This window comes from Chlorocebus sabaeus, chromosome X (genome assembly GCF_047675955.1).
Source record: "Chlorocebus sabaeus isolate Y175 chromosome X, mChlSab1.0.hap1, whole genome shotgun sequence".
Classification (NCBI taxonomy): domain Eukaryota; kingdom Metazoa; phylum Chordata; class Mammalia; order Primates; family Cercopithecidae; genus Chlorocebus; species Chlorocebus sabaeus.
Window position 1 is genome coordinate 78,159,074 of NC_132933.1, and position 72,089 is coordinate 78,231,162.

A 72,089-nucleotide genomic window follows, 5' to 3' on the forward strand; every position below is an offset into this window, starting at 1 on the left:
GGAAGAAGGGAAACACTGGTACGCTGTTGCTGGGAATATAAATTAGTACAGCCACTATGAAGAACAGTATGGGTGTTCCTCAAAAAAGCTAAAAATAAAACTGCCATATGATCCAGCAATTCCACTACTGGGTATATATGGTATATATCCAAAAGAAAGGAAATCAATATATTGAAAAGATATCTGCACTCCCCTGTTTATTGCAGCACTATTCACAAGAGCTAAAATATGGAATCAAACTAAGTGCCCATAAACAGATGAATGGATAGAGAAAATGAGGTATATGTACACAATGGAATATCGTTTAGCCATAAAAAGATGAAATCCTGTCACTTGCAGCAACATAGATGGAACTGAAAGTTATTATGTTAAGTGAAATAAGCCAAGCACAGAAAGACAAATATTGCATGCTCTTATTCATATGTGGGGGGTAAAAAAGTGGATCTCGTGAAGATAAAGAGAAGACTGGTGGTTACCAGAAGTGGTTCCAGGTTCCTGGTTAACCTGGTGGTTCCTGGATCCTCTGGTAACCACAGAGGTGAAGAGAAGTTGATTAATGGGTACAAATATACAGTTAGGTAGAAGGAATAAGATCTAGTGTTCAATAGATCAGTAGAGTGATTATAGTTTGCAATAATCTATTGTACATTTCAAAATAACTAGAAGAGAATAATTCAAATGTTTCTACCACAAAGGAAAAACAAATATTTAAGGTGATGGCTCTCCCAAGTACACTGATTTTATGTTTGCAAATTATATGAATATATTAAATTATCAAGTGTGCCCTCTACTATTACACACCAATAAAAAATATTTAAAATAAAAGCTAAGTCCCTAAGAAAAAATTACGTACAAACATGGACAACAGATGGATTAGAAAACTAAAAGTGAAAGGTACCTGCTTTGTGCTGCTCTAACAGAATACCTAAGACTGGGTAATTTATAAAGCACAGAGAATTATTTCTTACAGTTCTGGAGGCTATAAAGTTCAAGCTCAATGGACCCCCATCTGGTGAGGGCCTTCTTGCTGCATCATCCTATGGCAGAAGTTGGAAGAGAAAGAGAGCACACTTATGCAAGAGAGAAGAGAGAGAACAAGTAGAAGAGGAAGACAAACTTGCTTTTTTAACAAACTCACTCTTACAGTATGAGCTCACTCTCACGATAACATGAATCCATTCACAAGGGTAGAGCCTTCATGTCCTAATCACTTCTAAACAGTCACACCTACCAACACTGCTGCACTGGGAATTAAGTTTCCAACACGTAAACTTTAGGGATACATTTAAACCATAACAGTAATACTATAACTTTAATAGGAGATGGAGAAAAAAATATTTGTGACCTGGGAGTGGGGAGTAAATTGGGGGAAGAACTTTTTAAACAAGATCGCAAAAGTGAAACCATAAGGCAAATCTTTGATTCATTTGAATATGTTAAAATTAAGGATTTCTATTCAACATAGAACATCACAGAGAACATTACTAGGAAGATGATAAAATTGAAGAAAATGGGCGCAGTGGCTCACGCCTGTAATCCCAACACTTTGGGAGGCCAAGGCGAGAGGATCACGAGGTCAGGAGTTTGAGATTAGCCTGGCCAACATGGTGAAACCCCGCCTCTACTAAAGATAAAAAAAAAAAAAAAGTAAGAAAGAAAAGAAAAAAAAAAGAAAAGAAAAATTAGCCGGGTGCGGTAGCATGTGCCTGTAATCCCAGCTACTCGGGAGGCTGAGGCAGAAGAATCGTGTAACCCAGGAGGCAGAGGTTGCAGTGAGCTGAGATCGTGCCATTGCACTCCAGCCCGGGCAACAGGGCAAAATTCTATCTCAAAAAAAAAAAAAAAAAATTGAAGAAATATTTTCAATGTCTAAAACTGACAAAGAATTGATACCTAAAATATATAAGAACTCTGGCAAATTAACAATAGCAAAAACTCAGCAACTTCAGCAGAAAAAAATGGGCAAATTATATTTATAGGCAATTTACATAAAAGCAAATCCGAAAGACTGGTAAGCATTTGTAGAGATGCTCAACTCATCCCAAATCACAGAAATGTAAATTTTTAAGAAACAATGAAAAATAACTTTATATCTATTAAGCTGACAAAATTTATTTTTTTATTTTTACAGAACCAAGGTCAGAAGAGATAAATTGACAAAATTTAGAAAGCAGGGGCCAAGTGCTGGTGGAGACTGGAAATATAGGAACTCTCATGCAGGTAAAAGTGTAGATTTGTACTATTATTCTGGAGAACTAACTGAAAGCAAACAGTCAAACTTGAGTCATGCCCCACACCCCAGCAATTGTGTTCCTGAGTCGGTATCCCAGAGAAATTATCCCATGAATTCAGGTACAGGTATGTTCACTGCAGCATGGTTTGTGGTGGTGGAAAGTTGGAGATGCTGGGAGAGTGGACGCATATGGTGGAGTACCATGCAGCAGAAGAAAGCAATGAGCTACATTGGACATATGAACATAGCAACATGGATGAAGCTTTTAAACACAGTGCTGAGGCAGAAATGAGAAATACAACACAATGCTATTTACATACACTGAAAAATATGCATCCAAGATACTTAGTTTGCAAGAATGCCTAAAAATTAAAAGATATACATTAAACACATTAGAATAGCTGTATATGGAGTGGGAAAAGGAAATGGCTATTGAACATGGGGATGGAGAGAAATAACTAAACAAGGGATGGGCATAGCTCAGACCAATAACAATGCAAAAGTAAAATACCAGAATATAAAATAATTCATCCAGCTAGGCGTGGTGGCTCATGCTTGTAATCCCAGCACTTTGGGAGGCTGAGGCGGGTGCATCACGAGGTCAGGAGTTCAGAACTGCTTGAACCCAGGAGGCAGAGGTTGCAGTAAGCCAAGATCATGCCACTGCACTCCAGCCTGGGCAACAGAGTGAGACTCTGTCTCAAAAAAAAAAAAAAAAAAAAAAAAAAAAAAAAAAAAAAAAAAAAATTCCATCCAGGAGGTAATAAAAGTAGCCAATGTATAGATTTCAAGAACTACAAAAGCCAGATTTCTAACTCTTCAAAAATGTGTAGGATAAGGAACAAAGAGTGGCTATGTGAGTGGCTTAGCCTAGAAGCTGAGCTGCTAAAGAAAATATCTAGAACTAATATCCTAGAAAGAGCTAACACTGCCAAATTTTGGAGTGAAGATTCCTTTCTTTTTCATGACTTGTCTATCTTTGCCACTTCTGTGTTTAGATATAGAAACTATTTTGAATCTGAGTCATATATTTGTGAATCTGGGACTACAGTCCCTGTCTCTTGAGCCCATGAGTTTTGGAACTTAGATGTAAGAAAGAAGTTTACACTGGGTCATATAATTGAGGGAGTTTGCATCTCTGAAATCTTAAAAAGAAGAAAACACTGTAAGTTTTCCAGGTCAATTTAAAAGCTCTGGTCCCTATGACATTTCCATGCCTCTAGCAATCCTGACCATCATTTACCTGACTTATCCCTTCAGTGATCATTTTGTGTCTACTCCACTAAGTGTAATATGCAGAATGAGAAATAACGTAATTCCTTTTACTTTGAAGTTTTATGTAGATCAGAAAATAAAAGTAAGGAAGTATTCTTCCTTCATGGGTAATTTATCATTTTTATTTACAAGTAAGGAAAAATAAGAAACATGGCAAGGTGCTTGGGTAGATGCTCACATGCTCAGTGGTCATTTCTAGACAATCCCTTAATCAGGGATCTAGTCTCTATAGGTGGCCACACGTTTTAAGATGAACTACATTTGGAAAACTCACTTAAGTCAGCTTAACACTAGCAGGCACTGAAAAAGACCATCTTTCTAGATTCAATTATTCATTCATCTAACAAATGAATATATATTTAGTGTCTAACATGCAAGGGTGAGATGGAGGATAAAGTCAATAGATTAGAGACTCTGAGTATATTCCATAAGGGTACAGTCTCCACCAATAGCATAGGAAATTCACAGGACAAGGGTATAAGTGGGGCCACCAGCTTTTGGACCAGGAAAATTATTTTTTAGTAACTGTATTGCTTAGAAATCCTAGAATTCTCACTGATTCTTGTGCTAGTCCCCACATTTCCTTCATAACTAGGGTAACCCCTGCCTCTCCCCAGAAAATGGGAAGTATAAGATTTTTAGCAGATAGCATTCCCAATGTAAGATCTGATGTGGTTGAGGGGCCTCAAAGTAGGTTAGGATTTTTAAGAGTTTTAATTATTTACAAATAACCCTTTCTGGTTAATTTGATAAAGGAATAAATTTGAGTCACAAAAGGCCTCACTAGTGCTCTATGACATTAAATCTTTGCTGATATTGGGGACCCTGCTGCCAGGATTTTGGTGTGGAACACTAATAGGGTTTGCTGATGAGCAAAGGGAATAGTAAGCCAAGGTTTGCTGCACAGCTCTTTGGATTTTAATGGTGACATTTTATACCTCAACAGCCCAATAAATATGTAAGATAGTGGCATTAGCGTGTCCCCAGATATAGCCTCCAACGGGTTAACATAATGAGGCAGTATAAATTCAGTTGGTCAATCTGCCCAGATTTCTAAACTCTCTACTTTATTGTGTGAAAATTTCCTACAGGAGATTTCAGAATCAATAATTCTCTATCGAGGATTTAAGGAAGCAAAAGAAGCCCTACCCAGTTACCTGCTGTGTCTCTGAGGGAGGCCAGAGTCATGATTAGGCCCCAACCCAGCTCCTCAGCTCAGCTGCAGCTATAATTAAGGATAAGCCATAATCTGCCTTTAAAATATCTTCCACTTTTCATGCCTTCCTTTCACAACCATAACTATTTTAAAAAATCAACTCATCAAGGGCTCAAATTGGGTCTTTATCCTGTCCTCCTATTTCAGTTATCAAATGTGTAAATCCTTGAGCTCTGCTGTCTGATTCTGAAGAACCTGTTCAAGTGCTTTTTAATAATTTAGTGGTTTGAGGGATTTTAACACTCATTCTCCCTTGGGCACCTGCTGATATTCTGAAGTAAAAACTTTGTACTCCAAAGAGTACAGAGTATAGAGTTCTGGAGTTAACAAATGAAATGTGACTAAAGGCCTGCTAACCTGTCCTGCTTGCCAGACTCCCAACGTAACAAGGTTCTTGTTACTTCAGCTGATTTGACACTGACTGTGACAAGGAGCCCAGAGTAGGCAGAGTTGCAGTGGTATGGGACTTTTTATTTAAACATTTTCAGTACAGTGCCCAGACAGGCTAATTAGTAGAACCATTAAAAAGGTGGACCCAATCTCACCCAAAGGAGATAATCCAAGAAAATAATTGCTTGGGCTGAAATGGACAAACTTGACTGGTGTGACCCCAAATATTTAATGATTACTCTGTACCCTTAGCCTTGGCAAGTACTGTTCCTTTCCCAACATATGGCAAAAGGCTCATGGCACTTTTCAAAAACCTGCCTTTCACTTTTTTTCTCATTACTGATGAGAAAGCGGTTGGTATATTTAAATATGCATGCCCACATAGGTACATAGGCTTATATGTATGCATATGCACGAATGCAGTTAGTCAACATTTATTGAATGCAGAACACTATGTGGCAGGAAGTACCCGGGGAAATTTTAAAAAAAAACACCTAATCTCTGCCCACATGATAGTTATAGTCTAATGGACAATTTGTGATGCATAGAAAGATGAACAAAAATTGATTACTCTAGAGATAAAAGCCTGTCTTTTGTAGCACTTTTTTTTTCTCGTGAGTACAAAAGTAATGCATGTTTCTTACAAAAACTTTGGAAAATAATCACCTACAATGCCAGTGCCCAGAAATATATACTGTATTAACATTTAAATATACATCCTTCAGACTTGTTTTTTTCTATGTTCATAAAATGTCTTTAAAACGAAATTGGACTCATACTATGCATACCATTTTACAAACTGACTTTTTCATTTGACAATGTGTCTAAACATTTTCCATGCCATTAAACTTATAAAGTATTTAATGATACTATAATATTTAACCATACAATGTGTGATAATTTATTAACAAATACTCTAATTCACAACAATGTGAATATACTTAATACCACCTAACTGTTCACTTAAAAATGGTTAAGGTAGTTTTTAAAAACTTTGAAAAACAGGGCTGGGCGCAATGTGGCTCATATCTCTAATCCCAGCAGTTTGGGAAGCCAAGGAGGGAGGATAGCTTGAGCCCAGGAGTTCCAGACCAGCCTGAGCAACAGAGGCAGACTCTGTCTCCACAAAAACATTTAAAAATTAGCCGAGCATGGTTGTGGGTGCCTGTTGTCCCAGCTACTTGGGAGGCTGAGGTGGGAGGATTGCTTGAGCTGGGGAGGTCAAGGCTGCAATGAGCCATGTTCGCACCACTGTACTCCAGCCTGGGCAACAGAAGAAGACTTCATCTCATACACACACACACACACACACACACACGAAACACATAATTATTGAAGAATGTTAGGGTGTTGTAGCTTTTTGCTATTATAAATAGTTCCACAATGAAAAATCCTTTAGCGTTATTTTTGTGCATGTGCATATCCCTGATCCTTTAGGAAAAATTCCTAAAATTGGAACTGCTAAGCTAAAGGTATGAACAAAGCTAGAAACGGCTTTTAAAATTTTTATTGACCTCTGTACAAACACACACAAAAAATATTTTTATTGCTTATGATTTTAAAAATAATTTATGCTTGTAATTTTTTCAGAAAACAGCCAAAAATATTTGAAAAATGAAAGTTACCTTTAACCCCATGATTCAGAGATAAGCACTATTAATATTTTGGTGAATATCTGTTCAGACTTTTTTCTCTTCATATGTATTATTATACATACTTAGAATAGGAACATACTATATTTGGTAATCTATATTTTCATATTACAACATATCATAAATATCTTTCCATATCAATTAATATAGGCAGACTTAGACATATTTCATTTCTGTATTACATTTCACTGTACAATTGTGCCATAAGTTATGTAAACAATACTGTACTTTTGAATATTTAGACTGTTTCTGGTTTTGCATTATTATTAACAACAATGTTTTGATGAGCAGTCTTATCTACACAGCTTTGTGCATTTATGTGATTATTTTTCAAGATAAGTTCCCAAACGTAGAATTGCTAAGTAAAAGGGCATACACATTTATTTTATTTTATTTGTATTGATATATAATATTTGTACATTTTGACATGCACTTTTTAAGGCTTTTGGAATATGATGCCAAATTTTACGTCAAAATGGGTGAACCACTGAACATTTTCACAAATTGGAGGAGTTTTTTTTTTTAATACTTTAAGTTTTAGGGTACATGTGCACAATGTGCAGGTTTGTTACCTAGGTATACTTGTGCCATGTTGGTTGGCTGCACCCATTAACTCGTCATTAACATTAGGTATTTTTCCTAATGCTATCCCTCTCCCAACCCTCCACCCCACGACAGACCCCAGTGTGTGATGTTCCCCGCCCTGTGTCCAAGTGTTCTCATTGTTCACTTCGCACCAATGAGTGAGAATATGCAGTGTTTGGTTTTCTGTCCTTGCGATAGTTTGCTCAAAATGATGGTTTCCAGTTTCATCCATGTCCCTGCAAAGGACATGAACTCATCCTTTTTAATGGCTGCATAGTATTCCATGGTGTATATGTGCCACATTTTCTTAATCCAGTCTATCACTGATGGACATTTGGGTTGGTTCCAAGTCTTTGCTATTGTGAAGAGTGCCGCAACAAACGTGTGTGCGTGTGTCTTTATAGTAGCATGATTTATAATCCTTTGGGTATATATCCTGTAATGGGATGGCTGGGTCAAATGGTATTTCTAGTTCTAGATCCTTGAGGAATCGCCACACTGTCTTCCACAATGGTTGAACTAGTTAACACTCTCACCAACAGTGTAAAAGCTTTCCTATTTCTCCACATCCTCTCCAGCATCTGTTGTTTCCTGACTTTTTAATGATCACCATTCTAACTGGCATGATATGGTATCTCATTGTGATTTTGATTTGCATTTCTCTGATGATCAGTGATGATGAGCATTTTTTCATGTGTCTGTTGGCTGCACAAATGTCTTCTTTTGAGAAGTGTCTGTTCATATCCTTTGCCCACTTTTTGATGGGGTTGTTTGTTTTTTCTTGTAAATTTGTGAAAGTTCTTTGTAAATTCTGGATATTAGCCCTTTGTTAGATGGGTAGATTGCAAAAATTTTCTCCCATTCTTTAGGCTGCCTGTTCACTCTGATGGCAGTTTCTTTTGCCGTGTGGATGCTCTTCAGTTTAATTAGATCCCATTTGTCTATTTTAGCTTCTGTTGCCATTGCTTTTGGTGTTTTAGTCATGAAGTCCTTGCCCATGCCTATGTCCTGAATGGTATTGCCTAGGTTTTCTTCTAGGGATTTTATGGTTTTTGGCCTAACATTTAAGTCTCTAATCCATCTTGAATTAATTTTTGTATAAGGCATAAAGAAGGGATCCAGTTTTGACTTTCTACATATGGCTAGCCAGTTTTCCCAGCACCATTCGTTAAATAGGGAATCCTTTCCCCAGTTCTTGTTTTTGTCAGATTTGTCAAAGATCAGATGGTTGTAGATGTGTGGTGTTATTTCTGAGGTCTCTGTTCTGTTCCATTGGTCTATATCTCTGTTTTGGTACCAGTACCATGCTGTTTTGGTTACTGTAGCCTTGTAGTATAGTTTGAAGTCAGGTAGCACGATGCCTCCAGATTTGCTCTTTTTGCTTAGGATTGTCTTGGCAATGTGGGCTCTTCTTTGGTTCCATATGAACTTTAAAGTAGTTATTTCCAATTCTGTGAAGAAAGTCATTGGTAGCTTGATGGAGATGGCATTGAATCTATAAATTACCTTGGGCAGTATGGCCATTTTCATGATATTAATTCTTCCTATCCATGAGCATGGAATGTTCTTCCGTTTGTTTGTGTCAGGAGGAGGTTTTTTAAAAGAGACATGGTCTAGCTCTGTCACTCAGGCTGGAGTGCAGTGGCACGATCATAGCTCACTGCAGCCTTTAACTCCTGGGCTCAAGCAATCCTCCTGCCTCAGCCTCTGAAATAGCTAAGACTACAGGCGTATGCACCATCACAGCCAACAAAGTTGTTTTTTTTTTTTTTTTTAAAGAAAATGTACAAAGAGAGGGTCTCGCCTTTTTGCCTAGGCTGGTCTGTAATTCCCAGGCTCAAGTGATCCTCCTACCTAGGCTTCCCAAAATGCTGAAATTATAGGTATTGGCCACTGCACCCAGGCCATTTTTTATATAACATGGTTTTATCCATATGGATACTATTTTTGGACTTTCGTTGTTCAACGTTAATTAACTGACTCAACATCACTATTAAAAAGTAATCTATTATTCAGTTGATTTGAAATGCCATCTTTATCAGATATGTACTTGGAATATTTGTGTATGATTTGAGTTTCTATCCCTGCCCCACTATCTATTCATTCCTGTATCTAGCACTACTTCTTTGACATTCTCTTAAAATAATAATAGTATATCACATTTGCTCCCAATTAAGTTCTTCACTAGGGACTCAATTTCGCAGAACTAACCTTGCCTACAGTGTGTAAGTGCCTAGAGTGTGATTTGATATCAAGCACTCCCACCAGAAAATGTCTTCCCCACCAAACTACTATGGCTCCCAAAAGACCTCCCTTTAGGTTATACCAAAGTTCCCAAACAGGTTGCATATTCAAATTACTATTTTTTTTTAATACAGATACTTTGACTCCACCCCAGACCTACTGAATCAGACTTGCTCTGGTACCAGTGATTTGGAACTTGGAAGGTCATTGGTTTCAAGAACAAAAGGCAGCAAGTATCTCAAGCATGCAAGAGTTAAAACCCATATGTATTACCTGGAGTCTCCTCCAATCTTCTCTCCTAAACTGGAAATTGGTTTATCCAATCTGTGCTAATGAACACTTTCGACTAGGCCACTAAGGAGGCTTAAACCCTAAGAAGAAAAACTGTAGAACTAGCTTACTTTGGAAGGGAAGGAAGAAGCATAATGTAGTAACTTCTGGACAGGAATGGAAAGTCCAAAAGGGTTTCAAAAGTCCAAAAGTCCAAATTGACTTTCCAGGCCAGGAAAGTCAATCCAAAAGGGTTTTTCTTGCTTATGTTATTCAGCACGTCTTAGGTAATATTCAGATGAACATTCTGTATTTTTTTTTTTTTTTTTTTTTGTGACGGAGTCTCACTGTGCTGCCCAGGCTGGAGTGCAGTGGTGCGATATCGGCTCTCTGCAAGCTCCACCTCCCGGGTTCACACCATTCTCCTGTCTCAGCCTCCCAAGTAGCTGGGACTACAGGCACCCGCCACCACGACCGGCTAATTTTTTGTATTTTTAGTAGAGACGGGATTTCACCGTGTTAGCCGGGATGGTCTCGAACTCCTGACCTCATGATCCACCCACCTTGGCCTCCCAAAGTGCTGGGATTACAGGCAAGAGCCACCGTGCTGCCCGGCCCAAACATTCTGTATTTTAATAATTATGTGTTGATTTTTTTGACTATCATCCATTTATGGCAAGTGATACTGGTTTTCCATTTGTAATAGTGGTATAAAATATCGCTTTAATTATTATATTTACATTTTAATAGGTAAGTCCTTTTCTAAAAATCAAGAACAGGATATAACAAAAGTTTTAAACGTAGCTAAGAGTAATTAAAGTTGGGTAAGCACTGACAATGAGATTCCTGGGATAGATGCTTGAAAGTTTAGTTGGGGGAGGGATGCTGAAAAAACAACCAAAATAGGTTTTGTCTATCTGACAAATTTGTTTAGGGTCAGAGCTAATATTAACTCTTAGGTCCCCCACCTCATTTTGTATTGGCTTATAATGCATTTGTTCAGTGGGCGGCATGTCAAGCAGTACAATTTCAATTCCACATGAATGGAAAATGACCAATCTATCTACGCTGCTGCCTAAGTCTGATGTTCTATTTATGACTCTAGGCTTCTTGCTGAATCAAGTTCTGGACCAAAGAAAAGAGTAGGAGATTTAGTTATGTGCCTTACTATGATGATATTTTTATTTCTGTGTATCTTTTTGTAGAAGATTTTGTTAAAAAAAATTGAACAGTAATCCAGGACTGTGGCATTCTGAGTCAGAGAAACTCCTCACTCTTTGCTCTTTGAAAAATAGACTTAATTCTGTCTAAAAAGAAGACTTTTTAGGTGTTCAAAATCAGGCAGCTTCAAGCAATAATCCTTCCTTCAAAAGTGCAAGTGTGCCTTCCAGTATGGGAGTAACTGAGAGACCATGATGGAGAAGATAGTGCATTGAGTTAAAAGGAACATGAAGTATTTCTTTTTCTCTGTTCAGTGCTCAGACCACCGCAGGTCAGCCACTATTCAATATGAAAGGGCTATAAGGGAGGTAGGCACTTAACATTTGAGAAACAAATGCATCTGTTGTCCCAGTGCTCTGTGGGGAATACAAAAGCATCTAAAATAAAAATACGCGATTCCACTGCCTATTCTGGGTCATGTGGGTGTGTCTCTTTAATAAGCCACTTGCAGTTCTTTTTCTGTCTAAGGTGTGCTATTTTCCTGAGAGGTTAGTTTGTGGAAGTAGATAAAGTACTTAAACAGATGGTCTGAACTCTAAAGTCAGACAGACTCAGTTTGAATTCCTGGGTCTTCCACTTACTAGCTGTATTACATTGCTAGTTACTTTAAACTTTAATTTTCCCAGCTGTAATATGGGTATAATACTACTTATGCCACAGGTTTATCATGAGCCTTAAGATACTTAGTACAGAGCCTGACACATTTTAAATGTACAATAAATACTATTTTTATTAACTACTTATTACCATTTATATAGGTAGTAAGGTGTATTTTTAAATAGCATATTTTATCCTTGAACTAAGAGTTATAGAAGATTGATAGCCATTTTCTCACAGCTGGATTATCTAGAGTGCTTGAAAATATGTAGTGCAGCACTGCCAGTGCTTTCCTGAAGTCAAACACTGCATCCTTTTTCTAAATATTTCCAAGTGCTCTTGTTCTGCCAAAAAGAAAAAAGTAATGAAACTGGCCAAATAAATAGGTGACTTTGGCTGATTTCTGCCATAAGGAGAGAAAGAGGAAGAGGGGCAAGAGGTGAAAGAGAGAAAGGAAGGAGAGAGAACTTATATTTGAAAAGACCATGCCAGCCGGGAGTGGTGGCTCATGCCTGTAATCTCAGCACTTTGGGAGGCCAAGGCGGGAGGATTGCCTGAGGTCAGGAGTTCGAGACCAGACTGGCCAACATAGTGAAACCCCATCTCTACTAAAGATAGAAAAATTAACGGGGCCTGGTGGTGGGTGCCTGTAATCCTAGCTGCTGGGGAGGCTGAGGCAGGAGAATCACTTGAACCTGGGAGGTGGAGTTTGCAGTGAGCTGAGATCGCACCTCTGCACTCTAGCCTGGGTGACAGAGTAAGACTCTGTCTCAAAAAAACAAAAAAACAAAACAAACAAAAAACCATGCCCATTCAAGATCGTTAGTAGTATAAGGTATACAGATAGAACTTCTGAGGAAAGAAATTGCCAGCAGAGCCAAGTTTTCCATCTATTGAGTAATCTTTAAGAAAACATTTTTTAGATTTATGATTCACTTGAGACCTGGTTTAGGAGCTAGGAGACCTGCCTGGGTTGTTAGATGCAGCATGCACTTAGAGTCCAAACCTGTCTCCTTTATTTACTACTGGTGTGATTGCAGATAAATTTTGTGTTTCCTGTTGTTTCTCACTGCTCTGGGCTTCATTTTCCTCACCTATAAAATGTTCATAACATCTTACAAGGTTTTTTTTGTGAGAAGTAAGTGAGATAGTGTGCCTATTTCTGGCACATAGTAGGTACACAATAAATGGTAGCCATTATTGATTTAAGTATACCCATCTTCCAAACACTTCTCTGCAGATAGCCTGCATCTGAATTTTCTGGGGAGTTTATTCAAAATGAAGATGCCTGAATTCCACCCGAAAATGTCTAAATCGGAATCCTAGAATGGGGCCTGGAATCTATATTTTAATTAAGCACCAGATGAGTTCTTGGGGGAGAGGAGGTTTTTGGGAAGCTGGCACTTTTCAGTCAAAGTACTGAGAAGGAGAAACTCTCTACTAAGGGACTAAGAAAGCTGGAGAATGTATTAGTATTGAATGCACTGTTTCAGAGGGCTTGGTGGAAATTGTTGAGAGCGTAAAGAACAGTGTAAGTGGAGATGAAAGTGGAAGCTGACCTCTATGAAAATGGAAGTTTAGGTGGATGTGGGACCAGATGGACTTGAGGTTTTTATGGTGACTGAGGAGAATCAAGATAAGAAGCAGGGATGGAGTCATTTTGTCTTTGCAAAGAGAAACTTGGTATGCAGTTGTTTGGTGTCAGAGGCAGTGCATAATCAACCTAGTCTACTGTAAACCTTTTATTCTTCACAATTTAAATAATTAAATGGAGGGGAACCTATTTATTAAAATGGATTACAAATTGGAGCTAAAGTGAGTATATATTATCTAAATCCAAGCCTTTTGTCTTCTCCCTATTATACTGCTCTTAATTTGTTCTAGAAAGCTTACTTTCTAGTTGCTTTGGCATGAGTTGGAAAACTACCCTGTGCTTTCTAAACCAGCGCATCTGAAACATTTATGTTTGGATGTGTAAGGCACTTGATATTGCTTCACTGGGCAGGTTACTTTTATATTCCCAGAAAGCGTAGAATGTGAAGAGAAACCTTTCGCTGCTGCTTTAATAGCTGGAGGAAAAAAATACATGACAGTAAATCTGCTTCGAGTTCCCCTGATACTAACATAATTAACCAAGCATGGGTACATATTTTATTTCTACTATATTTGAATATTTGCAATAACATTTCCTATTTCTAGAATATACTTTAATGGGGGATAACAACCCCAGTTAATTAAGTTCCAGGGCATTTGTGGGAGGAATAATATGCATCATAATACACCTTTTCAAAGAGATACATTGAGCTCTAGAGAAACTAGGTTTTCAATAACAATGCCAATATAAACAAGACATTGTGCTGCTAGAAACAAAGGCAATTGTAATCTTTTCTACTACCATAAAATGAATATATACGATGCTGTTTTAAGGCTTTTGGGTTAAAAATACCTTCTACAGATGTTAAGGAATAAAACGGCTTTACACTTAAGATTTGCATGCTATACTCTTTAAACTTTGATTTATTTTTAAGATCTCTGACATTCAACAGGTACAAACCTCCTAAAGGGACTTCCTAAAGAGTGATACCTGGGCCCCTGCAATGAAAGCAACACATCAACTTTAGCTTTCACATATGTTTACAAAATGACTAGATGAAATTACATCCTACTAGGATGCCACTCTTCTCCTGGTTTGTGAGCATGTTCAGGGCAGAGATTACAGCTCCAGAGCCTAGCACAGAATATTGGGACAAAATAAGTATCTGTTGAGTGGGTGACTTAACTGAATGAATAAATTAATAGATCACTGATTATCTTTCACTTGTCTTTCCATCTTGCTATTCCCCTCCTCAGGGCAAACTGAAGCAAATGCTTAGAATTCATCCACATCTTGAATTTTATTGTGAACTCCTAAAGGTGCAAACTTTGGCAAAATGGAAGCACTAAGAGACAGACATTGGTTTTCTTGTCAGGTTGATTTTGCCCAGTGATTCTTATTCAAAAGATTTAAAAACCTCCCTAGCCATTAGAGGCAATACTTAAACTAAATAAATATGTTGTGGGTGTCTCTTAAAAAGTCCAGTTGGCTGGGCGCAGTGGCTCATGCTTGTAATCCCAGAACCTTGGGAGGCCGAGGCAGGTGGATCACGAGGTCAGGAGTTTAAGACCAGCCTGGCCAACATGGCAAAATCCCGTCTCTACTCAAAATACAAAAATTAGCCGGGCATGGTGGCATGTACCTGTAATCCCAGCTACTCAGGAGGCTAAGGCAGGAGAATGGCTTGAACCCGGGGGGCGGAGGTTGTGGTGAACTGAGATCGTGCCAATGCACTCCAGCCTGGATGATAGAGCAAAACTCCCTCAAAAAAAAAACAAAAAAACACACAAAAAAACAAGACAAAACAACAACAACAAAAAACCCTCGAGTTTCTTAAAGAAGTATTGTAATCTTAAAACAGTGACCGTATCCACTATAAAGAAAAAGAAAAACACTGCTTCAAACACATAGCAGCCAAGAAGATCTTTTTTATTTTAAAAAACAATTGAATCAGATCATATGGGGTTCCTTTCAAAAAACTCTTCAACAACTTCTCATTGCTCTTAGGTTAAGATCCAAAATGTCTAATATGAACTACAAGCTAATTTGTTGATTCATTGAAGAAATATTGATTGAGTGCCTTTTAGGTATTTTAGGCTGGGAATATACCGCTGAGGGAGGGTGGGGCAAAGTCTCAGTTCTCACGGAGCTTACACTGGCCAGAAGTGGGGGCGGGCCAGCGGAAACACTGACAGACTATAAACAAATAAATAAAATCAACAAACAAAATCAACAAATAAGATAAATTCCTTTCTGACGAGTACTATAGAGAAAATAAAATAGAATATTTGCTAGAGAAAACAAGCTATTCTTTCAGTTCCCCAGGTTCCTTTCTCTCATCCCATGGAATTTGTACGAGTTATTCCCTCTCCCAGGGTTCCTCTCTCATCTTCCTTTCATCCGGAACCATCATTCTGTCTTCAGGTCTCAGCTAAAAATGGCAGCTTCTTTTGTTTAAATGTTCCTTTCATATACTTGCCATTGTCCCCTTATGTCTCCTTTGTAATGTTCATTACATTTAAAAGTATCTCTTCAATGTCTTTCTTGCCATAGGGAAGGGTCTTCTAGTGTATGTTCTACTGATGGTGGTATGTCCCCAGCAAACAGAAGGTAGCAGATTATCAATACATTTTGTTAAAATGAACAGAAGGAAGATTGGGAAGATCTTTTCTTTTTTTCCTGTTAAGGGCCACTTGACCAAGAACGGGTAAAAATCATTTGAAGGTCACACATACATAAAAAGAGCATGGGGCTGGGCGCTGTGGCTCAGGCCTGTAATCCCAACACTTTGGGAGGCCAAAGTGGGCGGATCACCTGAGGTCAGGAGTTTGAAACCAGCCTGGCCAACATGGCGAAACTCCGTGTCTACTAAAAACGTGAAAATTATCCAGGAGTGGTGGGTGCCTATAATCCCAGCTACTCAGGAGGCTGAGGCAGGAGAATCTCTTGAACCTGGGAAGCAGAATTGCAGTTAGCTTAGATCGCACCATTGCACCTCAGCCTGGGCGACAGAGCGAGACTCCGTCTCAAAACAAACAAACAAAACAACATGGGAGGGAAATGCAATTAGGCTAAAAAGAAACCAAATAAGTATTTAGTAGTCGCTTTGGTAGGTTCTAGAGTGGCACTGAATGCCACCATGGGATAAATTGTTTTCAGAAGTACTTTCCTTGATATCGTAAGTAAAGTAGCTCCACATTTATAAAAGAACACGAATGAATATGTGGAAAAGGAAAAGAAAGAAAGTACATTTGAAGCATGGAAAGAATAAGTGGTAAGGGAGATATGTATTTTTCAAATCCAGGCAGATTTTTCTTTCAAAATAAAAATGGCTCTACCGCTTTCCAATACCAAGTAATAATGCACATTGTAAAATGTTGAAGACAATACTGAAAGAGGTAGAGAACATAAAAATGGGCCGAGCAGTGGCTCATGCCTGGAATCCCCGCACTTTGGAAGGCAGAGGCGGGTGGATCACTTGAGGTCAAAAGCTGGAGACCAGCCAGGCCAACATAGTGAAACCTCGTCTCTACTCAAAATACAAAAATTAGCTGGGCGTGGTGGCACGAGCCTGTTGTCCCAGCTACTCAGGAGACTGAGGCGGGAGAATCGCTTGAAACCAGGAGGTGGAGGTTGCACTTAGCTGAGATTGCACCACTGCACTCCAGCCTGGCTGACAGAGTGAGACTCCATCTCACACACACACAAAAAAAGTAACCTGAACCTATTTACAGCTCAGGTACTCATTTTTAATGCCGACATAGTAGTCTATTATGTGGTTATACTGTAACTAATTATTGTTGAATTGTTATTTTTTCTGATTTGTCAATATTTCGATGTTATAAACCACACTGTAATTAGCATCTTTGCACATTCGTTACATACATATTTGCAAATTTGTCCACTTCTTTCCTTAAAATAAATTTCTGTACCTGGACGTGTTGCTCAAATACTATGAATATGAGCCTTTTGAAACACATTACCAAATTGCCTTAAGAAAACTGATACTGGGCCGGGCGCGGTGGCTCAAGCCTGTAATCCCAGCACTTTGGGAGGCCGAGACGGGCGGATCACGAGGTCAGAAGATCGAGACCATCCTGGCTAACATGGTGAAACCCCGTCTCTACTAAAAAATACAAAAAACTAGCCGGGCGAGGTGGCAGACGCCTGTAGTCCCAGCTACTCGGGAGGCTGAGGCAGGAGAATGGCGTAAACCCGGGAGGCGGAGCTTGCAGTGAGCTGAGATCCGGCCACTGCACTCCAACCCGGGCGACAGAGCGAGACTCTGTCTCAAAAAAAAAAAAAAAAAAAAAAAAAGAAAACTGATACTGGTTGGAAGCGGTGGCTTATGCCTATAATCCCAGCACTTTGGGAGGCTGAAGCGGACAGATCACAGTATCAAGAGATCAAGACTATCCTATCCAACACGGTGAAACCCCGTCTCTACTAAAAATACAAAAATTAGCTGGGTGTGGTGGCGCACGCCTGTAATCCCAGCTACTCGGGGGGCTGAGGCCACAGAATGGCTTGCACCTAGGAGCGGAGGTTGCAGTGAGCCAACATTGCACCACTGCATTCCAGCCTGGCAACAGAGACAGAGTGAGACTCTGTCAAAAAAAAAAAAAAAAAAAAAAAAAAAAAAAGACAACTGATATCAATTTGTCCCACTGGCGATACAAATGCGCCCATTTCATAGGATCTTCATCAACAATTAATATTATCAATTTTTTTATCCTTGACATTCTGATAGGCAAAAAAAAAGGAATTTTTAAAAAATTTGTTAGTTCATTAAATTTTTTTGTTTTGTTTTGGTTTTTCTGAGACAGATTTTCACTCTTGTTGCCCAGGCTGGAGTGCAATGGCGCAATCTTGGCTCGCTGCAACCTCCCCCTCCCGGGTTCAAGGGATTTTCCTGCCTCAGCCTCCCAAGTAGCTGGGATTATAGGTGCCTGCTACCATGCCCAGCTAATTTTTTTTCTGAAGTTTTAGTAGAGACGGGGTTTCACCATGTTGGCCAGGCTGGTCTCAAACTCCTGACCTCAGGCAATCCACCCACCTCAGCCTCCCAAAGTGCTGGGATTTCAGGCATGAGCCACCGAGTCCAGCAGTTGTTTTTTAATTATTGTGGATACATAACAGTTGTACTTACTTGTTTTTATTTTTATTTTTGATTAATTACTAGTGAGGCTGAATATATTTTCATCAAGTACAAGGTTATTTACTAACAAGAAAAAAAGAATATATTGTCATATGCTTATCAGTCACGTGTTTTATCCTTTTATGAATTACCCATTCATGTTCTTTGCACATTTTGAAATGGAAGTAGTTATCTTTTTTTTTTTTTTTTTTTTTTTTTTTGAGATGCAGTCTTGCTGCTGCCCAGGCTGGAGTGCACTGGCACAACCTTGGCTCACTCCAACCCCCGCCTCCCGGGTTCAATCAATTCTTCTGCCTCAGCCTCTCAAGTAGCTGGGACTTTATGCGTGCACCACCATACCCAGCTAATTTTTGTACTTTTTTAAGTAGAGACGGGGTTTCACCACATTGGCCAGGCTGGTCTTGATCTCCTGACCTCGTGATCCGCCCGCCTCGGCCTCCCAAAGTGCTGGGATTACAGGCGTTAGCCACCGCACCCGGCCGGTATTTATCTTTTTAAAAATCAATGTTTAACAACTCTTTATAGGCTAATATTAGCCATATGTGTTTATTTCATATGTAACATTTTTGCTAGTGTTTCATTTATCTTTTTATTAAGTAAAGATATTACCCCCTGGCTGTAATATGTCATTTTGAAATGATTTTTTTCAGTTTATCATTTGTCTTTTAACTTTACTAACCTTGTATTTTGACATTTAGAAGGTTTACTTTTATTTATGAAGTTGTACTTATTAGTCTTTCCCATTATGGATTTTGTGTTGTATTTCGAAAGTGCTTCTGCAGCCCCAAGGCTATAGAAATATGAACCTAGGCCGGAGTAGTGTCTCACGCCTGTAATCCCAGCACTTTGGGAGGCCCAGGCAGGCGGATCATGAAGTCAGGAGTTTGAGACCAGGCTGGCCAACATGGTGAAACCCCGTCTCTACTAAAAATACAAAAGTTAGCCGGCCGTGGTGGTGTGCACCTGTAATCCCAGTTACTGGGGAGGCTGAAGCAGGAGAATCGCTTGAACCCAGGAGAGGGAGGTTGCAGTGAGCTAAAATCATGCCACTGCACTCCAGCCTGGGCAACAAAGCAAGACTCCAAAAAAAAAAAAAAAGAAAGAAAGAAAAGAAAAGAAAGGAAGGAAGGAAGGGAGGGAGGGAGGGAGGGAGGAAGGAAGGAAACATAAATAGTAACCTATATTTTATTCCACTTCTTTTGTGATTTTATATTTTACATTAAGCCACATAAGCCTCAAGAATACGTTAAGGAGTGGCTAATGTTATTGCCATAATCAGAATATCAGGCTTAATAGCAATTGCAGGCTACTGAAGAATTCATTTTACACGTTCTAGGTAAACGTTCTAGTACATGATTATGTAAAATAAGGCAATAATCTGAGTAGATACACAGCACCTAAATCATGTATCCCTCTGCCAAAAATGACAATATCAACGAGTCTTCTAGGGAGTTGGGCAGGTAAGTATGAGGGATATTGTTTTAACTGCTTGGAGTGAAATACTTATATTCCAGGCTGATATAACATCCATCAAGCTGAGGGGGTAATTCTCCCAAAGTATTTTGAGGGCTTACTATGTGGTCGCTGGGGACACAACAGTGAACAAAACAGAGAGGTTTACTTCTCAGAAAGGGTGAAGTAAACAAATAAATAACATACTTTCAGATTAAGTGTTTTACAAGAAAAGTAAGCAGGTAAGGAGATGGGAGAAATCGTTATTCCTTTTTTTTTTTTTCCTCAGACCCTTTTCCGCCTTCAGGAAGAAGTTATTTTATGTAGGGTGGTCAGGGAAGGCTTCTCTAGGAAGGTAATAATTGTGAGGCTTGGATGATGAAAGCAAAGATATGAAAATAAATATTCCAGCAAAGGTAAAGTAGTTGAGGTAGGAAGAAGTTAGCTTTGCTGGAAAAACAGTAAGAAAGCCAGCATAGCTGGCATGCTATTGGAAAACAGAAAAATGGGGAAAAGGAAAAGAACCTAAAAACTTGGGTAAGGTTTTCCTTTAACTGTGACAATGGGAGTGGCATGGTGTGTGGCGCGTTCCCTCAATTCTTTCAGGCATTACTACCGAAGAAAGGCCTTCTTTAACTGCCCTTTTACAAATTCCAACGTTATCAGATTTTCCCACCCTTTTACAATCACCGCCCTTTTTCGAATACTTTAGAGTTACCGCCTCTAAATTATCAGTCTTTTAAACATCGCGAATCCGTTTGCCCCTTGAAGGAACTCTTCTGTCCCCCTTCTCCTTGATTTTTCTCCTTGGTATTTACCACTAACATGATATATATATATATATATTTATTTGTGTGTGTGTATATATATATGTATATATATTTGTTTCTAAATTATTGTCCCCGGCCCCCAGTAAATTATAAAGACTCAAGAATTGGGATTTTGATATTTCCTTTTTTTTTTTTTTTTTTTTTTTTGAGACAGAGCCTTGCTCTGTCACCCAGACTGGAGTGCAGTGGCGTGATCTTGGCTCACTGCAACCTCCACCTCCTGGGGTCAGCTATTCTCCTGCCTCAGCCTCCCGAGTAGCAGGGACTACAGGCGCCCGCCACCACGGCTACTTTCGGTATTTTCAGTAGAGACTGGGTTTCGCCATGTTGGCCAGGCTGGTCTCGCACTCCTGACCTCAGGTGATCCGCCCGCTTCAGCCTCCCAAAGTGCTAGGATTACAGGCGTGAGCCACCGCGCCCGGCCTGTTTTCTTTCTAAATTTTGGTCTATTTTAATTTCCTAAGCAGCTACAATGGCGTTTGACATACAGTTGGCATTCAGTAAATACATGTTGAATAAAACGTAGGCTACTGTATGAATTGGTCTGGACGGATTGTGTGAACTGATGTGATGTCAGGTTAGACTAATATCACATTTCTCACTCTCTGAAAATGTCTTCAAGCAGTCAGACCGTGACGTCCTTCAGTTTTCAAAATGGGAAAGCGAAGGTTCCCACAATTCTCACAACGCAAATTTCTCGCCACAATTCAAAATGGCGGAGGAGGGTGGGGCCTGTCACATGGTGGGCGTCATAACAGCTTTCCTTTTCCAAACCGCCGCGTCGTCTGCCGTCCCCCTCCTCCTCCCGCGGAGCCTTTTCGAGGAATCGACTGGGATTGGCTAATAGGCTGGGAGTGGGGCTGCGGTGCCGGGACGCGGCATCATCACTTCCTGTTGTGGGCAGTCGTTTCCTGTCGCTGCTTGGTAACAATGGGGAAGATAATGGCTGCCTGAGCAACGTCTCCGAGCAGGCGCTGGGCTAGAGGCGGGTCTCAACCAGCTACTCATTGGAGCGGGCTTGAGAGCGGCGGCCAGGGAGGTGCGGAGCAGCCTCGGCGGCGGCGGCCAAACCAACCGAGTCGGATCCTGACCCTAAAACCTAGTAAGTGAAGACTTGAGAATCCTGTGAGAAATGGATGTAGAGCGAGAGGAAGACAGCGGAGCCGCGGCTGCCGCGTTCTCTCAAAATGGCCCGAGTGACGCGTCGTGGCAGAGGCTCAGCGCCGCCTCCGGACCCCAGGCCCGTTGCTGCGGGGGGCTCCGTGGCGTAGTCGCCGCTGCCATTTTAGTTGAGTGGTATAGTCGACAGGCTCTTTGAAGGGGAAGAAGGTGGGTAGTACTTCCTCTCCGTGGCCGCGCGAGCTGCAGCCCAGGCCCTCCCGAGCCTTAGGAAATCAGGGGAGGCGGTTTTCGAGTTTTGGCCTCAGGCATCAGAATCTTAGAGCGTCTCAGGCTTTTTCTTCTCTGTTCTCTGGCGGCTTCCCTGACCTCCCCGCGTTTTTCATGGCGGGCTTGGGTTTGGGAAAAGGGAAGTAAAAAATCAGGCTGCCCCAAGTGAGATGCTGGGAACTCCTGGGCCTTTAGATTTCCCCAGATTTGCAAAACCTCGTTTTGTGCCCTTCTACAGGGTATTACCAATTAGGCGCCCCCTGGGGCCGCGATGACATCTTCCCTGAGGATCTGAGGCAAATGTGGTCTTGCTCGAATAACCCTGGCATATCCTTTGCCAGGTATCACTGGAAGGATCCCCTGCAAAAGAGAGGGAAAAGCCGTTAGGTGTTTGTTGTTTTCTCCTGGGTAAGGGATGGAATTAGGCCAAATTATTTTCAAGTTAATTTCTGTTTAATCCACCAACAACCCAATCCCTCCCCCGTTTAAAAAAAAAAAAAAAAAGGTCTAAGGGGTCTCTGCTTCTGCAGGCGGTACCTGCCACGCACGCCATAGCTTAGTAACTAGTATTAACCGGTTGGGCTTCTGCTTCCTGAATACTCGGTCCCTTTTTCCCTTATGCTGATTAATTTCAAGATGGAGGAGACAGCCACGTTCCTTCCCTAGACAGTTTCACCATACTTATTCCACAGGTTAGTCTGGGAATGTGAGGCCTAGCAGTCTTGTTATTGAGGTCATTTTTTTTTTCATTTTGGGGCAAGAGGAAGCAGTTATATCAGATTGTCATCTACCATTTGCAAGACCCCACAATGATTTTTTTGCCAGAAATAAGGAGCCCGCATTTCCTGAATCAGAATTAACTGCAGTGCTTTGGACTGATTGAAAGGGGGAAGAAATAATAAACTTACTGCTACTAATCATTTCTTTCACTCTTTGTGATTATAGACAAAGTAACTACTTATCACCCCATTAGGTACATTGTGTCTTCCCTGGAAGACTGGCACAATTATAGCCCCTCCCCCTCCCCGTGACTTTTCTAAACTGTAAAAATATAGCTTAGGTAGGTAGAAAGACCAATCCACTTTTTAAAACTTGATTTTAGGACACTCTCCACTTACTGAAAAATGTTACAAAGATTTTTTTAGCCCATGATGTTCTGATGAATTTTAATACTTTAGTCCCTACCTTAGGCTAGTGTAATGTGCCCAATAAGTTCTTGAAAGTGACTATCAGAATCTGAAAATAATTACTGATATGATAAGAAAGGCCTATTTTAAGCTTATAATAAAACGTAAATTGTCTCTCAGTCTTAAAAGACATGTTTTATCTAACTCCTGGTCCCCTCTGACCTTCTTGCTCTCACCAAATGCCCTAATACTAGCATTGAGTGAGGTTGGGTTGTGGTGTGTCTGTATTGTTTTTTGTTTTGTTTTTTTTTTAGGTTGTGTCTAATTCAAAGAAAATGTGTATCTTTTAAAAGAGGAAGAATAATGGATTCTTTTTTTTTCTAGAGCAGAGTGTGAAGAAAACTAAAATCCAGTTTATTGTATTTCAATACTATGTCATAACAGTCAGGTAATTTATTTTTTGTTGCGTCTCCTGATTTATGTGTAGAATGCATGTTTACAAATATTTATTGTTCTATTTTGCAGGCCCTGTAATTCGATGGGCTCATTGATAGATGTTAGATGGTGTTGGGTATTCTTCATGATAAGAATGGGTACTTTTCACTGGGAATTAAAAGGGTAATGTTTCTGGATACCTGGAACTCACCAGTGCTTTATCTGTGCATTTGACTCTTTAATGTCTGAGGTTTACTAATACCTGTATAGAACAAAAAAAAAAATTTGTTGTCTTATATCATTGTTGGAATGGCATGAGTATAAGTAAAATAACATTTAAATGTTCATTGGATAACTAAATGAAATATCAGTAGAATAGCTTACAAGAGTATGATCTTACATTACTTTGGTGGTTGATTTTTTCCTTTAAGAATCAAAAATTCATAATTGATACATGATACTCTTAATTGGTATTAACTGCTTTCATTATTATTATCATTGTCATTAGGGTAACCACATAATTTATTGCCCTAACCAAGACACTTTTAAGAACAAAAGGAACATTAATAATTCCTGGACAACAGGTGCAAACCTTGATTGTCCCAGACAAACTGGGATGGATACTTAGCCTAAATTCATAACCAACTTCTGCTGAAGGCCTGTGATGCTAGGCCATGTGCTTTACATGCATTATTTTATAATCCTCACAACAAAGCCTTATGAGAATGTTAACTGTTTTAAAGAGGAAACCAAAAACCCAAAGAGGTTAAGTGTAATTTGTCCTCAGTTAAATAGCTGTAAGTGGTAGAGCCCTCATTTTATCCCAGGCCTGGTGACATTATGCTTCTAGGTTTGATTGCTGTCTAATTAGATAGGAAATTCAATGAAAATGAAAGGTTGTAGTAAGAAAGTCTGTAGGTTATGTTGCATCAAAAACTTTTGTTAACGCTTAAAGATTATCCAGCAATCCCCCCTTTTTGTCTGTTACATTCCTGTTTCAGCTATTATGCATGTTTACAAATATTTATTGTTCTATTTTGCAGGCCTTGTAATTGGATGGGCTCGTTGATAGATGTTAAATAGATAGCTCTTTGTATATAATTTGATAAACTTAATTTAAAATCAGAAATTATTTTAAGAAATAGCTTAATAATGAAATGATCCGGAAATATTAGGCTGGTTGGATATCTTTGAGGTTAGTGAACATGTAGTGAACCTTAAATAATATAGTAGGTCAAATGAGGCATCTGCCTTTATGGAATTACATTATGTGTACATTAATTTTTCCATGGCCATGGTGGATCAGAAATAGAGCAAATCACCAACCAGCCGCCTCCTGTTCTCTTCATTTACAATAGAGTGGATGACCAATCAGAGAATAAAAAGTCTTCTGTCAAACCCAAACCAATGAGGTCCTAGAATTTTGTGCCACTACATGGAACTGGACAAGTTTTTCTTTAACACAAAGATTTCCAAAACCTATGGCCCATTGATTTCAGAAAGTATCTAGTTTACATAATAAATTGAAATTCTGATGTCCAATATAAGAAAGCAATAACACTTCTGTGTCTATTTTTCTTTCATTTTTTTTTCTCAACCTCAAACATGAAAGTTTCCCAGATAATCCAGCAATTCATTTCTCTTTTTATCAATTGAGGTATTTTTAAAATACACCTCACTTGGGGGAATATATTTATGAACTTGTGGTTTTTCTCCTGAAATATATAGTTGGTATTTTTGCTCTAGATTTTCTTATATTTTAATGCTCCAACCTAAGGTGGGTTTTTTTGGTTTTTGTTTTTTTTGGTTTGGGGGAAGGGCAGGACAAGTTTTGCTCTGTCGCCCAGGCTGGGGTGCAGTCGCGCCATCTTGGCTCACTGCAACCTCCGCCTCCCGGGTTCAAGCGATTCTCCTGCCTCAGCCTCCCAAGTAGCTGGGATTACAGGCATGTGCCACCACGCCTGGCTAACTTTTGTATTTTTGCTGGAGAAGGAGTTTCACTATGTTGGCCAAGCTGGCCTCGAACTCCTGATCTCAGGTGATCCACCTGCCTCAACCTCCCCAAGTGCAGGGATTACAGGTGTGAGCCACTGCGCCCAGCCCCCAATCCAAGAGTTTAATCTCATTAGTCATAATAGCACCTACATATTTGTGAGACAAATAATCTGTAGGCAGAGAGCACTTGGTGCATTATATAGATTCGTGAATTTCTTGCAATAATTTTGCAACTACAGGTTGGGTTGCTATTAAAACATTTGACAGGCTAATGGTGTTTCCATGATGGTGAACATGTTACTTCCTGGGAGAAAGGAGGTATTTGTGTTTGATGTTGTAAATTTTTTTCTGGAATGACAAAAGGTCCCTTCTGATATCCCTTGACTGTAGGAAGAAGGGTGTTAACTACAATTTTCATGTTTTATTGACGAATAAAAGTTCCCTTTAGTGCTGATTATAACTAAGACCATATGAGTTATCTAAACTGGGACACTTTTGAGAGTGAAAGGGAGAGCCATATTACTAATTGCTTCAGTACAAGTGTAAACCATTACTTTTCTGGACATAGGTATGCTAGTTCAGGAAGGACAATTGTCATCATGGTTGGTCTTAAATACAAAATTATTTCCTCAAATAATATAACTGGTATAGATAGTATTTTTTAGTTAAGTGATTTTAATTTTAAAAATTGGCTTCACTCTTTAAAAACCTGATTTTTTATGGAAAAATCTTAGGTCCTTAAAATAGTGCCTTAGTTACTGATGAACACCAGCATTGTCAGTTATCAGTGATTTTTACATTAATAACTTAAACACATGCACTCTGGGTTTTTGAGTCATTTTCTTTTTGACTTCTTAGGAATAATGAGAGAAGCAAGTCAAAATGAGTTTATGGATGAGACCAAATTCTAATTTAGTGACATAGCTCGATAATAAAAGAACATAAAATGGGTAATTGAAGATTAAATTCACTGTCTAGATTAAAGTATTTGACTGAGATGAAATGTCATAATGGTTTCCTTTTTTAACTAACTTGATCCTGTAGATCGACAGAATTTGGCATGGTCTTCAGTCTTTTGATTTACTGAAGTTCTTAATACTCTTTCAGTTTAACTGTTTTAGAGGGTTTTAGTAAAAGTTGTTTGAGCTGCAAGTCGGTAGGTACATGAGGAACATTCCTGAGTCCTTTTAGTTTTTCTCTGTCCTTTTCAAGTGGTAAAGATAGAAGAATGTAAATGGAGGCTAAGCTAACTGCCATTCAGAATCTCTTATTGCTATAGTAGCATGAGCAGTGGTGGATGCCTTGGTAGCATTTTCTGATAGACCACTCTTGGAAATTATCAACAAATTGTTTAGTTGGTGAGAGGTATCATGCAATAAGGAAAGTCAGTGAGACATTAACCCTTCCTGTTCTTTTTTTTTTTTTTTTAAGAATGCTTTATATTTCTTTTCAACAAGTTAAGATAACCGCATAAGTGGAGGTAGAAGTACATTGAGTGAAATGGTAGTGAGAAAAGCAGAGCTTATAAGCTTATGTCCTAGTTATTTGTGCTGTTTCCTAAACCTAATTTTTCTTAATATCGAAATGTGGCCTAGGTTATATCTTACTTACAGTCACAGATACATAGAACTGGAAAGTACCTTGCAGATGGTTTAATCCAATACTCTAATATTGGTGGAGATTCTGTGGCACAAGAGGTTAAATGAATTGGCCAAATCCACGTAACCGAGTTATAGCCAAGACTAGATTTAGATTTCAGTGTGTCTTTTTTCCTTTCACAGAACTGAATTTCACCCTGCTACCCATGTGTAGAATAAAAAAAGATACCTGGTTGTTATCAAATATTTGTCTGTTACAAATACCGTAGCATTTTAGTTAAACATTCTATATATGAAGAATCCCCAACACTTTTGGTGCCTACATACATGATGATATTTTTGTTTTCTGGCCTGAAATTCAGCAGTTCTTTGTGATTTAACTTTTAAAAAACTGAATAAAGTATTTTTCATTTTGGTGATGGTATTTAACATTTTCTTCATTGACACAGATCACATGTTATTAGTTCTTATCTCCTTTATGAGGTTCTTTTTTGGGTTGTGTGTGTGTGTGTGTGTGTGTGTTTGTGGTGTGTGGTTTTTTTTGTTGTTGTTTGTTTTTGAGATGGAGTCTTGCTCTGTCACCCAGGCTGGAGTGCAATGGCACGATCTCTGCTCACTGCAACCTCCACCTCCCAGGTTCAAGCGATTCTCCTGCCTCAGCCTCCCGAGTAGCTGGGATTACAGGCAGCCACCATCATGCTTGGCAAATTTTTGTATTTTTGTAGAGACAGGGTTTCACCATGTTGGTCAGGCTGGTCTTGAACTCCTGACCTCAGGTGATCCGCTTGCCTCAGCCTCCCAAAGTGCTGGGATTACAGGCATGAGCCTCTGTGCTTGGCCTCCTTTATGAGGTTCTTTATGAAGCTCTGTTGCAAACAAAATGGATTGCCCTTCTCTTGTCAGTGTGACACATTTTTGTGTTCATACCTGTAATTTTTAAAACATTGGCATGTCCTGCTTTAGAACTTTATTACAGAATTTGGAGCTTGAATGAACACATGCACAAGGTGAACATATTCAACACGATTTAGTAGTTACTTGATGTTAAGTTACCTTAATTCCTCCCTCCTACCCACCCCACTTTTTTAAATTAAAAAAAAAAAAGTAATTTCTTGCAGGTGACTTTTTAAATTTTGATATGGCGTCTCACTCTGTCACCCAGACTGGAGTGCTGTGGCGTAATCTGAGCTCACTGCAACCTCTGCCCCCAAGCTCAAGCAATCCTCCCACCTCAGCCACATCAGGTCCCAAGTAGCTGGGACCACAGATGGGCGTTACCCTGCCTAACTAACTTTTTGTATCTTTGGTAGAGACAGGGTTTCACCATGTTGTCCAGGCTGGTCTTGAACTCCTGGGCTCAAGCGATCCGCCAACCTCAACCTCCCAAAGTGCTGGGATTACAGGTGTGGGCCACCACACTCGGCCGGCACCATGCCCAGCCAAGATGACTTACTTTTTAAAATTGGTTTTTACACAAGCATTTCACTTGGTGTTTCAGAATTTAGTTTTGTAAGGTCTGTTTTATTAATGGTATTTTTAGATGTCTTAAGTCTCCTTAATTGGGTACTATAATGTAGTGTGTCCATCAAATATAACATGCCTGTGTTTATGCTTAGCACCAGGTCTCCTGACCTGTTAGTACTGAACAATATGTTTTAAATGACTTTTTGCTTTAACATTATAACAATTAAATTTTTAAAAGTTTGGTGTGCATGGATTAGAAGAATTAAATGAGATATTACATTTAGCAGTAATCAGAAAGTCATTTGCATAATTTATATTAATATATAATAATAATGACTAGAAGAAGTTGGGATTATTAACAATACTTTAAAATTATCAAGGTGAATAAAATCTGTTTTAAATAAATCTCAGGCTTAGTGTTCTTGCTGGCCTTTCCTCCCCAGAATTAAATTTACCTGATACAATCCCATTCATTGACCAGATGAGTAGCTCTTTGAAACGATTGGGCAGAATTTCTAATTTGGTTTCTTGTTTCCAGGAATGGATTTGGATATATTGGCACACAGTACTGTAAAAGAAATAAGCTTAATAAAATATGCTGTTTATCTAAGGAGCAACTGTATTTTTAAAAATTACTAAAAGTTGACTTATTTAAAAATAAGTCCATCTAGGTTTGTGCTGCTTATAAAAGGTGTTTTGTCATTTTGGAATTTTTCATACAGGGAGTGAACATGCTATAAAAAGCTCATAGAATAGTTTAGTCATCCCTATTGGGATTGAAGGAAGGAATGTGTTTTAAAGTATAGTGTCTTAAAGTATAGTGTCTTGGGATATGTTGGAGGGCGGTTATCTTAGTGAAAAGTTGACTGGATTTGGAATGCAGAGACCTGGATTTAATTACTGGCCCTTTCCATTTACTAGCCACATAGTTTTTGGTAAATCACTTTCTTTCTCTGTGCTTCTGTTTCTCACCTGTAGAGGTGGTGATTCCTACTTCATGGGATTATTGTGAAGATTAAATGAAATACAGGTGTATGGGCTGTGTAAATACAGGGTGATGAGTATTGCTTATAGCCAGAGAGAGACCTAAGTGACTTCAAAACAATTATATTTCATTGTCTAAATTACTGTCTGTTTCACTGGTAATCTTAGAAAAACAGCTGATGCTAATCATATGCTGAAGTCAAAATTTCTGAGTTTGTGTCCTTTGTAGGGACATGGATGCAGCTGGAAACCATCATTCTTAGCAAACTATCACAAGAACAGAAAACCAAACACCGCATGTTCTCACTCATAGGTGGGAACTGAACAATGAGCTCACTTGGACTCGGGAAGGGGAACATCACACACTGGGGCCTATCATGGGGAGGGGGGAGGGGGGAGGGATTGCATTGGGAGTTATACCTGATGTAAATGACGAGTTGATGGGTGCTGACGAGTTGATGGGTGCAGCACAGCAACATGGCACAAGTATACATATGTAACAAACCTGCACGTTATGCACATGTACCCTAGAACTTAAAGTATAAAAAAAAAAAAAAAAATAGATTTATGACCTTCTCTTTTACAGTGATGTTGAAAGATCCCAGGGATGTATAAGGATTCTTTTTTTCCTCTTACTACTTAAACTAGAAATGTACCACAGTGTTACTTACTGTAAAGTAGAATCTGGAGACCTGTTTTGTCAATATGTTATTCTTCACTAATATTTTCACACCCAAAATGGAGATAGAGCTGTATTTGGTCATTTGGACTATGGTTTCCTGATATTTTTGGCATGCCTAAACTTTAAAATGTTTGTTTGCACTTAGTAAACAATAGTGGCAGATTACATCTACCTGGGGCAGAATTTGTGGTTTTTAGATTTATTCCATTTCTTTTTTTTATGCCACTTAGTGAAGGACTGCTTAAAATAAGACCGGGCTCATTGGGTGTGTGAGAGTAAAATTATTTTACAAGGCATTTGAGAGCATTGCCTGAATTCTTGATTTCCATTTTCTTTGCAAATGTAATTACCTCTAGTCCAGGGGACCTCTGCAGGTATTGTAGCCATAGCTTACTCTTTAAATTCCTTTTTAAGGGAAGGAGTGCCTTGCCAGTGCTGAAATGTCTTGACCCCCGATTCCGGTCCATGGGAAATGCTAAGTTAATGCAGAAAGGATGGAGTCTTTGAAATAAGTGTGTTGCAGGAATATCATGGGGAAAATATTTCCCTTGATTGTCTCTGGCATATATATGGAAGGGTAGGGGGAAAGGAGACAGCAGCATATTATTATTATTGAAGAGGTAGTGATTTGGATTTGTTCACATGTTGCTTTATGACTGTGTCTCATTTAAATTTTGAATTAAATAAAATTTAGAAATCCCTCTTTCATGGAATGAAATCCAAGCTCATCAAGCAGGAGCTGTTTAGGATTCAGAAATCTCTGAAATCACAGTGTCAGGAAAATTTTGAATGGAGGTGTTTTGTCTCTAGTTTCCATGTAGGAAATAGTAGAAATTCTAAAAGGTCAAGAATGAATCTTGAAGATTCATGAGCATAGGAAAGACTTATCTATCCCATGAGTATTGAACATTGTAAGGTATTGAACCTTATTGTTTTATTTTTGGAAAACATAAAGGGGATGCAAATAGTGGGTTTGTAGAGCATGAACAATATATTGGTCACATTTAAAACTCTCCCTATTTGGGATTTCTCTGTCTTACAAAGAAATACTTTAAAGTTATGCTGCCCAATATGGTAGCCACTAACCACTGTGTGACTGTTAGACACTTGAAATAAGACTGAAATTTTAAGGTTTTTTTAATTTTAAGTTTAAAAAACTGAAGAAGTGTAAAATGTTTTTCCACGAAACACAACTTTAGAACTACATTCCATTTTATCTGTTGAAAATTTAGCATCCAACTTGTGATAGGCTTTAAGTGTAAAACACACACCAGGTTTCAAAGACAGTATTTTTTAATGTAAAACATCTAAATGATTTTTTTTTTTTTTTTTTTTTTTTTTTTTTTTTTTTTTTTTGAGGCGGAGTCTCGCTCTGTCGCCCAGGCTGGAGTGCAGTGGCTGGATCTCAGCTCACTGCAAGCTCCGCCTCCCGGGTTCACGCCATTCTCCTGCCTCAGCCTCCCGAGTAGCTGGGACTACAGGCACCGCCACCGCGCCCGGCTAATTTTTGTATTTTTTAGTAGATTTTAGTAGAGACGGGGTTTCACCGTGTGAGCCAGGATGGTCTCGATCTCCTGACCTCGCGATCCACCCGTCTCGGCCTCCCAAAGTGCTGGGATTACAGGCTTGAGCCACCGCGCCCGGCCTAAATGATTTTTTTTAATGTTGATATGTTGAAATGATTTTTTTTTTCTTTTCTTTTTTTTTTTTTTTTTTTTTTTTTTGAGACAGAGTCTTACTCTGTCACCCAGGCTGGAGTGCAGTGGCTTGATCTCGGCTTACTGCAACCTCCACCTCTTGGGTTCAAGCAATTCTCCTGCCTTAGCCTCCAGAGTAGGAGTAGCTGGGACTATAGGCGCCTGCCACCAGGTCCGGCTAATTTTTGTATTTTTAGTAGAGATGGGGTTTCGCTATATTGGCCAGGCTGGTCTCAGAACTCCTGACCTTGTGATCAGCCTGCCTCGGCCTCCCAAAGTGGTGGGATTACAGGCGTGAGCCACCGCAGTCAGCTGAAATGATTTTTTTTGGTTATGTTGAGTCAAGAAGATACGTTACTAAGATTAATTTCACATGTTTTTACTCTTAAAGCAGCTGCTTGACATTTTAGAAAATGACGTATATGGTTCAAATTGTATCTCTTTTGGACCGTGCTGTTTCAGACAGATTACTAAGGGAAATGAACTCAGTGTTCACATAGGATTACTTTCAGTCATTTAAATATCCACAATATGCAAGGCACTGTGCTAGTGGCATTTGGCAGTTTTTAAGGGACTGTAATTCTGGTTCATTCCCTAAAAGAAATTACTTGGGAAGAGAAGACACATACACTTCAAAAATATAAAACATTATGGAAGGCAGGAAGTGCCACTCTAGTAGCATAGACAAGTGCTATATGCAGAGATGGATGGAAAAATTGCTAGCTGAGATAGTAGTAATAGCTCCTTAGGAGGGAATATCTCATTGGATCTTGAAGGGTAGGTGAAATAGGGAGAGGCTAAGGGGGCTGAGGGGAATAGCAGTACATTGTGACAGTAGTAAAGCACAAGGTATGTCGGGGAAGGGGAGTATGGGGTAGAGGCAACCTAAGTGGATTGGTGTTGCTAAGAAAATGTTGTAATTTTGTGTCACTGGAGTATGTAGCTTACTATGACCCTAAGCCCAGAATAGAAGACCAAGAGACTTCACTACCCTGAATAGCATTTTAGTCCAAATGGTCTTTTGGAATCAGTCTCTTCTGGCTCTCACCTAATAACGAATCGTTTTTCTAATGTCCAGCTTCTGCTTGATTATCTCTGGAGACAGATAGTTTGCTTGCTTCAAGAGGCTGGTAGCATCTCTCTTTTTTGACAATTTTGTTAGATTGTTTTACTGAAAGGAAGAATTATTTGCTTCCACATGTCTTTAACTATTGACTCTAATTTAACCCTGTGGTTGCGCTCTCTTTCATGTTATTCCTCTTTAAATATTTGAAGATGGTAATTGTGTCCATTTTTAGTCTTTCTGCAGGCTAAGTACCTCCAGGTAATTCATCCATTTCTTTTGTGATGCTCCCAGGCTTCTCACTAGTGTTTCACTTACTCTACATGTAGTCTGCTTTTGTTTTTGAGACGGGATCTCGCTCTGTTGCCCATGCTGGAGTGCAGTGATGCAATCTTGGCCCACAGCAACCTCTGCCTCCCAGGTTCAATCGATTCTCCTGCCTCAACCTCCCGAGTAGCTGGGACTACAGGCATGCATCACCATGCCCAGCTAATTTTTTTGGTATTTTTTTTAGTAGAGACTGGGTTTTGCCATGTTGGTCAGGCTAGTCTCAAACTCCTGACCTCAAATGATCTGCCCAACTCTGCCTCCCAAAGTGCTAGGATTACAGGTGTGAGCCACCATGTCCGGCCTTCTACATGTACTCTGAACAGCAAGTTTCAGTGGGGCTGTTACCTGCTTTTATTTGAACACCATTCTATGAAAGCAACTTGTGATTCTCATAGGTTTTGTAGCCAGGTCAGACAGGCTTTTTATTGAGCTTGTGTTAACCAAAAACTTGAGGTATCTTTCATGTGAACTGCCAAGACAGGTTCTTTCCCGACTGTATACTTTTACTATTGGCCCTTCATTAAAGTGTCTGAGGTAGGATATTTACCATTGTTTTTATTTCAGCCCATCCTAGGAATCCACTGATAATTTGTGCTAACTCACAGCTTCGAGTTGTTTATGGATTTGTTTACCATGTCTTGGGCAGATTCATCCAACTGGTTCATTTAAAAATGCTAAAGTTTATAGGGCTGTTTGCAAGTTAACATTGCTTCATAATCTTCGAGGGTGGTATTCAACAACTGTGAATCTGTTTAATTGTATTGTCATCAAGCTCCTTACTACTCAAAGAGTGTATGATTCTAGGTTCAGCATCAACATCACCTGGAGGCTTAATAAAAATCTCAGGCCCTACCCCAATCTACTGAATCAGAATCTGTATTTTAACAAGATTTCCAGATAATTCCTATTACACTGATCTATATTTCTTCATAATAGGAAGAAAAACCTCAGATCCTGTGCAGAAATCAAGTCAGTAAGTCAGCAATGTTATCCTGATGTACCTATCAAAGAGATTCTCATCCCTGACTTTCAAAATAGAATTACCTGTGAAATTTAAAAAATATCCATGTCTGACCAACCCCAGAGAAAGTTCCCTAAGTAATTCTAATGTGCAAGCCAAGGTTTGGAACCATCCCTATGTAATGCAAATAAGGTTAATCTTTTCGGGGTTTTTGTATTTTTTTAAGTTTACCAGCAGTGAACTCCACTTCTTATGAACATACTGTCTTCTACATGTTTGTAGTTTATCTGATAATGTATTTGCAGAATTTTCCTCTAGATGTATTGTTAGATTTTACTGCTCTGTAGTTTATAGATCTCACTTTTTTTGAAGATTGGATCATTTAGCATCTCTCCTGTTCTCTATGACATCTCAAAAAGATTGTCATTAGAAATTATGCATTGTTGGCTTTTGATTTTCTTTGAAAAGTTATTTTTTCCACTCTTTCCAGTTAGATGATTCTCATTGTTGAATAAAATAGAAACAAAATGGAAGTTGAGTGACTCTTCCGTCTTCTGTTAATATATCTGATACACCCCCCTCCATACTCAGTACAAGACCTCTTTCTTGCTTCACATTCAGTGTTTTAAGTCTTTCGCATATTTTTGCAAGTTTCTGTTCCTTCTGGGCTTTTACCTCCCTGATAACTTTTTTTTTTTTTTTCCTTTGAGACGGAGTTTCATTCTTGTCGCCCAGGCTGGAGTGCAGTGGCGTGATTTCGGCTCACCGCAACCCCCATCTCCCAGGTTCAAGTGATTCTCCTGCCTCAGCCTCCCAAGTAGCTGGGATTACAGGCATGGGTCACCACACGAAGCTCTTTTTATTTTTAATTTTTTTTTTTTTTTTTTCTAGTAGAGACAGGGTTTCACCATGTTGACCAGGCTGGTCTCAAACTCCTGACCTTAGGTGATCCACCTGCCTCGGCCTCCCAGAGTGGTGGGATTGCAGGTGTGAGCCACTGCACCCAGCCCCCTGATACTATTATTAAGACTTTGTGCCACTGCTGTAACTGTCCTTGGCATGTGAGTTTTCTCTTTTCTTTGATTCATGTCCTTCACATGTCAGAACTTAACCAGATATCTTTGCCTTCTTTGGAAGATTTATATTTTTCAAGCCTTTTAACCCTGCAGCTATTTTCAGAACTATTTACGTATCCTACACAAGTGAATTTTGTCTTAACTTTCATGCATTAGCGTTCAAACTACTAACTGCTTTATTAAGAACATTGGTTAAATGTTCTTAGCAAATTTGAGAAATTATGGCTGACTTTTTTTTTTTCCTTTGTGCTCTTCTATATTTTTAAAAATCAGCTGCCTTTACCATTTCCAATACCAAGTTGTATTACCTGAGATTCATGTGGGAAAACTTGGCTTCCTTTTCCTTTTTTTTTTTTTTTTTTTTTTTTTGTATTTTTTAGTGCCTGTTTTTTGTGTGTTTGTTATTTAAGCGTCAAAGTTTCAAGTATTATAAAGTAAGCATTTGTCAGAAATGTATATAGTATAATCTTACTACAATTAAGCAATCTCAATTATGAGATTAAGAAACTCCAAAAATATTGTGGTCTCCCCCCCCACCACCACCACGTTTCTTGACATGCTCATCTTAATTGAACAATGATAGGATAGTTCTAAGAATAATGATCTAAGGAAAACAGTGGAGATCTAGATATGCCCATGTCTAGACTAAAATCTGTTTAGGCTTAGCAAGCAGGCAGGGTTTGACAAGACAGGCTTCTTTGTGTTTTTATATCTGGAGTAAGACTTGACTTACTTTTCTCTTTAGAATTGATTTGTGAACATTCTGGCACTTCAGGTGTTGTGTGTGGGTGTATGTGGGGTTAAGTCATAGTACCAATATAGACTACCCTTTTTCCATAAGTCAAATTTTCATGTTGTCCTAGTCTGTTCAGGCTGCTGTAATAGACTATCGTAAACTGGGTGGCTTATAAACAACAAAAACATATCTTTCACAGTTCTGGAGACTAGAAAATCCAAGATCAGGGTGCCAGCAGTTTTGATACCTGTTGAGAGCCCAATTCCTCATAGACAGCTGTCTTCTCACTTTAACCTCACATGGCAAAAGGACAAAGGAACTCTCTGGGGACTGTTTTATAAAGGCGTTAATCTCATTCATGAGGGCCCAATCCTTATGACCAAAGGCCCAACCTCCTAATATATTCATCTTGGGGTTTAGGATTTCAACATGTGAATTTGAGGGGAGACATTCACATGTTGGGGTTTAGGATTTCAGCGTGAATTTGAGGGGAACATTCGGTCAGTAGCACATATGTTCATGGAATTTAGTTGTGTTTGTGGGGAACGTAAGGGGAATCTGGGGTTGTAAGGGAAAGAATCAGGATGAACATTTTTGTTTGTTGTCTCCCTGTATTTTAGATTGTTGACTACCATTGTTTTTTTGTGTGTGGTTAATTGATGAATATGTGTGGAATGTCTGCCAATATTCTGGTTTCCTTAAACTCGTACAAATAGTAAATGACAAATAAGAATTTTTGGCTAAGTTTATGTATTACCTAGAACAGGAGTTGGCATACTTTTTCTGTAAAAGGCCAGATAGTATAGTATTTTAGGCTTTGCAGATCAAAAAGCAAAATTGAGCATATTGTTACTTACACAAAAAGAGAGAGAAACAAAATTCTCAGTTTTTCCTGGTAAAATTCAAAATGTAATAACAATAATTGAGTACAGTGTTTTGTGAGTAGGTTTACTAATGAGAAGAATGACACTCTTTTGAGGGTAACATTTTGCTTAATTGGGATTCATAGCTAGTCTTCCTTATTAGTCATTTGCAAATGTTCGTTTATGGCTAACTTAAATATTTAATATTTGAAAGTATCTTTTCATGCATATAGGTATTATTATCTTAAGCAATCCACAAGTGTATGATTTTAGTGAAGTGTATTCATCTTTTAGAAGGTATCTACAGAATTTTGTTAGATTTTTTATGGGGTTTTTTTTTTTCTCTTTCTTTTTTTTTTTTTTTTTTTTTCAGATGGAGTCTCGCTCTGTCACCCAGGCTGGAGTGCAGTGGCACGATCTCTGCTCACTGCAAGCTCTGCCTCCCGAGTTCACGCCATTCTCCTGCCTCAGCCTCCCGAGTAGCTGGGACTACAGGCGCCTGCCACCACACCCAGCTAATTTTTTGTATTTTCAGTAGAGGCGGGGTTTCACCGTATTAGCCAGGATGGTATCCATCTCCTGACCTCATGATCCGCCTACCTCAGCCTCCCAAAGTGCTGGGATTACAGATGTGAGCCACCATGCCCGGCGATTTTTTATCTTTTAATTTTTTATGAAGATGGGGGTCTCACTATGTTGCCCAAGCTGGTCTTGAACTGCTAGGCTCAAGTGATCCTCCTACCTCGGCCTCCCAAAGTGCTGAGATTACAGGTGTGAGCCACCACACCTAGCCAGATGATTTTAATATTTACCTTTTGGCATATTACCACTGCAGAGATACCACTTCCACTTCCAGTTGAGAGTTAGATGGAAGCTCCTCAGTTGCACAGTTAAATGGATTTTGAAATAAATTTATTTTGTGCTTACATTGGGGTCTGCAAAACACTTCTGGAATTGTAGCTTGAGCTCAGAAAATGTATGTGTTACAAATTTGTATGGGAATGGAGCTGTCATTACTTTGTCAGCACATGAAGTATATAAAACAGCTTGACATTACATGTGATACGAATGTTATTGTTGAAATGGCTTTACCACAGTGTAAGTTTCATATATAAGTGTTTTTGGCTTTGTTGTTTTAGGATGAATTCATTAAGAAACATTATCAAGTCTGCAGGAAACACTAATTTTCCAAGCTATTCATTGTTTGATAATAGTAACAGAGCAGTTCTCACGCAGAAAAAAAATTCCATCTTTGCCTTGAGCACAACAAATCACAATAAAACTTTACCAATATTAGCCCATCAAAATGCTGTGTGGTAGAGCAAGACAAGATTTCTGACAAAAATTCATGGAACTTGAACTTAAACCGAGTTCGTAAGAGAGAAGTTCATCATTAGTGCTACTGGTTCAGTAACATGATAGATTGAAATATTTTCTTCAGATCACCTGCTGATGAGTAATAAAATAAATAACCATAAACGTTAAGTACCTTACATTTTCATAAACTTGGTAAATTTGTCCAACTAGATCTTTTTCCATTCCATATGTATTTTTACCATTCCAGTAGTAACATATCTTACTATCAGATTCTGCTTCAGGTTGTGCTGAATTAGAGTTTTCTCAGCTTTGAAAATATTCTCACCTATGATTATTTCATGTAGACTACACATAGAGGCTACTTCGGCAGTTCAAACTCCTTGAATAATCAACACTTGGTTCTTTGAATAAACAATAACTTTTAAGTAGTATCAGTTACATTTTGTCAACAAATCAAGAGCCAAAGAGAGAACCACTCCATCATTTACCTTATTTTTCAGTTGATTAGTGACGTTGCTTTCAATATTCCCAACTTTTTGGACCACTGTACTCAACAAAATTCCAATATTACATTTATTTTCTCTGGACACAGTTCTTCAGCTTCTGCACTCAAACATAATTTCACTAACTCACCATCAATAAACAGCTTTCCTTGCTTAGCCAATAAATGAGCCGCTTGGAAATTTACTTTGACTGAAGCCTCATTTTTATTTTTGTGAAGAAATATTTTGTGATGAGATTTCACTTTAAATTTTCTAACTTTTTAAACTGTAGCTTTCCTGTGAATTGGGAATATTGTCACTAGTGTTTAATAGTGTCAGTATATATTGTATTTAGTATATAGTCTTTTGCATAATCATGCATTCTTTGCCATCTAATCTGATTTTTGAAAAATCCATCCTCTGCTGCACCTTTAAGCACGACATTCAGAGTCCACTTTTCTCTTTGTTTGAGATGATGAGCGTGTACTCAGTTTTTTTTAATGTCACAGTATGAAAGCACTTGAAATGCTGTCGTTTTAACTACATCATTGCAACTTGGAGTGCACAGCGCAGCAGTCCAAAGCAATGGAAGTGCCACATAACAGTCTCAAAACTGCTCAACTCTGCCATTGTAGCACAGAAGCAGACATAGATAACATGTAAATGAATGTGTATAGCTGCATTCCAGTAAAACTTTATGAACACTAAAATGTGAATTTTGTATGTCACAAGTTAGTATCTAAAAACCATTCTTAGATTGCAAGGAGAATAAAAATATGCAGCATGAGGCTGGGTGCGGTGGCTCATACCTGTAATCCCAGCACTTTGGGAGGCCAAGGAGGCCGGGTCACTTGAGGTCAGAAGGTTGAGACCAGACCGGCCAACATGGTGAAACCCTGTCTCTACTAAAAATACAAAAATTAGCTGGGTGTGGTGGCAGGTGCCTGTCGTCCCAGCTACTTCGGGAGGCTGAGGCAGAGAATCACTTGAACCTGGGAGGTGGAGGTTGCAATAAGCCGAGATCACACCACTGCACTCTAGCCTGGTTGAGAGAGCAAGGCTCCATCTCAAAAAAAAAAAACAAAAAATACCACAGTATGTCTGGATTTGGCCCAAGGGCTTTAGTTCGCCAACCCTGTCTGGCTCAAGGGCTGTAGTTTGCCAACCGTTGACCTACTCTTAATATAACAGTGCTTTTTAGGAGTTTTTGTTAGGAAATTTCATTTGAGGTCTGAAAATCCACGTCTAGACCTACATTCTGGATTTTTACATAATTAAAACTGTTGTATAGAATGCATAGCGACTTTTATTTTCAAGATTAGTCTCCTTTCTCTTTTCAGGTAATTTTCCACTTGTTCATCAATATGGAAAACTCAGATTCTAACGACAAAGGAAGTGGTGATCAGTCTGCAGCACAGCGCAGAAGTCAGATGGACCGATTGGATCGGGAAGAAGCTTTCTATCAATTTGTAAATAACCTGAGTGAAGAAGATTATAGGCTTATGAGAGATAACAATTTGCTAGGCACCCCAGGTATGCTTACATATATTTAAGGATTTATTTTTTTTATTTTTATTTTTATTTTTTTGAGACGGAGTCTCGCTCTGTCGCCCAGGATGGAGCGCAGTGGCCGGATCTCGGCTCACTGCAAGCTCCGCCTCCCGGGTTCACGCCATTCTCCTGCCTCAGCCTCCCGAGTAGCTGGGACTACAGGCGCCCGCCACCTCGCCCGGCTAGTTTTTTGTATTTTTTAGTAGAGATGGGGTTTCACAGTGTTAGCCAGGATGGTCTCGATCTCCTGACCTCGTGATCCACCCGTCTCGGCCTCCCAAAGTGCTGGGATTACAGGCTTGAGCCACCGCGCCCGGCCTATTTAAGGATTTATAAATGTAAATTGCTGGTTTAAAAAAAAATACCTGAACCTGTTTTAAAAATCCATTTCTTTAGCCATTATGAAATATTATTTAATATAAGGGATATGGAATGACATTTATTGCTGTATTTATTACCTGATTGTATTTACTCATGTTTGGAATTATACTATATCAGAGAGATTTTTAACTTATGAATTATAATATGAATTTTTAGTGTTCTTAGTTAGCTTTATCTAACTTACTAGATAAAAATCCGAGTATAGAATAGCTAATGGGAACTTAGTTTTTAGGAAGGACTTATTCTATTTTGTTAAATCTCTGATTTTTTGAATATGTCCCAGTTGTAATACTCCAGAGCTAGCCTTGGGTAACATAGCAATTAGAAGTTTGTGCTTGATTATCTTTTACCCCACGAAGTCCCATTTGATCCTAGTTAAAACTCAGTGTCTGTCTTCCTCCTCATTTCTGTTTAATTCTACTTACCTTTGAGTAATTGCTTAGATTTTAAAAGGTAAGGTTTTTGCATGACTTTTAAGAGAGGGAGTGTGTTTTGAGCCAACAGTACCAGGCTTGAATCAGAATGCCTTAGTTGGAGTTCTGGCCCTGCTGTTTGGTGTGGCTTCTGGCAAGCCAGTCTATCACTCAGTCTGTTTCTTCATTTTAAAATGCAGATAACAATATCTTCCTCTCAAAGCCTCAATTCTTAAAAATTACTTACTTATTTACTTTTAAGACAGGGTCTCATTATGTTGCCCTGGCTGGACTCAAGGGATTCTTCTGCCTGAGTCTCCCAACCTAACAAGCCGGCACTACAGATGCAGTACCACTGTGTGCCCAGCTTAGAATTGCCTTTGCCTTTTTTTTTAAGCGGAGTCTTGCTCCATCACCCAGGCTGGAGTGCAGTGGTGCAGTCCCAGCTCACTGCAACCTCTGCCTCCCAGGTTCAAGTGACCCTGCTCCTCAGTCTCCTAAGTAGCTGGAATTACAGGCGCCCACCACCACGCCTGCCTAATTTTTGTATTTTTAGTAGAGATGGGGTTTCGCCATGTTGGCCAGGCTGGTCATGAACTCCTGACCTCTGGTGATCCACTTGCCTCGGCCTCCCAAAGTGCTGGGAGTACAGGCGTGAGCCACCATGCCTGGCCTAGAGTTGCAATTTTTAAAAGTTAGATCTTATATGTAAAAGAACTTTGTAAATTGCTTGTAATATGTTTCCAAAGAAGTGAATTTTTCCCGGGTCCTACCTACTCCTTGGTTTTTCTCTCAGAGAGTTGGGAGCCACTGGTTTTCTTTTTTCTTTCTTTTTTTTTTTTTTTTTTTTACGTTTTCTCTTAACTTTTAAAAATATGATTTTTTTCTAATCATCTTGTGTGAGATTACTATGAATCACTGATAAAGTATTTGATTGTCATACCCCTAATGTCATTTTTGCCCTGTGGTGTTAAATTTCAGGTGAAAGTACTGAGGAAGAGTTGCTGAGAAGACTACAGCAAATTAAAGAAGGCCCACCACCGCAAAACTCAGATGAAAATAGAGGTATATTTTGGTTTTGGTGGGGAGGTGGATAGATGATAGAATGATAGGAGCTTTGTAATAGTAAATGTCAGCCAAAGATTATCTAAATTTGGCACAAATTAATTTGGTGCTAAGTAACTGCTCATAAAAAGAAAACTGACATTTTCTTATACTTAGTGAGAATGTCAGCATTTTTTTTCTCTCTCACCTTTGGGATGTTTATGTTAATTGGAACACAGTGAGAAATGGCCTATTTAAATGTGATTTTGTTTGTTTTTCACCTCCATTGAAATTTATTCCTACTTAATTCCTTCTTTGTAAACATGCGACTTCTTCACCAGCAAAAAGAAATGTCTAAACCCAGTGGCTCCTAATGAGATATAATTTTGTCCCATGTGGGACATTAGCAACGTCTGGAGACATTTGTGTAGAGGGCAGGAATGCTGCCAAACATCCTGACATGCCATAATGCACAACACAGCCCCCATGACACAGAATTAACTGGCTTAAAATGTCAGGTAGTACCACTGTTGAGAAATCCTGCTCTAATCTCAGGTCTGGTGTTTCCCTCCCAGTGTCGAGTAGGGATTTTGACTGTGTAACCTGAGAGGCTACGATAATAATTTGGTTCTTGAGCATGCCAGTGTATGTGCTATGCAAGGTTCAGACTACTTATTTGATCTGATCTTTAATGTCATGTCCATTGAAAACCTTGGTAACTTTAAGAAATATGCAAATGCTTTTAAACCTATAAATCTTGTTTGTATTTTTCTTATGGCTACAATAAGTAGTCCTGTATTTTAAAACAACCTCAAATGTTATCGAAGGCACAGTATGTAGACTAATAAAAATTTGGCAGAAATGTAGCTTGAACTAAATGTGACTATTCGTTAAACACTGTCTCCTTACCTCGTCTGATTACATTAGTGTTTTGGCAGAGGACTGAAAAAATGTCTTCTGGCCATCCCACAGTGGTATGCTTGGCCTTTATATGATAAAATACTGGAAATAGACTTCCTCTAGATTCCCTTTAAAAATCAAATAATTCTCTAAATTTCTGTAATATAGATTGCTCTTTTCAAATGGAATTAGAATTTTCTTGCCTTATAAGTTTATGCAGTGTAGTTTGTAAAAATTTGTAATTATGAAATGTGTTCCGAATTTTTAAATTCTTTAATGCAGAGTTTTAGAGCACTTATTATATTATTGTCCTCATTTTAGTAGTTCCTTTTTCTCCCTCTCCCCCTCCTTTGTTTTGAACAGGAGGAGACTCTTCAGATGATGTGTCTAATGGTGACTCTATAATAGACTGGCTAAACTCTGTCAGACAAACTGGAAATACAACAAGAAGTGGACAAAGAGGAAACCAATCTTGGAGAGCAGTGAGCCGGACTAATCCAAACAGTGGTGATTTCAGATTCAGTTTAGAGATAAATGTTAATCGTAATAATGGGAGCCAAAATTCAGAGAATGAAAATGAGCCATCTGCAAGACGTTCTAGTGGAGAAAATGTGGAAAACAACAGCCAAAGGCAAGTGGAAAATCCACGATCTGAATCAACATCTACAAGGCCATCTAGATCAGAACGAAATTCAACTGAAGCATTAACGGAGGTCCCACCTACTAGAGGTCAGAGGAGGGCAAGAAGCAGGAGCCCAGACCATCGGAGAACCAGAGCAAGAGCTGAGAGAAGTAGGTCACCTCTGCATCCAATGAGTGAAATTCCACGAAGATCTCATCATAGTATCTCATCTCAGACTTTTGAACATCCTTTGGTAAATGAGACGGAGGGAAGTTCTAGAACCCGGCACCATGTGACATTGAGACAGCAAATATCTGGGCCTGAGTTGCTAAGTAGAGGTCTTTTTGCAGCTTCTGGGACAAGAAATGCCTCTCAAGGAGCAGGTTCTTCGGACACAGCTGCCAGTGGTGAATCTACAGGATCAGGACAGAGACCTCCAACCATAGTCCTTGATCTTCAAGTAAGAAGAGTTCGTCCTGGAGAATATCGGCAGAGAGATAGCATAGCCAGCAGAACTCGGTCTAGGTCTCAGACGCCAAACAACACTGTCACCTATGAAAGTGAACGAGGAGGTTTTAGGCGTACGTTTTCACGTTCTGAGCGGGCAGGTGTGAGAACCTATGTCAGTACCATCAGAATTCCCATTCGTAGAATCTTAAATACTGGTTTAAGTGAGACTACATCTGTTGCAATTCAGACCATGTTAAGGCAGATAATGACAGGTTTTGGTGAGTTAAGCTATTTTATGTACAGTGATAGCGACTCAGAGCCTACTGGCTCAGTCCCCAGTCGAAATATGGAAAGGGCAGAGTCACGGAGTGGAAGAGGGGGTTCTGGTGGTGGTAGTAGTTCTGGTTCCAGTTCGAGCTCCAGTTCGAGCTCCAGTTCGAGTTCCAGTTCGAGTTCCAGTTCCAGTCCTAGTTCCAGTTCCGGTGGTGAAAGTTCAGAAGCTAGCTCAGATTTATTTGAAGGCAGTAATGAAGGAAGCTCATCATCAGGCTCATCAGGTGCCAGGCGAGAGGGTCGACATAGGGCCCCAGTCACATTTGATGAAAGTGGCTCTTTGCCCTTCCTTAGCCTGGCTCAGTTTTTCCTCTTAAATGAGGATGATGATGACCAGCCTAGAGGACTCACCAAAGAACAGATTGACAACTTGGCAATGAGAAGTTTTGGTGAAAATGATGCATTAAAAACCTGTAGTGTTTGCATTACAGAATATACAGAAGGCAACAAACTTCGTAAACTACCTTGTTCCCATGAGTACCATGTCCACTGCATCGATCGCTGGTTATCTGAGAATTCTACCTGTCCTATTTGTCGCAGAGCAGTCTTAGCTTCTGGGAACAGAGAAAGTGTTGTGTAATTAAGATCTGAACTCTCAGCTATGTAGCTGATATAGTGATGGGCAAACAGGAATCACTTGCTTTTATGTCCACTTTTTGAGTGGTACTTAAATGTAAAGTAACAACCTGAATTGAGTCATTGCTTTCTGAAGGAATCATTGTCCTTTCTCCAGTTTTTGTTCCAGAATAAAAGGAAATATTTTAAAAGCCACGTTTTAGGACCTAAAAATCTGATTTCTGTACCAGTTAAATTGGTAGCATCACTGTTACTGTTAATTTATCATATACACTCGTTAATTTTTCCTTTGTTATCTTAAAAGATCTGCCTTAGCAATGGCTCCTGTTTCATGTTGATCTTTAAATTTTCCCACGCCATAAGAGAGAGGAGCGAAGGAAATTACCAGTTTAGACTAAGTTACAGTATGTGTTTCATAAGTGATTAAAGCTATACCATTCCCAGTTATTAGTTGACACAAATTCAGCCACATTCTGAATATTGTTTGTTCACCTTTCAGACTTGGTGATACTGGACATGTCAGTGTAAATAACACTAAGGTTAGGATCTTCTAAGTGTACAACTGTCTCCTAAGCCCATCACTGTGGCACACTGTAGAGTGAGCTTATAGTTTAATTGAGATATTTATCTTGTGGAAATATTAAAAAGCCTATGCTTGTGTAAGTGAAAAAAAAAATCACATTCATTTGTTTAAAAATGTAAAGCTATTTTGTAGAGGCTCAGTACTTTTCCAATGCACTGTTGTATGAATGCATTAAAAATTGTAAAGTACCATGCTTAGAACTGAGAAAACTGCTTTTTGTGAGCCAACATAGTAACAAACACACCAAACAAAGTACAAAGCTGCTTTTGTAAGTGTGTAAATGTCAAGAGCAGAACATATCTATAATATTTAATGTATGTGAACAGCTACTGTGACATGCAAAGGAAAGGACAGTGCAGAATCAAACTGTGTTGAAGACCAGTGGAAATCGTATAATTTAACTTGGATTTAGGCAGGAAGTGAAAGATGGGAGGAATAAAGAAAACAGCTCTGGAGGATTTAAAAGTTTTCCTGAAGACAGTAATAATGCAGACACAAACTGGTTTCATATGGTGAGAGCAGCCGCAGCAGCAGCTTGACCTGGTATTCTACCTGAGTAGATGAAGCAGAAGATCAGCAAATTTGGCAGAGTTCTGGTTTAAGAAAAACCACTACCACCTAGCACAAGTTAAATTGATGTTTTTACAAGTCTGCTCCTCAAAAATGAAAAGATGGAGGAAAGAGACTATAAAACCACTTGTAGCATATGAAATGCAGTTGGTACACATGTGTGTGTTAATAGGAAAGTCTCGAATTTGTGTTATTTTTGAGATTTGTCATTTAAGGTACCATTGCACACTTGATAATATTTCATTACTATCTCTAACACAGACCTAACATCTCGAATTTAAAGACCAGTTGAAGATTAAGGGATTTTTATCCTTTGTTGAAAGTGAGTCATGTTGGGTTATTTGAAATTCAAGTTTTAATTGTGCTGCCCATATATGAAAATGAGACTGCTGACTCACTATCTATGGACATGCACTTTATGTTGGTTTCTTAGTAGTAAGAGTAACTTCATGATAACCCCAGTCCTCTTGCCTAGTTTCTTTTTTGAGGCTAGCTGGGGTTAGGATTAGAATGACTATGGAGCAGGTATTTATTCTTCTGGGAAAAGCTTTAACAGGCCAAAATAGGGATTGAACTTGTCCTTGGCCTTTATCAAAGCAAGCTAGCTACCCAGACATAGTCAGATACTCTACAAAATAAACAAGTCTGCTTTAGGAATTGTCTGGCTACCTTCACTGTTATCAACTTAGCTGTAAAGATATTTCAAAGCTCACTCTTTCATGATTTCTTCTGGCTTTCAATCCTACCTAAGTATCAAGGAAATTAACTTGTAAATATGGTAGTTGTTTACTAAGGATATGTACTGCTCTTGCAAGGAAATAATGTCCAAACAAAGCTTCACTTATTTTTTTTATAAGCAGATTTCACTGTTTATGGCGCTTATGTAATACATTTTATCTTTTTAAAAATGTGTCCGTGTAAAGTCAGGATTCCTTTATATTTGTGAGCCTCCTTTTCTCCTTTCCTAAGGATGTAATCTACAGTTTTCAGATCTGCAGGGTAGTCTTGATTGGCTAAAAACAAATCAGTTTTCTTCTTGGCATAAAGTGTTTCATTATTATAGGGGTGTTCATTTTAAATAGTTTAAAAACAATTGCAGCACATTCTAAGCATAAAAGAAAGTTATTGACAACAGATACCTTCCTAACCTCCCAAGATGTACAACTTATTTGTGAAGTATTAAAATAAGAGGTAACTCAAGCAGAATGCTGGCTATGAATGTAGATATTGAAGCTATTCATAAACACTGGAAATAGAATTTTAAGCTTGTAGCCTTCAGTGGAATGCACACATTGGACATGTGCATGTGAACACCTTTTTCAATAGCACTCACGGATTTCCATTCGATTGTATAGAATGAATACAAGTATTTTAGTGGAATTTGCTACTTAATTTTTTAATCTTGCGATGTCCATGATTATTACATGCTTACTGGTATTGTGGACATTGAAGACAAGGTCATTCGTAGGTGTCAGATTACGGTGGAGAACAAAAATCGTTTTCCCCCCACCAGCATCCAATCACCATTCTCGAGGGAACATTTCTTGCAGAACACCTTATATTTCATTTTCTGTCTTTGCACTTTTTCTTAAGTACAGAAATGTTGTCTTTAAGACCTAGTTTGAACTTCATGCAGTAAGAGGAACAAGGATAAACAATGTTGGGAGTTCACATTGTTCAAAGCATAGGGAAAAGTACCAAAACCCAAATTTTCTTGAATATTTCAGATGTTTTTAAAAATTCACTTACTAGTCTGAAATGTTTGAAGTGTTTTAACTGAGCAGCTGACAAAGTTGAGGTTTTTTTGTTTTGTTTTGTTTTTTGAGGCAGAGTCTCACTTGGTCACCCAGGATGAAGTGCAATGGAGCGATCTCGGTTCACTGCAACCTCCACCTCCTGGGTTCAAGCAGTTCTCCTGCCTCAGCCTCCTGAGTAGCTGGGATTACAGGTGCGTGCCACCACACCTGGCTAGTTTTTGTATTTTTAGTAGAGATGGGGATTTCACCATATTGGCCAGGCTGGTCTTGAACTCCTGACCTGAAGTGATCTGCCTGCCTCAGTCTCCCAAAATGCTGGGATTACAGGCATAAGCCACCATGTGCGGCCAAAGTTGAGGTTTATTAGTACTATTAGAAACAAAGTTGAGCAAGATAAGTTAAAAGTTTGCAGACTTTGTATCAGCACTATAGAAGATGAGCTACCTTGTTAATTTGGAATATTTCTCTAAAAAGAACATGTAAGTTATACCTCAATGGTGTTAATGGAGGTGAGAATTGAGAAAAGTGTTCACATTAGTGTTGGAATGTAGGTAATTATACAGTTCATAAGAAAACCTTCACCAGGAAATAAAATATGTGTGTGTACACACACACAGTTTTTTAAAATGATTATTGGAATTCATCCAAACCTTAAGATAGGAAACTGGTTGGCTGTAAGTGTTGCCTCAAGTAATGTGTCTCCCTCCCCTGGAATAACATGTCTTTTCTGTGCCAAGTATCCTCTCCTAGTGTCAGTGTCTCAAATTATATTTATGGAGGGTTGTCACATAATATGCTTTGTATTTAACTACCTGCTTCCCGAGCGTCCATGACATGAAATGGATCAGGCATCAGCCATGACTTTCAGTCAGTTCCCAAAATACCCATATGATAGGGAGGTAAAGATTGCAAAATTCCTCTTAAAAGGCCATTTTTACAGCTTGCTAAAATATAGTGGCACCTTGTGGTTGTTAATATTTTTTCTTTTAAAGATGGAGAATGTTTTTATTCTTCCCCTTTTCTCCTTTGTTCTTTTGCGAACAAAAAAATTTATAATCTGCCTTATTTGATTTTTTTTTTTAAGTTTTACCTTACAGGCTTCCCTGTCACGTGTTTTACCATATTAAGTACATAGAAGCCATGTTTGCAGGGCACTTTTATTCTCCTAGTCTTATAAGACTATGCTGATTGTTACTTTCTGAAGTATTCTGTACCTTAGTATGCAAGATTGTTAAGGCACATGTTAAAGTGTCAGGTGTGTTTTTTTTTCCTTTAATTCTTCAGTATGTTTATATTCAATAACAGTATTGTAATTCATTGAATTAACTAGTAAATTGTGTGCTTTTGAAAAAACATGAAAAATGTAAATTGACAGCATACTTCATTTGGAAAAAAGTAAAAGATCAGAGGAACTAGTATGTCACTTATTTATTTTTATTTTATTTTATTTTTTACTTTGTGAGACAGGGTCTTGCTCTGTCACCCAGCCTGGAGTGCAGTGGCATGGTCACGGCTCACTGCAGCCTTGACTTCCTGGGCTCAGGTGATTCTCCCACCTCAGCCTTCCAAGTAGCTGGGACTACAGGCATGCACCACATCACCTGGCTAATTTTTTGTGGAGATGGGGTCTCGCCATCTTGTCCAGGCTGTTCTTGAACTCCTGGGCTCAGGCAATTCGCCTGCCTCATTTTCCCAAAGTGCTGGGATTATAGGCATGAGCCACTGCGCCCAGCCTTACTTATTTTTAAGTCAGATTTTTTAATCAACTAAAACAGCTGTGAGTTAAGTACCTGCCCTGCAAAAATTTTTAGGATTATGAAATTAAGAATTATTTTCCTTAACTGGAACAGTTCTAAAATTTATCTGATACTCCTCTAACAAGTGAGTGATCTCATTTAAGTAACCCCAGTTTGTATCTTAAAGGCTACAGCATGGAATTGAACTGTTTAACAGTGTTAGAACTGTCAAGTGATAATCACAGAACAGTTTGTATTGGTTTTATAATTCTCATGTCTTGATCAAATCTGAAGGAACTAGGCATACCCTCCAACACTCTAAAAATTAGTGAGATATTTATTTTTATTAGGATTTGTTTATTAAAGTTCCACAAGCTGCTTTATGGTCAGTTGGGCTGAGTAGTAGATATCTTAAAGACATGCAGTGAAAGTGAACCCTGTCATACCATGGTGCCTCTTGATTTCAAGGTTCCTCTATAAGTTCTTCATCATGCAGAATTATTTCAATACCAAGGTATGGGTGAACCAGCTGTCCAGCCTTAACTCTATTTAGTGCCCCATTACTAATGTTCTTTTAACTGGTTTGTATGTGTTTTAACTGTCCAGTGTTTGGATTTTACCTCTTGATAGCTCCATTTGTCCCTGGTGCTGCTTTTAAGGATGTAGGGCCATGTGATCAGGTATCAAGTTGAGTAGGTACGCAGTTGGCTTATTGATGTATCTGTGCCTGTTTTATCTTCTCCCAGGAAGAGCTGCTTTGGTATAGTTGTTTACTTGGATTCATACAAAGAACAGGGCAGCAATCTTGGAAAGCTTTCTGAAGCTTTTAAGAACCTGAAGGGATTTGGAGGGGGAACAGTAACAAAGGCTGCCTTTATGTCTTTGGACACAAAGCACATAGATGTATGTTCTGTAAAGACTAAAGTGATTGTTACACCAGGGCTTCCTGACCTTCGGGAGAGACTCAAAAAAGCAGAGAGGAGCACAAAGTGAAGTTAATTTGGTTGGTTTGCTTTATCTGATTTCTCATTTTCTTTCAATTTAAACCTGAACATAACACCCTTCTCCAATATTTATCCAGCAGACTCCTGGTTGGGAAGCCCTGTATTAAATTTTGAGAATGTACACAGTTTTCTTTTGTACAGTGCTTTACACCTGCTAAAAGTTAACTTGTTTAATGCAAAACAAGACCTTGAAAGGTCAATCATATTAAAGCTGGTTTGATTATTAATAGTTATCTTTTAGGAAGAAGCTTTTTTCCCTATGTAAGATGTCATACTACAGATTTAAAATATAGACTATCAATAAAATGCATGAAGTGATCATTTGTGCTTGATCATCTCTCCTTGGGTTTTTCTTTAAAAAGGGGAATCTGCTATAAAGGTTCTGTTGCTTCAAACCAATGTCAAATAGACTTGATTTTTAGATTCAAATGGAATTACAGTGCAACCTTGAGTTTTATTCCCCTCACTGCTATAAGTGTGGGCAGGTACTGGTTTATATGTTATAACTTCTGTTTTATCTGTGTTGTGTAGTTGAATGGCTTAATCGTTGAGTGGTAAAATAAAAGACTATATTCCAATACAAGAATCCTGGAAAGATTTATGTGAATGACATTTTAAGTAGGTGCATCTTTGCTGTTTCTTGTATTCTTGCTATTGCTCTGACAACTCCCTTGCTTGCCCTCTATATATACAAAAACTTGTAGGTGTGCACATGTGTTTGTACTTCTGTCTTCCATTTCTATCTTCAACCTCTTTTTTTTTTTTGAGACGGAGTCACTCTGTCGCCCAGGCTAGAGAGCAGTGGCGCGATCTCGGCTCACTGCCAGCTCCGCCTCTCGGGTTCACGCCATTCTCCTGCCTCAGTCTTCCGAGTAGCGGGACTACAGGCGCCCACCGTGACGTCCGGCTAATTTTTTGTATTTTTAGTAGAGACGGGGTTTCACTGTGTTAGCCAGAATGGTCTCAGTCTCCTGACGTCGTGATCCGCCCGCCTCGGCCTTCCAAAGTGCTGGGATTACAGGCGTGAGCCACTGTGCCTGGCCCTATCTTCAACCTCTTAAACATAATTGCTTAAGCCACTAAGATTTCCTTGTTTCAAGTAAATCATCTCATTGTGATACCTGGTGTATTTTTTTATAGTTTCATTTCCTCTGGAACTATAGCAGAGCCATCTGTCATTGGCATCATAACTCAGTTTCTCAGGATAGTTTTGATGTAGTCAGCTCTTCAACTCATGACCTTCCCAGGATTTTAAGTTTAGTGTCATTCATGATTTTATTATTTGAAACTCAGTACCACCACCAAAAAGTTTGTGCTCTAGACGGTGAAGCCAAAGCACAGGCATCTTTGGTCAGTGAAAAGGATTCAGACATAAATTAGCCAGGTGTGGTGGTGCACGGCTGTGGTCCCAGCTACTCGGGAGGCTGAGGTGGTAGAATCACTTTAGCCCGGGAAGTCAAGGCTGCAGTGAGCTGTGATCACGCTGTTGCACTCCAGCCCGGGTGACAGAGCGAAACCTTGTCTCAAAAAAAAGGCCCCAGATACCTAGAAAAGAGGATTCGATAAATCTGGGTGGATTATAAACTGAACTCTTATAATGGTCATTTTAAAAAATAAGAAAGCAAGTCCAGTTTATTTGAGGTCTTTGAATTTAGACAAGATTTAACTATAAGACCTTTTATGGATTACTAATAACTATATTTAAATTAGCTAAATTTTTCTGGTTGCTGTTAGGCATTGTATTAAGTACTCTATATAAATTATTTAATCATCACAGTGACTGAGGTGAAAGTATGCCACCCATTTTATAGGTAATGAAGCTGAGATACAGATGTTTGTTAATTTGCCCAGGTCACATAGTAAGTAGCAGATTATTTGCAATCATCTTTGATGCAGAGTTATCTTCCTTGTGCTCTTAATCCCACTACTATGTGTAATATTTATCCCAAGCTCTAGACTAGACTGCTTATGAGGTGTAATTTCTTAGAATAAACATCAGTTTTAGCTGGTTTGCCAAGAAAAAAAAGGCCAAATCGGTTTTTGTTTGTTTGTTTTTTTGAGACGGAGTCTCGCCCTGTTGCCCAGGCTGGAGTGCAATGGTGTGATCTTGGCTCACTGCAACCTCCGCCTCTGGGTTCAAACGATTCTCCTGCCTCAGCCTCCCGAGTAGCTGGGATTACAGGCACCTACTACCATGCCCAGCTTATTTTTGTATTTTTAGTAGAGACAGGGTTTTACCGTGTTGGCCAGGCTGGTCTCGAACCCCTGATCCCATGATCTGCCCGCCTCAGCCTCCCAAAGTAGTGGTATTACAGGCGTGAGCCATCGCGCCCGGCTGCAATTTTTTTTTTTTTTTTTTTTTTTTGGAGGATTAATGGTAATATAGTGTAAATTCAGTAAGGCACTGGGCATTACCAGATACACACACCTTAGCACTGTGAATAACATGAACTATCATTTTAGCAGTTTAAGTGTACCTTGTAATCAGCCCTAGGGCAAATAGTATCGAGGTGTTTTATTTCCAGAAGTCTCAAAATAGGCTGGAATAAAAATTTGGGGAATTCATCAACACAGACAATGGGTCCACGTCCTGCAGCTGCAGCTGCTGCAGCTACTCCTGCTCTCCACACCATTCCACAGTATAAACATGATGCGGGAGTTCGAAATTCTCAGCAACATCTTTTTTTTTTTTTTTTTTTTTGAGGCGGAGTCTCGCTCTGCCGCCCAGGCTGGAGTGCAGTGGCCGGATCTCAGCTCACTGCAAGCTCCGCCTCCCGGGTTCACGCCATTCTCCTGCCTCGAGACTCCCGAGTAGCTGGGACTACAGGCGCCCGCCACCTCGCCCGGCTAGATTTTTGTATTTTTTAGTAGAGACGGGGTTTCACTGGGTTAGCCAGGATGGTCTTGATCTCCTGACCTCGTGATCCGCCCGTCTTGGCCTCCCAAAGCGCTGGGATTACAGGCTTGAGCCACCGCGCCCGGCCTCTCAGCAACATCTTAATGCACAGCCACAAGTTACAATGCAACAGTCTGCTATTCACGTACAAGGTCAGGAACATTTGATTGCTTCCATGTTGGCATCTGCCCCTCCTCAAGAGTAAAAGCAAATGTTGGGTGAACGGCTGTTTCCTCTTATTCCAGCCATGCACCCTACTCTTGCTGGTAAAATCACTGGCATGTTGTTGGAGATTGATAATTCAGAACTTCATATGCTTGAGTCTCCAGAGTCACTCCATTCTAAGGTTGATGAAGCTGTAGCTGTACTACAAGCCCACCAAGCTAAAGAGCCTGCCCAGAAAGCAGTCAACAGTACCACCGGTGTTCTAACTGTTTAAAATTGATCAGGGACCACGAAAAGAAACTTGGCTTCATCGAAGAAAAATATCTAAACATCGAAAAACTTAAATATTATGGGAAAAAATTGCAAAATATAAAATAAAAAAGGAAAGGAAACAGCCTTATGTACTGAGCAAATGCCAGGTCTAGCAAACATAATGCTAGTCCTAGATTACTTATTGATTAAAAAAAAACACAACAAAGTAAAATATAAAAAATTAATGTTTTATACACCCTGGGAAAAAGAATTTTCAGCAAAGTACAAAAATTTAAAGCATTCCTTTCTTTAATTTTGTAATTCTTTACTGTGGAATAGCTCAAAATGTCAGTTCTGTTTTAAGTAACAGAATTGATAACTCAACAAGGAAACGTAATTTGGATTATAAAATTCTTGCTTTAATAAAAATTCCTTAAACAGTGAAAAAAAAAATTGGGGAATTGTTAAACGGTTATCTCAGCAGCCTCTTATTACATGTGCTCTTGGCCCCAATTATGACAATTTGAAATATGAAATGACTAGAAAGATTGAAATGCAGCTTTTAAAAAATATACCCTGCTGGGTGCAGTGGCTCACATCTGTAATCCCATCACTTTGGGAGGCCGAGGCAGGCAAATCACGAGGTCAAGAAATCGAGACCATCCTGGCCAGCATGGTGAAACCCCACCTCTACTAAAAATACACAAATTAGCAGAATGTGGTGGCACACATCTGTAGTCCCAGCTACTCGGGAGGCTGAAGCAGGAAAATCGCTTGAACCTGGGAGGCAGAGGTTGCAGTGAGCCGAGATAGTGCCACTGCACTCCAGCCTGGTGACAGAGTGAGACCATCTCAAACAAAATATAAATATATATGTATATATATGCATATATGTGTATTTATATGCATATATATGTGTATTTATGTGCATATATATGTATACATATACGTGTGTGTAGATATACACGTATATGTATATATATACACATATACACATAATATGCACATATATACATACACATATGTGTATATATATGTGTATGTGTATATGTGTGTGTGTGTGTGTGTATGCCAGCCAGCTTATTAGTATGCAAGTAAATGCACTTTAAAGTTAGTTGCCTTGGGCAGCCATCAGCATTCCAAGAACTTTATTGCTGAGAAGGTATTTAGAACTCGTTTAAATAGCTTTTAGAAACAACTTTATGAACCACTGCAAAAAGCAACCGTATTCAATTTGTTCACTTTATTTGCTACCCTTGAGATGAATCTGCTGTTTCCAAGAATTATCTTTTTTTTTTCTGGATGAATGGAGATTTGCCATCCTTAAGCATATTCAGAAATGTACTATGCACTCTAAAAGCAATAGCAAACAAAGCATTTCCAAATAATCAGTTTAGTAGTATTTAGAGTAAGTAAATGGCTGCTGAGGGTAGTACTTTGAAAAGATTATTACAGCTCCTTCAACATTTGAAGCACAGGGAGAAAGACAATCCCCACCCACAAAGAACCAGCATTTAGTGAGGAGACATGTAAATAGATAAAATAGTAGGCTGGGCACAGTGGCTCACGACTGTAACCCCGGCACCTGGGGAGGCTAAGGTGAGCGGATCACCTGAGGTCAGTTGTTTGAGACCAGCCTCACTAACATGGTGAAATCCCATCTCTACTAAACATTCAAAAACATTATCCAGGTGAGGTGATGTGTGCCTGTAGTCCCAGCTACTCGGGAGGCTGAGGCAGGAGAATCGCTTGAACCCAGGAGGTGGAGGTTGCAGTGAACTGAGATCACGCCACAGCACCCCAGCCTGGGAAACAGCAAGACTCTGTCTCAAAAACAAAATATAGATAACATAGTACCAAAACCTTAAGAAATGTACATACTGTAATTATCCATCTCCATTCAAATATGTTGTAACTGCTAGATCTGGTGTGTGTTTGAGGAGTAAAGTTTATGGGTGAATAAGGGCTCATCTGAATCTCGTTTGTTTTCTTGTTTCCTCAGGAGATAAATGTGTATTGTGCTCCTACTATTAATACGTTCTTGGCATTCTGCTGGTCTGTGGTTTCTCTTCCCTGTGTCTTAGGTAGGGTGGGGACCTGAAGTCTAAAATATTGCTGAGTTTCTCAGTGGACAGTGTTGGTGACTGTGGTGTACCTACTTCTTAAAATTCACAATTTGTCTTCTATATGCACCAAATGCTCTAGAATAGCACTGTCCAGTAGAAATATAATGCATCACTACATGTAGTGTTAAATTTTCTGGCAACCACATTACAAAAGGTAATGTGTAAAGATACTAATTTTAATAATGTTTTCATTTAACCCAGTAAATATTTAAACATGTAATCAATATAAAAATTATTAGTGGAATATTTGTATTTTTTTCATACTGAGTTTTCAAATTCTGGTGTGTATTTTACACTTATAATACATTTCAATTTGGACAAGGCACATTCCAAATGCTTAATAACCACAAGTGGCTAGTGACTACCATACTGAACAGTGCAGCTCTAGAACAATATGGAGGAATGTGATTAAGGTAAGTAGGATGCAAATGGGGTTGACTTTTAAAAGTTCGCTCATGAATGTGCATAGGCACATCTTACCTGCTCAAGTACACCACGCCAGAACTAAAGCCTCATTCTTTTAATTGTGCATCAAAACTGTCCAGGCTTACAAGGCTACCACCTTTCTCCTTCCCTTTAAAAAAAAAATTAAATTTTTTTGAGACAGAGTCTCACTCTTGCCCAGGCTGGCATGCAATGGTGTGATCTTGGCTCACTGCAACCTCCGCCTCCCGGGTTCAAGCGATCCTCCTGCTTCAGCCTCCCTAGTAGCTAGGACTACAGGCGTGTGCCACCACACCGGGCTAATTTTTGTATTTTTAGTAGAGACAGGGTGTCACCATGTTGGCCAGGCTGGTCTCGGACTCCTGACCTCACATAATCAACCCACCTCGGCTTCCCAAAGTGCTAGGATTACAGGCGTGAGCCACTGTGCCCAGTCCCCTTCCCTTTTGCGGTTAAAAGAATACACTCCCAGCCGGGCGCAGTGACTCATGCCTGTAATCCCAGTACTTTGGGAGACTGAGGCGGGTAGATCATCTGAGGTCAGGAGTTTGAGACCAGCCTGGCCAACACGGTGAAAATCCATCCCTACTAAAGATACAAAAAAAAAAAAATTAGCCGGGCGTGGTGGCATGCGCCTGTAATCCCAACTACTCGGGAAGCTGAGGCAGGAGAATTGCGTGAACCTGGGAGGCGGAGGGTGCAGCAAGCCGAGATTGCGCCACTGTCCTCAAGCCTGGGCAACAGAGTGAGACTCCATTTCAAAAACAAATACATACATACATACACTCCCTACCAAAGTTTAAAATCTATTAAGAATTAGCAAAAGCAAAAGAACTTGGCTGGCTGAGGATCCTGTGATTAGAAGTTAGCCTACCTCAACTGCAGCATTATATAGCGGCCGATAAATAGCGGTTGTTTATTTATTGCAGGAATGAGCACCCAAACTTTTACATAGAGCTTCTCTTAGTTCAGTTCGTAATATATGTTAAAATAATACAAATAAATAACTTCCAAGCAGTTCATCTGAAATAGCTGTATTTGAATATTCCTGGCATTTGTTAGGAACAGCTAACCTGGATTTACCATCTGTTTCCACTTTGTAGTTAAGTACTAAGTGATACCATATGTTTAAGTGAGTTTTAAGTTAGTTTTCTGGGGTGGAAGGAGAAAAGTTGACAATATGAGAATAAAGGGCTGCCAGATCAGAATGAAAGCAAGTATTTTCCAACACCAAGTCTCTAATGCCATTTCTGAAAGTGCGTTTTGTTTTGTTTTGTTTTGTTTGGCAACATGGAGTGAAATATTAACAGTCCTCTGAAGAAAGAGCCTTTGGAGTTGAGGTTTTGGAGAAAGATGATTCGTTTGACTTAGTTTGTGCTTTCTGTGTGAGTGTAACATAACACTTTCTGTGGCCTTTTTATTTAAGAATCTGAAAACCAGCCGGGCATGGTGGCTCATACCTATAATCCCAGCAATTTGGGAGGCCGAGGCAGGAGGATCACTTGAGGCCAGGAGTTTGAGACCATCTTTGGCAACATAGTGAGACCCTGTCTCTATATAAAACAAACAAAATAATCTGAAAACCTACTTAGTAGTAGAGGACAGATGTTGGTTTCTAGCGTGGGTAGCTCCAACCTGTCTGTAGTACATGAATCCAACTGCTTACTTGGAAGATGCCAGAGAAGCACATCACTCAGTCTTTCTCTTTTTCTTTTTCTTTCTTTCTTTCTTTCTTTCTTTTTTTCCTTTCCTTTCCTTTCCTTTCTTCTTTCTTTCTTTCTTTCTTTCTTTCTTTCTTTCTTTCTTTCTTTCTTTCTTTCTTTCTTTCCTTTCTTTCTTTCTTTCTTTTCTCTTTCTTTTTATAATCTTGGGTGTAGCCCGATCTAGATTGAAGGTAAAAATTCAGGAAAATTCATTCGTTCTGTTTTGCCTTGGCCCTCCCCTTTCCTGGAAGAAACAAAATAATGGAACAGTGTCTGTTGGCACGAAGGTACAACATTGCTCCTAAAACGGGAGACCAACTCAGCAATCAACTAAGCCCAAATTCTGCCCAATCGTTCTGATGGAAAAGAAACTTTCCCCTAATAATGACGCTATCTTTTTTTTTCCTTGCTGCAGTAGGCACTGAGAAGTTATCTTCTTCAGCATCTGAATTAATCCCCTTTCCCCACTTTTGGGGACCAGAAGCATCTATGTATTTAAACAGGAAAATCACTCAGTCTGATCTGCTAAATAGAAATTACATTCCAAGCTTCATGTTAGTATAGGTGCTGTTTAATAGCCCTTGTACAGACATGGGCCCTGACTGAACCCTTTCTCTGTCTTTTAAAGACAGGTCAAAAACACCTGCAGGGAAAAAAAAAGCTGGAGAGGACATTTGGTTCTTTGCTTCTATCCCACCCCAAGATGTTCCCTTCAGTATTGTTATTGGTATGGTTGATTTTTTTTTTTTTTTTTTTTTTTTGAGAGAGAGTCTCACTCTGTTGCCCAGGCTGGAGTGCAGTGGTGTGATCTTGGCTCACTGCAACCTCCACCTCTTGGGTTCAAGTGATTCTCCTGCCTCAGCCTCCCAAGTCGCTGGGATTACAGGCCCGCACTACCACACCAGGGTAATTTTTGTATTTTTAGTAGAGACGGGGTTTCGCCATGTTGGCCAAGCTGGCCTCAAACTCCTGACATCAGGTGATCCACCGGCCTCAGCCTCCCAAAGTGCTGGGATTACAGGCGTGAGCCACGACAGCTGGCCAGTATGTTTAGTTTTTAAATACCTTATAAGTTAACTGCCCAGCATATATAAACTAGACCTGACTTAGGCCTTATTTCCTGTTCCAAAATTTCAGCTTATAAACCAAAGCCTAGAAATGAGTGGGCTAGATTCCTGACTCTAACATCTTTGTGGATGACTCAAATATCTACCTATAACTGTTCCAAAGAGGTACCATGAGACTCACAGGAAAGTATACTGCAATTTATACCATCCACCCTCTCCGGTCACCACCACTCTACTACACACTCTTTGCTCCCACTGAAAGGTTAACATGAACTGCCAGCGTGTCCTTGAAAGGGAGGGGGAGATAGAGAGATGGTTACAGATTGATGAGTAGGTCATATACCAAAATATGTTGAATGCTTATTAGCTGCCAGGCCTTTTTACATTTGTCCTCTTAATGTGTTATTCATAACAATTTGGGGGCAATTGGATATTTGCATTTTATAACAGAATCAGAGGTTAAGTGACATGCTCCAGGTCCCACTGCCAGTATTGATCATTCAAGAAAATATTTAAGCTGGGCACAGTGGCTCATGCCTGTAATCACAACACTTTGGGAGGCTGAAGTGGGAGAATTGCTTGAGGCCAGGAGTTCAAGACCAGCCTACACCACATAGTGAGATCCTGTCTTTACATAAATAAATAAAGAAATAAATACTAGGAATCTATGTCTCAAGCACTGTTCCAAGTACAAGGGGTACTGCGGTCAACAAGACCAAGACCCCTGCCATCATGGAGGTTGCATTCTAATAGGGATAGGCAGATAATATTTTTGTAAATACAAATTCAGATGGTGCATTAATGCTGGGAGGAAAATAAAATGGGGTGATGTGATTGTGACTGAGATGCGATAGGGTGGTTGGAGAAAACCTGAGGAGTTGATCACAAGCTGAGACCTGAATGAATAGATGGAGGCAGAACCTTCCAACCCCAGGGAATGAACTCATCTCATTATCTGGAAGGAGGAAAAGGGGCAGTGTTAAAGTGGGGAAGCAGTACGAGATAAGGCAGGGCCGGTTCATAAAGGTTGTATAGTCCAAGGAAGGGAGATAGAATTTCATTCTGAGAAGAGAAGCTGTTGGAGAGTCTTAATCATAGGAGTGAAATACTCTTACTTAAATAATACTAAGTGGCAAAATCAGGGCTAGAAGACAGATCTGACTCTAAGGCCACTGCACAACACCACAGCAGAAGACTTTCCCATACCTATCCTTTCCTTCCCCAGGTGGAAGTGCAGGGAAGCTGGGTACACAGTACCCTGGAGACGGCTCTGCCTTGCAGAGACGGCTTTTGACTTCTCTTTCCAGGTTTCCTTCCTTTCCTAAGAAACTCAGCTTGTGAGATTCATATAAACAGTGATGTGGCTCTTTGTGTTATTTTAATCTAATCTGGTTTGAATGACCTTAAAAAAAAAAAAAAAAGTTAAGACGGAGTCTTGCCCTTTTGCTCAGGCTGCTCTCAAATTCCTGAGCTCAAGCAATCCTTCCACCTTGACATCCCAAAGTGCTAGGATTGCAGGCGTGAGCCACCACAGCTGACCTGAATGACCTTTTTCTGCCATCACTGAGAAAATTATCAGATAGGACCCAATATCACAAATTAAGCAAAACAAGTTTCTCCCTGATAACTGGGCCAGCATTATTTTGTTTGTTCACTAATAACTGTAGGGATAAGGGTTGTCCAGATAATGAAGAAAAGGGACAGCTGAGTTCTTAATTTTTTAAAGAGCTGATTACACAAATCCTTTTCATTAGATGCCTCTTGGTGATTTCTTTACTTGTTAGTGATTTTACTGATGGGTAACCTAAATTCAACAAGTAAATTTAACATATATTTTGAAACAGCTAATATGCCCAGTCACCCAATCCAGCTTCCTAGATCCAGGCAGGTCTACACTGCAAATCATCCTGACTCAATTGGTGGCAGAAAAATGGGAGACTGGATTAGCTGTTTCCAGTTATTGTGGAGATATGGGGTCCCAATCTTGGCATCCAGGTTCTTAGTTCTGGGTTTCAGACATAGGTGCACAAGTTCTGGGGCAGCTATGGGAGCTAAAGGAAAGACAATTGGCCGGGTGCAGTGGCTCACGCCTGTAATCCCAGCACTTTGGGAGGCCGAGGCGGGCGGATCACAAGGTCAGGAGATCGAGACCACGGTGAAACCCCGTCTCTACTAAAAATACAAAAAATTAGCCAGGCGCGGTGGCGGGTGCCTGTAGTCCCAGCTACTCAGGAGGCTGAGGCAGGAGAATGGCGTGAACCCGGGAGGCGGAGCTTGCAGTGAGCCGAGATCGCGCCACTGCACTCCAGCCTGGGCGACAGAGCAAGACTCTGTCTCAAAAAAAAAAAAAAAAAAAAAAAAAAAAAAAAGACAATTACTGAGCATAGGAGGCCAGCATAGGAGGCCAATCTACATGGAAATTAGCTCCTTTTCTGCTTGTTTTGATAGCAAACATTGCTTCTCTAGTCTAGATAATTAGGTCCATCTTACAGTCCTACCTCATCTCTCTTTCATGCCACTAATTGTTGGGGTGGATCTGATGGTGATTTCCCAGCCACATTCCCTCTGGATCCCAGCGAAGTCTAGGGATTTTTAGGGTTGCAGGTGAGTGCCCATGGAGCCTGACTCATCTGCAGAGGTGTCTTCTCAGGCTAAACAAGTTTTGGGAAGAGGCCCTAGTTCAGTTGGTGTGAAAAGAGATAATGGCCTCCTGAGTTGCTATGATATGGGCTTTAGTCCTATTTAGGACACTCACTTAGGAAAGTTAACTCCTGGGGGCTTCCCTGCTCAACCCCCTCAAACTTCCCTCTATCTTTGTTCCTTCAAACAATCTATTCATCTGGAGATCCAACTGAATTATTAGAATGTGTCTGGATAAGGACATATGGCCCCAGGAACTTTGTTTAAGAGGCAATATAAGGGTCCAAGACCTTTACAGAAATGAGTGATAATCTATTGAGCAAATGGTCCATGGAGAGTTGAAGTGAGGACCTAAATTTGTAGTGAGAAGAATAAAGGTTTAGGAGCCAGTCAGGCTTAGATTCATAGTCCTTTTACAAGCTGTATGGTTTTAGATAACACATTTACCTTCTCTGAGTCTCAATTACTCCCAATTCTGCAAAGTGGGAGTAATGACGCCTACTTTGTTGGGATGCTTAGGGATCACATATGTAAATTTCCTAACACTTTAATGGTAGAGACATTATATTGAACTATAATTAATAAGGTAGAAAATCAGTACTACCCAGCAAGGGAGGAGGTAGCTGGGCCAACCTCCAGTGGCTGTGAGGTCATGATTTTCAGACATTTTTCAAAGATTTTCAGACATTTTTCAAAGACTGAGTGTGTGAACTGGGATACCAGCTTCAATAAAGATGAAAACAAGCTGGACACAGTGGCTCACACCTGTAATTCCAGTGCTTCGGGAGGCCAAGGAGGAAGGATCACTTGAGGCCAGGAGTTCAAGCCTAGCCTGGGCAGCATAGAAAGACCTTGTCTCTACAAAAAAAATAAATAGCCGGGTGTGGTAGCACATCACATGTCTAATCCCAGCTACCTGGGAGGCTGAGGCAGAGGATCACTTGAGCCCAGAAGTTTGAGGCTGTAGTGAGCTATGATCACACCACTAGACTCCAGCCTGGGCAACAAAGCAAGACCTTATCTCTTAAAAAAAAAAAAAAGATAAATACATTGGCCAATGATCTTTGGATACCCAAGAAATTTTACCAGGTTTGTGTGAAGATGACAGGCAAGGAGACAGACACAGGTGCTCTAGAATAATACTTGTCCATTGTGAGACAGTACGAAGTAAACAAAAAAGCTCATATAACAAGTCCTTGCTTTACTAGGTAGGTATACTAGGATTACACCTAATTGCCTGCGAAGCAACAAATCAATGGCTGAACATTTGTTGCTATGGCAACCTTTTTTGCTCAACATCTAGCTGCTGTTTAGAGGCTACAACAGGAACTAGATAGGCAAATAATTAGATATATCAGGCATAAAACCAAACAAAAAAAATATGCTGGTGAAATAGGATAATTGGCATACACACACACAAAATCTTACAAAGGTTCTTTTAAAATGTGCATGTGTCTTGACAAAGATTCAACACATGTTGAGTGACGCTAAAAAAGAAATTTTGGATACAGCTAGAAAAGATTGAGAAGGAAAAGAAATGTGAAAAGTGTAGATTTTAAGCCCAAGGAAAACTATTCTCAGGAACCAGGGACTCTCAGAATCTTGCCTAGAATTTTCCTGTAATTGGAGGTCCTTTAATTTGAAGGTCCTCTTTGCTAGGAATGGCAGCTCCCAGGTATTCTTTGTCAATCTTTTGAAAAATTTTTATTGAGGCAATATCTTGCTCTGTTGCCCAGGCTGGAGCCTTGACCTCCTGGGCTCAAGCAATCCTCCTGCCTCAGCCTCCCAAATAGCTGGGACTACAGTCACACACCACCAAGCCTGGCTATTTTTTATTTTTTAATTTTTAGTAGAGACAAGGGCTTGCTATGTTGTCCAGGCTGGTCTCTTAACTCTTGGCCTCAAGCAATCCTCCTGCCTCAGCCTCCCAAAGTGTTGGGATTACAGGCATGGGCCACCACACCCAGCCTATCAACCTTTTAGACTCTGTTTCTAGGAACCTTCTATTTTTAATCAGCGTCTCAAGGTCTGAGTTAAACTGAGATTTTCCTTTGTTCTTCTGAAAGGAGTGAAGCTATTCCTAGGTCAGAGATAACCTGCAAAAAAAACCACTGAGGCCATTCATCCAGAGGGAACCCCTCCTCGTATTACGTCATCCACCACACAAAACCCTGCTAACTTTTCCTCAACATGCGCAGGATGTTTCAAGACTTCAGCCATCAGAGATTATAGCTGAGAAAAAAAAGGTATTAGACCCTTCATTCTTCTCCAATACTGTTCAACTCTACCAACTCCATAGTATTGTTCCTTTAAGTCAAATTGTTTTTCTTTTGATTACAGAAGAAATTTCCTGATGGTTTACACCAATGACTCATAAATCTATATCTCTAGACGTGATCCCTCCCTGGAACTTTAGTTTTTCGTAGTCGTTTGTTGAATATCTCAACCAGAATATTCTGCAGGCACTTTAGATACATGGAATATCTTCCATCTCAATAGGTGTCACTATGTAGTGTTCAGCAGTGGACTTGAACTGCTAGGCCTAGCTAATGAGTGGGCCATTTCTCAACAGAGAGGATCATGAAATAGGCAAGAAGTGTCTATGAAATCTTGAACACGACTGAGCCAGAACTGAAGGCTTCCTGTAAAGAGTTAGGAGTGGAGGCCCAGCTTAGTGTCTCACACCTATAATCCTAATACTTTGGGAGGCCCGGGGGGCAGATCACTTGAGGTCAGGAGTTCAAGACCAGTAGAGATGGTGAAACCCCATCTCTACTAAAAACACAAAAATTTGCCAGTGGCAGGTGCCTGTAATCCTGGCTACTCGGGAGGCTGAGGCAGAAGAATTGCTTGAATCTGGGAGGTGAGGGTTGTAGTGAGTGGAGATCGGGCTCCATCTCAAAAAATAAAAAATAAAAACAGGAGGGGAGGTTAGAAAATCTACCCTAGGGCTGGACGCAGTGGCTCATGCCTGTAATCCCACCACTTTGGGAGGCCAAGGCGGACAGATCACCTGAGGTCAGGAGTTTAAGACCAGCCTGGCCAACATGGTGAAACCCCATCTCTACAAAAATACAAAAATTAGCTGGGCATGATGGCAGGTGCCTGTAATCCCAGCTACTCAGGAGGCTGAAGCAGGAGAATCACTTAAACCTGGGAGGTGGAGGTTGCAGTGAGCCGAGATTGCGCCATTGCACTCCAGCCTGGGCAATAGAACCAGGCTCTGTCTAAAAAAAAAAAAAAAAGAAGAAAAAAGAAAAGAAAATCTACCCTAGGCCAGGCATGGTGGCTCATGCCTGTAATCCCAAAACTTTGGGAGGCCGAGATGGGTGGATCACTTGAGGTCAGGAGTTTGAGACCAGCCTCGCCAAAATGGTGAAACCCAACCTCTACTGAAAATACAAAAGTTAGCCTGGCGTGGTGGTGGGTGCCTGTAGTCCCAGCTACTCAGGAGGCTGAGGCAGAAGAATCGCTTTAACCTGGGAGGTGGAGGTTGCAGTGAGCCGAGATCACGCCATTGCACTCCATTCTGGGTGACAGAGCAAGACTCTGTCTCAAAAAAAAAAAAAAAAAAAAAAAAAAAAAAAAAAAAAAGAAGAAGAAGAAGAAGAGGAGGAAGAAAATCTACTCTAGTAATATATATTTAAGTATATGACTGCTAAAAAAAATGTTGAGCTACCTAGAAGTGGAAAATCCAGTAGAAAAGTAGAACTCTCAAGGGAAATCTGACCAACAAGAAGAGCTAGAAGAATTTTGGTGTAAGGGAATGTGATGGAAGTGTGGGCAAGTTGATGCTGGAAAGTACATTGGTGAAAGTTGTTGAGTTTTGAGAGCTCCAAAGAAGAAGGTTAGATCTTAGGACAGTAATAAAGGTTGCAAAGTCTCAGTACTGCCCTAATAGTTGTGTAACATTGGGCCAGTCATCTGCCCTTTTGGCATCCCAGTGACCCTGTTTGTGAAATAAGGGATTTGGCCTAATTATTTTCCAGCTAATTCAATGTTTTATTTATTTATTTTTTACTTTCAAATAATTATAAGTTCTTCTCTCTCTCTTTTTTTAATTGAGATGGAGTCTCACTCTGTCGCCCAGGCTAGAGTACAATGGCACGATCTTGGCTCACTGCAACCTCCGCCTCCCAGGTTCGAGCGATTCTCCTGTCTCAGGCTCCCAAGTAGCTGGGATTACAGGTGCACCACTATGCCCAGCTAATTTATGTATTTTTAGTAGAGATGGGGTTTCACCGTGTTGGTCAGGCTGGTCTCAAACTCCTGACCTCATGATCCGCCCATCTCGGCCTCCCAAAGAGCTGGGATTACAGGCCTGAGCCACCGCACCCAATTGAAATAATTATAAATTCACAGGAATTTGGGGAGATAGTAGAGAGGTAATGTATGCCCTCCACCCAGTTTCCCCCAATGGCTACATCTTATGTAACTATAATACAATATCATAACCAGGAAATTGATACTGGTACAATGTGTGTGTGGTAGTTCTATGCCATCTTATCGTGTTTAAATCCTTACAGCCACCATAGCTATGAAGATACATAACTATTCCATCATCCTCAAAGATCTCCTTTACCTACCAATTTATATTCATACTCATACCTGCTTCACCCCCACCACTTTCCAACCCCTGGCAATCACTAATTCCTCTATCTCCATCATTTTGTCATTCTGAGAATGTTATATAAAAGGAATCACACACTCTGTGACTTGTTAAGACTAGCTTTTTGTCATTAGCCTAATGCCCTTGAGACCCATCCAAGTTGTTGCATGTATCAATCGTCTCTTCCTTTTTATTGCTGAGTAGTGTTTCATTGTGTGTATGTACCACAATGTTTAACCATTCACCTGTTACAGGACTTTCTGGTTGCTTCCAGCTTTTTGATATTACAAATAATTCCATGAATAATCATGTAGAGGTTTTGTGAGGACATAGATTTTTACTCCTCAGAGATAAATGCCCAGGAGTACAGTTTTGGGTTGTGTGGTAATACATAATTAGCTTTTTTAAAAACTGGCGAACTATTTTCCACAGTGGCTGTCACATTTTACATTCCCACAGCAATGTATGAAAGAGACAATTTCTCCATGATCTCACCAGCATTTGGTATTATTTGGTAATATTTTATAACCATTATTTAGTTGTTCTAATGAATGTGTAGTAACCTTCATTTGCATTTCCCTAATGCAAGTAATGTTGAACTTTTTCTTTTTTTTCTTTTTTCTTTCTTTTCTTTTCTTTTGTCTTTTCTTTTTTCTTTTCTTTTATTGAGACAGGATCTCACTCCATCCATTACCCAGGCTGGAGTGCAGTGGCACGATTATGGATCACTGCAGCCTTGACTTCCCAGGCTCAAGTGATCCTCCTGAGAAGACATTTCGCCATGTTTCCCAGGCTGGTCTTGAACTCCTGGGCTCAAACAATCCTCCCACCTCAGCTTCCCAAAGTGCTGGTATTACAGGTGTGAGCCACTGTGCCCAGCCTTGAACGTCTTTTCATGTGATTATGTGCCATACATATATTGTCTTTAATGAAATGTCTCTTTATGTCTTTTGCCCATTTTTAAATTGGGTTGTTTGAGGTTTTTCTTTTTTTTTTTTTTTAATATTCTGGATATGAGTTTTTTGTTAGGTATGTGATTTGCAAATATTTTCTCCTGGTGTTGCTTGTCTTTTTATCATCTTAACAAATTCCTTTGCAAAACAAAAGTTTTTACTTTTGATAAAGTCCAATTTATTATCTTTACTGTGAATTGTGCTTTTGGTGTCATGTCTAAGAAACTCCTCTCCAAGCTCTAGGTCCTGAAGATTTTCTCCTGTTTTCTTTTAAAAGTGTTGTAGTTTTACATTTTACATTTAAGTCTATGATCCCTTTTGAATTTATTTTTGTGTCTTTTTGCCTATGGATAGCCAATTACTCCAGCACCATTTGTTAAAAAGTTTATCATTTCTCAATCAAATAATTTGTGAAAAATCAGTTGGTCATACTTGTGTGCCATACTATGTCAAGCTTCTCTATTCTATTCCATTGTTCTATACATCTGTTCCTCTACCAATACCACACAGTCTTAATTACTATAACAATAATAAGTCTTAAAATCAGATGGAGCTGGGCACAGTGTTGAATGTCTGTAATCCCAGCTATTTGGGAGGCTGAGACAAGAAGATCCCTTAAGCCCAGGAGTTCAAGGCCAACCTGGACAACACAGCAAGATTTTGTCTCTACAAAGAAAAAAAAAATCAGATGGAGTGATTGCTCCCACTTTATTCTTCTGCAAATAGCAGAATGATAGCATATGTCAATTTTTCCCAAATTGACATCTTTGTTGAGTCTTTCAGTCTATGAACACAGAATATCTTTCCAATTATATATGTCTTCCTTGATTTCTTTCATCAGTATTTTGAAATTTTCAGCAGAGATCCACTGTACATTTTGTTAAGTGTGCATCTAATATTTCATTTTTGTTGTAGTGATTAGAAATGCTATTGCATTTTCAACTTCAATTTCTGCAAATTCATTGATAGTTTATAGAAATGTGATTGATTTTTGTATGTTGGTGTGTTGATATTGTATACTGAGGCTGAACTTACTAGTTCTATAAGGTTTTGGTATATTTCTGGGCATTTTCTATGTAGACCATCATGTCATCACCAAATAGTTTTATTTATTCCTTTCCAATCTATATACAACTTATTTATATTCCTTGCTTTCTTGTTTTGGCTAGAACTTCCAATACTGTGTGAATAAGAGTGGTGGGAGTGGATTTGTATTTGTAGATGCTCTTTATCATGTTGAAGTAGTCCCTCTTCATTCCTAACTTGCTGCAAGTTGTTTGGTGGTTGTTTTTTTTAAATCATGAATAGGTGTTGGATTTCGTCAAATGCTTCTTCTGCACCAATTGGTAGGATCATCTAACTGAAAAAAGATCAGAGGATTCTTAATTTGTTGATAGGGCGTATTACATTGAGTGAGCTTCAAATATTAAGCCAGTCTTGCATATTTGGAATAAATTCCAATTGGTCATGGTGTGCAATTCTTTTTATACATTATTGGATTTGGTTTGCTAATATTTTCTGAAGAATTTTACATCTATATTCATAAGGTGTATTGGTCTATGCTTTTTTCTTTTTTTGTACTGTCTTTGTTTGGTTTTAGTATCAAGGTAATACTGACCTCATAAAATCAGTTGGGAAGTGATTTCCTACTTTTATATTTTCTGGAAGGGATTATATAAAATTTGCGGTTAATTCTTCTTTGAATGTTTGATTAAATTTTCCAATGACTGACTCCACATAGGTTTTTCTTTTGGAGAAGCTTCCTTTTCAGGGAGCTTGTAAAATTTTATTTTTAACTTATGAGGGTATATTATTAGGTCTATATATTTATGAGGTACAGAAGATATTTTGATACAGCCATGCAATACATAATAATCACATCATGGAAAATGGGGTATCCATCCCCTTAAGCATTTATCCTTGTGTTTCAAACAATCCAATCATACTCTTTTAGTCCTTGTAAAATGCACAATTAAATTATTTTGACAATAGTAACCCTGTTGTGCTATCAAATACTAGGTCTTATTCATACTTTCTATTTTGTTTTTTGTACTCATTAAACATCCCCACTACCCTTCCCAGTCTCTGGTAACCATCCTTTTACTCTCTACCTCCATGACTTCAATTGTTTTGATTTTGGGATCCCACAAATATGTTAGAACATGAGATGTTTGTCTTATGTGCCTGGCTTATTTAATTTAACATAATGATCTCCAGTTCCATCCATGTTGTTGCAAATGACTGGATTTCATTGTTTTAAGGCTGAATAGTACTCCATTGTGTATATATACCACATTTCTTTATTCATTCATGTGTTGATGGACACTTAGGTTGCTTCCAAATCTAAGCTATTGTGAACAGTACTGCAACAAATATGGGCACGTAGATATCTCTTCAATACACTGATTTCTTTTGGGTAAATTCCCAGCAGTGGGATTGCTGGATCATATGGTAGCTCGATTTTAACGTTTTTTGAGGAACATCCAAACTGTTGTCCATAGTGGTTAGATTAATTTACAGTCCCACCAACAGTTTATGAGAGTCCCCTTTTCTCCACATCCTCTCTAGCATTTGTTGTTACCTGTCTTTTGGATAAAAGTCATTTTAACTGGGGTGAGATGATATCTCATTGTACCTTTGATTTGCATTTCTCTCATGATCAATGATGTTGAGCACCTTCTCATATGCCTGTTTGCCACTGGTATGTCTTCTTTTGAGAAATGTCTATTCTAATCTATTGCCCATTTTTAATTGGGTTATTAGATATTTTTTACTATAGAGTTGTTTGAACTCTATGTATTCTGCTTATTAATCCTTTGTCGGATGGGTAGTTTGCAAATATTTTCTCCCATTCTGTGGGTTGTCTCCTCACTTTTCTGGTTGTTTCCTTTGCTGTGCAGAAGGCTTTTAACTTGATTTGTCCATTTCTGCTTTGGTTTCCTGTGCTTGTGAGGTATTACTCAAGAAATTTTTGCCTAGGATAATGTCCTGGAGATTTTCCCCAATGTTTTCTTGTAGTAGTTTCATAGGTTGAGGTCTTAGACTTAAGTGTTTAATCCACTTTGGTTTGATTTTTGTACATAGCGAGAGATAGGGGTCTAGTTTCATTCTTTGGCAAATGGATATTCAGTTTCCCCAGCAACTTTGATTGAAAAGACTGTCCTTTCCCTAATGTATGTTCATAGCACCTTTGTCAAAAATGAGTTCACTATAGCCATATGGATTTATCTCTGGGTTCTCTATTCTATTCCACTGATCTGTGTCTGTTTTTAAGCCAGTACCATGCCATTTTGTTTACTATAGCTCTATAGTATAATTCAAAGTCAGGTAATGTGATTCTTTCAGTTTTGTTCTTTTTGTTCAGAATAGCTTTGGCTATTCTGGGTCTTTTGTGGTTCCATATAAATTTTAGGATTTTTTTCTGTTTATTTGAAGAATGACATTGGTATTTTGATAGGGATTGCATTGAATCTGTAGATTGCTTTGGGTAATATGGACATTTTAAAAATATTGATTCTTCCAATCCAGGAACATGGAATATCTTCCCATTTTCTTGTGTCTTCTTCAATTTCTTGCATAGTGTTTTATAGTTTTCATTGCAGAGATCTTTGATTTCTTTAGATAAGTTAATTCCTAGGTGTTTAATTTTATGTGTGGCAATTGTCAATGGGATTACTTTTTAAAATTTCTTTTTCAGATTGTTCACTGTTGGCATATAGAAATGCTACTGATTTTTGTATATTGATTTTGTATCCTGCAACATTACTGAATTTGTTTATCAGTTCTAATAGTTTTCTTGTGTAGTCTTTAGATTTTTCCAAATATAAGATCATATCAGCAAACAAGGATACTTTGACTTTTCCTTTTCTAATTTGAATGCCCTTTATATCTTTCTCTTGTCTGATTGTTCTAGCTAGGACTTCTAGTACTATGTTGAATAACAGTGGGCATCCTTGTCATGTTACAGATCACAGACAAAAGGCTTTCAGTTTTTCCCCATTTGGTATGATACTAGCTGTGGGTCTGTTGTATATGGCTTTTATTATGTTTAGGTATGTTCCTTCTATCCCAAGTTTTTTGAGGATTTTTATTATAAAGGATGTTGAATTTTATCAAATGCTTTTTCAGCATTCATTGAAATGATCATATGATTTTTACCCTTAATTCTGTTTATATGATGTATCACATTGATTGATTTGTGTATGTTGAACCATCCTTGCATCCCTGGGATAAATCCCACTTGGTCAGGATGAATGATCTTTTTAATGTGTAGTTGAACTCAGTTTGCTAATATTTTGTTGAGGATATTTGCATCAATATTCATCAGAGATATTGGCCTGTAGTTTTTTTTTTTGTTGTTTTTTTTTTAAACATGTCTTTGTCTGGTTTGGGCATCAG

At 39.2% G+C, this 72,089-nt stretch overlaps 1 protein-coding gene across 2 annotated transcripts; it reads left to right on the forward strand.

Moving 5' to 3' along the window:
• Positions 1 to 21,612: 21,612 nt before the first annotated feature.
• On the forward strand, positions 21,613 to 51,157 carry RLIM (ring finger protein, LIM domain interacting). Of its 2 annotated transcripts, XM_037989517.2 has the most exons (5): positions 21,613 to 21,819; positions 23,618 to 23,681; positions 40,257 to 40,449; positions 42,243 to 42,326; positions 43,569 to 51,157. In XM_037989517.2, the coding sequence occupies exons 3-5, from the start codon at positions 40,281 to 40,283 to the stop codon at positions 45,188 to 45,190; spliced, it is 1,875 nt and encodes a 624-aa protein (XP_037845445.1). In that variant the 5' UTR covers positions 21,613 to 21,819; positions 23,618 to 23,681; positions 40,257 to 40,280; the 3' UTR covers positions 45,191 to 51,157. The 2 variants fall into 2 exon arrangements, with proteins under 2 accessions (XP_037845445.1, XP_007990289.2); XM_007992098.3 differs by lacking the exon at positions 23,618 to 23,681.
• The last annotated feature ends 20,932 nt before the right edge of the window (positions 51,158 to 72,089 follow it).

Bases quoted from the DNA above. Each gene is read 5' to 3' on its own strand.
- RLIM (XM_037989517.2), top strand. From the start codon at position 40,281: ATGGAAAACTCAGATTCTAACGACAAAGGAAGTGGTGATCAGTCTGCA. The intron at 40,450-42,242 runs GTATGCTTACAT...GTTAAATTTCAG, and splicing joins CAATTTGCTAGGCACCCCAG to GTGAAAGTACTGAGGAAGAG. The intron at 42,327-43,568 runs GTATATTTTGGT...TGTTTTGAACAG, and splicing joins AAACTCAGATGAAAATAGAG to GAGGAGACTCTTCAGATGAT.